Source organism: Eulemur rufifrons, chromosome 21 (assembly GCF_041146395.1).
Source record: "Eulemur rufifrons isolate Redbay chromosome 21, OSU_ERuf_1, whole genome shotgun sequence".
NCBI lineage: Eukaryota > Metazoa > Chordata > Mammalia > Primates > Lemuridae > Eulemur > Eulemur rufifrons.
Window position 1 is genome coordinate 23,734,455 of NC_091003.1, and position 60,948 is coordinate 23,795,402.

Here is a 60,948-nt window from a genome sequence, read left to right on the forward strand (position 1 = left end):
GGCAGTTCCCTAAAACGTTAAATGTGCTATTTAATACGGAAGAGTGAGATCTACTGGAACCATGTAAATGAAACCAGTCTGTGTATTTAACGAAATGTACAAGTACACCGCATTTTGGGTTTGCAACTCAAGTGTGTCATTATTTGAATTTTTTTTTCTTTTTCAGCTGTGAGTTTTTCAAACTGCATTTTATATTCAGTTTTTAAAATATTTACTGTGTTGAAAAATACCAGGAAAAATCAAGTTCTATGTTTTTACCAAGTGGAAACATCACTGCTGTGCTCGCAGCCCCTGTCGTCTTGTCGTTGTGTCCTCTGCGATGGCGCAGCTCATGTTCACAGTGAATTTTGTTTCCCGGTTTCTCCCACTGAGTGGACAGGGATTCCCCCAGGCTGAGGTGTCTCACACAGGACAAGGCTGCCCACGTCCCCCCCCCCCCCCCCCCCAGCCCAGGGCTGCTCCCTCTGTGGCGCCCCCTGAGCTCTCAGGCTGAGGGCAGAGGGAGGAGCAGGGCCACAGCTGACCCCGCCCCCGTCCAGCCCACCCTGGCTCCAGCACCTGTGGCCTCAGCACTTCCAGGGGAGCTGCTCTGGTTCACCAGGGCAAGGAGCTGCCTCACTGGCTGGGCCTGATCTGCTCAGGCTACTGGAGAGGAAGGCGGGGACAGGCCACATGTCACCAGGGTGAGGCATGGAGGGTGGGGAGATGGGAAGGGAGAGTGGAATCCACTTTAGGAGAGCCTGGGGGGAGATGGAAATGTCCAAAATCCACATGTCACACTCCATACATTTCCTATAGACAGGATCGTGATAATTTGTAATTTTTTGTCAGAGCAGAAGACAAATCCAAAGCTTAGAGATTCATGATCCTTTAGGACACTTCATGTCCAACAACAGTAAATAATAGCTTCAAATTTCCTGTCCTGTGGTTCCATATCTATCAGCTATCTATAACTACATATATGCATACTTAAACTTATAGAATGCATATGTAAATTATTTACCTTCTGACTCGTCTACTCAACATATGAATTGAGTAATTATTCTGACATATGGTAATGCTATATTTGCATGAGAGGCATATATTTAACTTCTTAACAATTATGCTCTGACCCATTGGAGGTTATTCACTAATATGCTCAAGAAAATTCTTCCTTCCTGAACTGTGTACACTGTCGTGCCTGAGGAGTAAATTCTTTGAAATAAGGGATTTATTGTCTTGGATCCTGGAGTGATTGCTAAAATGTCCTAGAATTCTGCCTTGCTGACTCCATATTTCTATAGTGACTCCTCTCCCCTGTGACAATGGCTGTAGAGGAATGTTGAGGTCATTTGCTGATTGGTGGAAAATGAGCCATGGACAGGGGTGAGAACATGAGAGAGAGTTTAGAATTTTGGAAAAAGTGGATCTAGGCCTGAGAATATTACATGATGTTACTGGGTACAGACAGTATATTCTAGAATCAGACTGTGAAGGAGATAAAAAGGTAGGGAGACCAGGAGTGATCAGTCACAGCCCTAATAGTGGCCTTTGTGTCCCGAAGGAGCAGAGCCACAGCTGACTCCATGTCACACTGACGCTGAACCCAGACCCCTGTGACCAGGACCCCATGACGTGGAGACTCTCAGCAGTGATACAGAGATGACCTGGGCATCAGTGTCTCAGGATGGGAGCAGAAGGAGGCCCCACCTGAAGGGTGTGGACAGAGGGAGAGGTGTCCGTGCTGGCCCCTGAGTCTGGTCCTCACCTGAGGGAGGCCAGGTGGAGGACAGGTGTGAGGTGAGGGTGGGCAGTGACCACTAGTGTGGCTTCTTGAGCTTCTTTCCCTTCTGACTCCCTCTGGGCAGAGGAGGCCATCAGGAGGCTGTGTGTCTGCTCTCCACCCCTCCTGAGGCCACCTGAAATTCAGACCGACGGCTCCTGGGTGGGAGTGGGTGTGTCTGGGTCTGGTATTGACCTGCTGAAGGAGCAGCAGAAAGGTCAGGGAGAGTGAGCTGCAGCTTTGTGTGATGGGAACAGCCTGGCCTGTGTCCTTCCCCAGGTCCCAGCATCTATGGGACGACACCCAACATGGACTAAGGGTGAATGTGGAAGGCAGAGTGATGAACATGGTGGGGACAGTTGGGAAAACCTGCTGTCCTCCTCCTCTCCTGCTAGGACCCCAGATCCCCCAGCCATGAGGTCAGGATGTAACTGACACCAGCTGTACCTCCGAGGATGGGCATGTGTTGCCCAAACCAATCAGTCCCCCACGGTCACCGCGGTGGTATCAGAGAGATGGTGGAGGGATCTGGTCCAGGTGTCCTGAGGCCGGGATTCCTGGTCATGGGTCAGGGAGGGGAGGACTCACTCATTCTGGAGGGTTTGTGTCCAGAAGGGAAGCCTGGAATGGAGGGATATTTTGTCACCATGTGGGGATTCACCCTGGGGAGAACACAGGTCATGGAGAAGGGACATCTCAAATACATCTCAGATTGGGATTCCCTCCTTGTTATCTGGAGAGAAAAAGCCCCTGTGACTCCTCTGAACGAGGCTGGGAGGCTGCTGTGGACTTTTCCATCCTGGCAATGAGCTTGGGCCTCCCCAGTCCCCTGTGCAGTGAGTGAGAAGGGGGAGGAGAGGAGCCCAGGCCATGGTGAGACGCCCACATAGCTGTGTCCTGAGGACTCAGCAAGGCCTGGGTCCCCAAGTCCCTCTTACCCCTCCAGCAGTCCAGGAGTAGAGAGAGACCCTTTGTGGAAACCAGCCACCCCTGGGCTCTCCCAGCTCCAGCCTGAGCCCTGCCCCTGACCCCTGCCTGGAATGCTGACCCTGGGAGGGGCTGGTCTGTGCAGGGCTGTTCTGTGGCTCCCCAGAAACCTGTGAGGACACAGCTGCTGGCCCAGTGAGCAGGGGACAGAGGGCTCCAGACCTGGGCCAGGTGGGGCTCCCAGCTGGGACCCACAGCACAGGCCTCAGGGACAGGCCACAGTGCCCTGTTCTGTCCGGGACCCAGACACATCCATGTGTCCTGTCTGCTCCACTGGACACTTTGTCCTCCCCAAAAGGATGGAGCTGGGCAGTGTCCCTGCCCCAACACACCTTAGTCTCAGATTCCCACACAGTCCTGGGAGGTCCTGACAGCTGTAGTCACTTCCCATCACAGCTCAGGGAACACACTGATGCTCAGGACCCCCCAACCTTCTGAGGGTTCCCAGGTGGCAGGGCCAGACACACTCACCCTCTGACATTGCCCCATGATGCCCCCTGCTGGACCCACATCCCTTGACAGCCTCAGGACACACACCTGCTGAGTCCCCTGAGGATGCACAGGTGTCCTTGGTTGTGCTGCTCAGCCCACCAGACGCAGGTGCTCAGGGAGGAGCAGGGGACACCAGTGGGGCTGTGATTGGAGCTGCAGGAGCCATGTGATGGTCACACCAGTGAGCACATCGTTCTTATTAATACTTAATTTTAAAAGACAAAAGGTAACTTACAGACCTCCTTGCCCCTAGTAGATTTCTGCATTGTACTAAGCACTTGGCAAACTATCGCCTTTGTTCAGAGAAGTGTCTTCACATAATTTTTAAAGTGGTTCCCTGTTTCCCATTCTCAATGCCACCCCTCTCACCTCAACTATGACGGACATTGAGGATAATTCCTTTCCTTTCTGCCTCTATGAATTTACCCATTATGGATATTTCTTATAAATACAGCCACGCAATATCTGGCTGTTTTTGCTTGGTTCCCTCACTGAGCATTTCTCAAGGGGCACCTACACACAGCGTGTGTCAGAACGTCACACCTGCTCATGGCTGAGTCACACAACCCCGCATGGGTGATGATCTGGGACGTCTCCATGCACACGGTACAGCAACATGAGCAATTGCCTGCTCTCCTAGTCCTGGCTGCACACTGCGTCACAGACTCTGCCTGGGGCTTCTGCAGCGTTAGGTAACACAGGGGCTGACCTCACGGTGCTTAGAACGCCATTCAGACACGAGACAATCACGTGTGCTCTGTGCTGTTATTTTCATTATCAGAGGGGAACCAGAACTACAGATATAAAAATATCTAGCCTTGTGTGCAGCTGAATGGCATAGACGTGATTCAGAGTCATGGGCTAAAGGCTGAGGACATGCTCTGCAACTGAGTGGCCTCACCCACAGCTGACGTTGCCTCCATGCAGGGGACATTGATTTGTTAGTGTCTGAAGACATTTTTCTTCTCATCAGTGAGGGGAACGTGTGAACAGAAGCTAATGAGTAGAGGCCAGAGACGCTACTAAACATATTACAATGAACAACACGCCCCCGACCACAAAATGCTAACAGTGTTGTGGTTCAGAAACTGTTTTAAATACATCTACTTTACGGGTTGATTGTGAATTTATTATATGATCAGACATCAAGATATGGAAATACAAACTGGCATCTAGAATAGAAAAGAGGGAGCTGTGAGCACACACACGCAACTCAGGCATCCAGGAGGGACAGGGAAGAGCTGCACACCCTGGTGGGGACAGGCTGAGGGCAGAGCCAGGGCGAGGATGCTCTGAGGGGTTCTTGCCTCACTTCCCCATGGTCTGGAGCACTGTGTGACTGTCGCTGCTTTCATAAGACTGGCAGTAGTAGTCGGCCTCGTCCTCAGACTGCAGCCCAGAGATGGTCAGGGAGGCAGAGTTGGAGGAGCTGTCGATGGAGCCAGAGAACCGATCGGGGACTCCGGAGGGTCTTTTGTTATCATTGTAGATCACAGTGGTGGGGGCACTGCCTGGGCGCTGCTAGTACCAGTACACAAAGTAGCTGCCAATGCTACCGCTGCTGCGGGTGCAGGAGATGGTGACCTTCTGCCCTGGAGACCCCGACACAGAGCTGGGCTGAGTCAGGACAAAGTTGGCCAAAGACCCTGCATAGCGGGAGACACACAGAGATCAGTGAGAACAGACCAGACCCTGTTTCCAAAGAGGAGGGAGAGACCATCTTCCCAGGTGACATCCAGAGCCCTCCCTGAGTTCCCTGTAGGCAGCCACCTGTGCAGTGAGTGAGGAGGGTGAGTAGGAGCGGAGCCCAGGCCATGGTGGGGACACCCCAGGCTGTGCTTCCTGAGCTGACAGCAGGGACTGAGCCCACCAACCCTCCTTATCTGTCATTCTGAACCTCAGGGTGGGAGGTCTCCATGCAAATTTCTTCCTTTCTGGAATCTGCACAAGCCCCACCTTAGACTTCACACTAGCTGTGGCTGAGAGATGGAGACACTGTCCCGGGGGGAGGGCTACACCACACAGAAGACACAGGGACACCTGCAAGTGGGACAGGGGAGACAGCTGAGGCCCTGGGGAACCTGAGCAGGTGCTGAGACCACAGCGCCCTCTGGTGGACGCGGGAGGCACAGCGGCCCTGGGAAGGGGCTGGTGCTCAGGGCTCCCGCCCTCCCCACCCCCACCCCTCACAATTCCAGGCACTGTCCCAGGGTCTCTGCTCAGCATCCTGTGCTCCCTGCACTTAAACCTCCAAATCTGGCCAGTTGGTCCAACGGCCACTACTCTGGTGAAGACATTCTGATTCCCGTTCTGTCCTCGGAGGTGTGAATGTCACAGCAGAATGGGCTGAGTGGAAGGAAGGGAGGGGAGGGCTCCGCCTTCTCCAGGAGGGACCTCATGACCGGGGCTGCGAGCCCAGCACGGAAAGGCCTGAGAACGAGGGAGCAGCGCTCTGATCAGGGACCAGATTCCACCGTCAGGGACACCCTGAGAGCAGAAGGACCCTGAGGGCAGGGAGGGGAGGGCCCAGGTGCCAGTCAGGGGACAGTTTCACCAGAGCCCTTCGCCAGCGAGTGCCATGAAGGCAGCAGGGGGCGTCGGTGGACCAGGTGGGTGCAAAGGGGTCTGGAGAGAGACTCTGCAGGGCTGGCGATCGATGGCTGTCTGGGCGAGGGGAAGGTCAGGGTCGATGTCAGTGTGAGGTTCTCGCGTGAAGGTCAGGCGAGTGTCACGGCTGCCGCCCTAGGACACAGTATGTAGAGCCTGTTTTGGGTCCTGGGATGAAAGTTTGCTTCTTCCGGTGGGGACAACCGGGTAACAGGCAGTGGAGCAGGCGACAATGTGCAAGCAAAGCTCTGCAGTCCCTCGCCGTGGGCTGTGCTGTGTCAAGGGCGCGCTGTGTGTGGACAGTGAGTTGGAGGACGGAGACGGAACCTCGGGGGCCTCCACTGCCTCCGTGGGGACAGAAAGACACTGAAGCTGCTTTTGTGTTCGGGAAAAACTGTCATTTATTTATGAGAGAAGCTACGCGAGCGCGTGTGAAACAGACACTCACGAGGCACGTCCTCTCCTCTGCCCGGCGCCAGCGGAGCTGGGGGACCCGACGCTGTGCTGCGCTCACGCCGGGGTCTGTCGGGGCTGAGGACGGAGAACCTGCTGCCAGCTCGCCACGGCTGGAGGATTTGGGCCCTGGAGGCAGCGTCAGCGTCCTCGTCCCTCTCAGGTCCCTCTGCCAGGTGACTGTGTCACACTTTCCCCTCCAACCTCTGACGTCACCCAGATTATCCACCTTGTATTTCACGCTGGTCCATCTTTTTTCTGACAAAATTGGTGACATAACAAGATAATATTCATAAACATTTCTGCGGACCTTGCAGTGTGGGATTATGTGGAGGTGGGAAGACAGACTTTATCCAACATCACTTGGTCATGATTTTAAATGCATGTTACACCTCGATTTGCCATGATTTCCCCATAATTTAATATCTACAAGTTTATTCCGAGATGTGTTTTATAATTTAATATCTGTTTATTCCAATATATTTATGAATTTATTTATTTATTGATCTGCTCCTTTAATGAATCATTTTCAGTTATATTTTTACATGTTTGTAGAAAGGATTGAGGATTTACTTTCTGACAATGTCACAGGCTCCAAAGGTGCTTAAGTTTTCAAATAAAGGAAGGACATTTAAAACATGGGTTAATGTGTAGAATGGCACATATTGTACACATAAGTGAGGACATTTGCAAAGAGAAAAGTACATGGATTTATTCTAGACTGATTTTTACGCTCAGAGGAAATGGGACCATGTCAGTGAATGCTCAGGTGTGAAGGTGGCCATGGTCATGTGTGTGTCTGCCCCACCTCCACCCTCCTCGGATGAGGGAGGAGAGAAATAAGGACACTTGGGAAGACACTTGGTATTCCCCATGACATTGATTCCTGTGGGAGGGGCACCTTCTCTGTGTGCGGTGGATGTCCACTCCCTGTGTCTACTCCACAGAGGACAGCCAGCCTCTGTCTTCTGTCCTGGACACAGTCAGTGTGGCACTGAGGTTGCTATGAGAGGAGAAGCAAAGACAGACAAGAGCAGGAGACGCGTTCAGAGGGGCGGGGATGAATGTGGTCCTGGCAGGGCTGTGTCTGGGGAAACTGACCAAGGAGAGCGGGCTCCACCAGGGCCCCAGGGGATGTCAGGACGCTCTTCCTGTGCCTGAGAGTGACAGGTGTGTTGGGCCTGGGAGGAGCTGGTGGATAATCCTGAGGGACAGGAGCTCAGAGTTTTGGGTTCTCCTGGGGAGGCAGAAAAGGCAACAAGGGGAGGACCAGGCGAGGGAGGAGCATCCCTGGCCGAGAGGAAGCCACCATGGGATGTGCACAGAGAGCCCTGCCCTCCAGGGGAGCCTCAGGGACCTGCAGAAGGGGATGGAGTGAATGGCTGGGGGTGGGAGGCAGCTACAGGCACAGAGAACCTGTGGGAAGATCGACCCGGTCACAGCACAGTCTGATATCAGTTCAGTGAAGCCTCTGTGGGCTCACATGCCTCCATCTGTCACCTCCTCTGTGACTTCTAATGTGGGAAAGTCCCACACCCTTCATCCTCTCAGGAACCTAAAGATCCCCTTTCCCTCAAAAGTTCCCAGTCCCCACCTGTCCTCCCTGGTTCTCAGGTCACTCTGGGCAGGGACCTGACTGTGCTGACTGACTTTGCTGCTGCTGCTCAGGTCTTCACAGTGGGAGCAGGTGGCAGCTCAGGAATTGCACACGGGCTGGGGGTGGGGAGGGGGGTCACCTCATTGGTAGTGGGGACAGGAACTTACCTCTGAGCTGCACTTGCATAGCTCACAGTGTTGTCATGTGGAGTGAATATGACATGTGAATGTCCATGGAGCCCTGTGGGGACACTCAGCACAGCCTCCTGGGCTCCACACTGTTGACAGGGGACACCTGAGTCTGTCCTGTCCTTCTTGGTGGGTGGAGTCACCTCATGCAGATACGACACTGCCATGCTCCTCTCCACTGTCTGGTGGGACTCTGGCCTGGACAGAGGGTCCCTTTGGGTGGAGAAGGAAGAGATGGCCTGAGTCACCCTCATGGGCTGAGGGAAGCCCATGCACCCAGTGTCTCCCTGGGGTGGAGCTGTCCCTCCTGCAGGAGAGTCCCACACCCATGGGGTCATCACACCCTGTCCCACAAGAGGAGGCTCAGCCATTTCTCTAGTGAGGACCTAACGGTCGCCTTCTCTCTCTCTCTCTCTCTCTCTCTCTCACACACACAGACACACACGCACACAAACACACACCTGACCCACGGCGCCCTCTGCTGGCCACAGACTCACAACCCTCTGCTCATTCGCACTGCACAGCTGAGCCCTCCTGGCAGATGAAGCTGCTTCTGACCCTTTTCCCACCTGGGGAGAGGTAGTGCGGGTGCTGGAGCCTTTGCTCCCCGGGGGCCCTCGTGTGGGGTCCCCATGGACTGCAGGGATCCACGCTTGGCCTTCTGCATCCCCACCCTTGTACTCACCACGCCCTGCAGGGACACCAGTGACCCCACGGTGGCAGGTCATGGTTTCTACTCTCAATTAGGCTTTCCACACACTCTGCTCACACCTTCATAGTGTCCCTCTTTATTGAATTTGTGTCTGTTGACCTCATTTTGAGTAGGCCGGCCTTTCCTGCAGGACCCCTAATTAACACTCCCAATCATGTTTGCATCACGAACAGAGTAATTTGCCTAAATAAATTAACTGTACCATGCAAGAGTCATAATTGTCAACGCACTTGTTTCCATTGGAAAGATTCTGTGTCCTGAGCAAGGAACAGCTGTCCACATACAGGTGACAAGACTCAGAATGTCCTATGAGCCACGGTGCAGACACCCTGCAAGTGGAACGGAGGTTCCATGGAAGGGCTGCGGCCTCTCACAACGGGGCATAAATGGCTGAAGTTTCCACCACTGATTCTGGCTGTTGCCACAGCAGTGAGGGCCTAGTGACTTCATGGGCTTGTTCTCAGACTCTGACAACGATGTCAGCTAGAAAGGGCTAATTTTTCTTCTTTCAAGAGAGACACGGCAGTGCCAGAGGTTCTGGCTTTAGCACACTTGGATAAACAGGCAATATTTCAATAACATCATGAATATTTTTTTTCCTTTGTGAGAATTTAGAAACATTGAATGGAAAATTCAGAGTAGAGCGTTTTTGAAGCCAGAGGTGCTTCCGAGTAGAGTGTGTATGTATCCCAGTTAGTTTCAAATTTCAAAATTGCATAGGATGACACCCTGAGCAGGCTGAGGTTTTTGTCCCACTTCCCCATCTGCCTGTGTCACTGTGAGAAGCACCGCTGTGCCATATGGCACAGTAATAGTCAGCCTCGTCCTCAGGCTGCAGCCCAGAGATGTGCAGAATCCCTGCATTGGCCGAGGCATCTTTGGAGCCAGAGAAGCGGCTGGGGACCCCGGAGCCCTGGTGCTTACTCGAGTCTGAGTAGTAGCTCAGGAGGTACCGGGGAGGGCTCCCTGGCTTCTGCTGGTGCCAGTGTATAGCATAGCTGCCAACACTGAAGCCACTGCTCAGGGTGCAGGTGAGTCTGGCTGATGCTCCAGGAGATGCAGAGAGGGAGGGCGGCTGGGTCAGCACAGGCTGGGACAGGGAACCTGCAAAGAGAAACACACGTGGGTGCTGGGGCAGAATCCAGGGTAAAGTTCTTCATGGTTCATAGACAAGGGGCTGACACAAGATGGAAACTGAGACTCAGTTTACAAGGCCTGTCCCCACCTGTGCAGTGAGAGAGGAGCACGAGGAGGAGAGGAGCCCAGGCCATGGTGGACACAGAACCTGGTCCCCACAGTGGGGCTGGGCTGCCCCAGGCCTCCTTTTGTGCCCACCCTCTGCAGAGGAGGGGCTGCTCATGCAAATGTGTTTCCATCCAGGGACTGCCCAGCCCCTCCCTGAGCCCTGGGCTGGAGCTCAGCTCTCCCTGCACACTGAGGAGGAGGCAGCTTTGCTTTGCCCCTTGGGGGAACCCTGGGAGGAAGCAGCTGCTGAGACCACACAAAGGGCCCTGCTCAGGGGACTGTGCCAGGCCAGAGAGGACACAGCTGCTGAGTCCCCATCAGTGAGCACAGGACACAGTCCTGAGACCCAGGCTCCTTGGAGTAAATGATCCTCACTGAGCAGCTGTGTAGAGACCACAGGGCAGTCCCCCAGCGCCCCCTGCTGGTAACAGGCACACACGTCCCCATGGCCCAGAGACCTGAGAGCCCAGCTGGTCTCTGCAGCTCCCCAGTCACTGTCTCTGGTCACACTGCCATGGGCTGAGTCCCTGGTGGAGTGACCCCAGCACAGTGTGAGTGATCACTGGGGTTTCTCACTCCCAGAAGGAGCCCTGGACTATGAGAGGTGCAATCATGTGCATAAAGCCTTTTTAGGTATCAGCCCCCCAGCATTTTCTACATTCTAGAAAAACCTAAATGACCCTCATGTGCCATCATTGTAGGCACCTCAGATGCTGGAACATTGAGCTGATTTGAACAGCAGGGACAGGCTGTGCAGGGGAATGGAACAGAAGAACAATGTTCCAGGAATTGACTCAGTGATGTGTTTAAAATTCAGCAACTGAGAAAACATTTCAAAAGTCACACAATGATTTTAGAATGTTGAAACTGACTCAATTTGGTAAAACATTAACAGTTGGGTAGCCATAACATTTACTTGTTCATAGTGTGAAACATTTCTTAATTTTATGAAGTCAGATTTATCTTTCTAAATTTTCTCTTTTCTGATTATCTGTGTCTTACATTTCTTTTTATTATCTTCTTTTAGATAGAATACAATTTGTTTCTACTCTAAACATAATTTTCCCTATTGTATTTTTGTTACTCATATTTTTTATAGTTTGCTAGTAAGGTAAGTGTGACATTTTAATGTCTCCACAGAAATGTTGATGTCTGGGCAGAAATGCGCTTTTCCTATGCAAATATTCCCTAAACTCCTAGACTCTGGGGCTGTTTTAGTGAATAACTTATGACCAGCATCCTGTGAATCCCTCGTGCCTCTGCTCAAGGCATCTAGAGAGATCCTTTCCATTGGAGTCAGACAGGTCACCCCGGGATTCTACTCCATCAGTGACTCCGCAGGGCTGTTTGCATGAACCCCACACTCCTCAGCCCCTCAGCCCCTTCCTGGTCTGGCCCCGCCCACCCCTCAGCCCCCCTGCAGCCCCTCCCCTGGCTCTGGGGCTCCAACCACACCCACTGCTCTGTCCTGGGACACCCTGAGCTCCTGCTCCTGCCATGGCTGCAGCCAGCTCCTACTGTGTCTGTGGGATAGATGGGCTCCAACTGGAGGTCCGGGTGGAAGTGACATTTTGAAATGGTCTCAGATACATTATATGTGTCATACATGGTTCTGTAATATTTAATCATGTATGTAGTGGCATTATGTGTTGTCATCTGGATGGATTTCACCTTCTGTTCCATGTTTCTTTTACTAGTTGTAATTGGATAGTAATGTTAGTATTTTTTTGTACTTGTAAAATTTTTGTGTTTTGGTTTTAACTTTTCAGAGACCCTCTGGGCTTTGTGGGCAAAAATGGGACAGAGTCCATCAGAGGTGGCCCGTGTGGACTCCTGGTCCAGGAGAGCGTGTCACCTGCTCTGGGGCAGAGCACAGAGAGGATCTCTCCGGGACGATGGCTCAGAGGAGGGGCACTTGCTCGGGATGCTGGGTGTGACTAGGAGGTCACCGAGGGGGAAATGGGGTTCACAGAGGGAACACAGACTGTGGGGATGCTCAGCCCTTTCCAGAGCAAGGCTCAGAGAGGGGTGGCAGACACTGGTGTGGGGGCAGAGGGGTGGGGGTGGGGCTGAGGCATCCAGTGGGGACAAGGCCCAGGGCCATGAGGCTGATTCTCCTTCATTTAAGGGGAGATGTTTACCCACAGCTGCGCCTGCCCTCAGTTACCCTAGTAGAGACTCAGCTCTAGGACAGGAATTTTAGGGGACCTTGAAGCTCAAACCTGGCAGGAAACATTCCTGGGAGGCTGGAGGGAGATGACAGCAGAGGAATAGGGAAGGGGTGGAATGGCAGGTGCCTCTGAGGTGGGACATGGGGACAGAAGACTGAAGCCCAGGCTGTGGGAGAGGAGGTGACAGTCCTGAGTGAGCAGTGGGGGAGGGTGACTCCAGAGAGGCCATGATGCTGCAGCTGATGCAGGGAAGGCCACAGGGAAGAGCATTTCTGAGGGCCACAGTAGGGCTGGTTGTACATTTGTCACCATGAAGTGACAGTGTGGAAAGAGGTCAGCACAATTTAGAGACATTCATGTCCAGGGAACTCATTTACCTCTTCAAAGGAACAATGGGGGTGTCAAAATAATCATCTGGCAGGGAACTTAGGCTGACTTATTCATTCATTCTTTAAACAAGTATTTATGGAAGGCCGGCCATGTATTAGGAGCTGGGAATGGAACAGGAGTTTAGGGACAGGACCCAGGTCACTGGAGCAGGAAGAGCCAGCCCTCGAGTAGGATAAGGTGGCTCCAGAGGACACCCCAGGCCTGAAGACCTCTGTTTGACCTCAGAAGAGTTGACTGCTGTGAGTCGGGCCTTCCACCGACCCCTGTCCCTGGCATTCAGCTTGGGTAGACGGGGTGACTCGGTGGCTGCAGGGCCTGTGGGTGCCCAAGGCTCCCAACCCCAGGACACCTCAGGTTTGACCGTGCATGGGGTGTAGGTGCAGCCGGACACAGCCCCGTCCTGAGGGTGGACACAGCAGCAGAGGGCAGTTTTTGTGGCCATGGAAGTGCCCACTCAGACCTCCCTCCAGGAGAACCTGCAGAGAGGAGCACAGGGGACTGAGCCCCTGCCCCTGGGCTGGCTCAGGCAATGATGAGCCCGGGGTCCCTGCAGCCAGGTCTTCCTGCAGGACGCAGGATCCTCCAATGGGCACCCCATGGGCAAGGACCCACTCAGCCTGCTGGGGCATCCTCAGACCTGCCTGTGGCCTGAGGCTCGTCCTGCCCATCCTTCCTCCCTCTCTGCTTTCACAGGGGTCAGAGCTGTGGTCTGAAACCCCCTCCCACCCCAGCCCCTTCCCCATGTGTCTTTCACCAGGGCCCCGCCCCACAATAAGTCACCTTCTTGTCACATTGTTCTCAGAGGCTCCAAACTGAAAACAATTTTAATTTACAGAGAAAGACCCATCCATGACGTTGTGAGAAATACTATCGTGTCATTAGTAGCCTGGAGCTCAAGCTGGAGCCCAGAGGTGAGCGAAGGCCCAGCGCTGGGGAGATTTCCCTGGATCCAGAGAAGTGGCTGGAACCCTGAGCCCTGGTGCCCGCTTGAGTCTGAGTAGGATCTCAGGAGACCCCAGGGACAGCTCCCTGGCTTGCCCAGTAAATATCAGAGCCCACATCAGTGACGTCACCTCATTGTGTTTTCTCTCAAGATCCCAGGCCTGCACTACCTGATGTCATAGGATGGAAAATTTTGAAGTCACTATTGTCCCTTTCTCAGGTATTTCCTGACTAGTGAAAGGCTTTCTATGCTATTCCATCAGGGGTGAGACTGTTTGGTCTTTTAAATTCACGTAAAATTATTTTCTTACATATCACACTGAATGTCAGTTTGTTCAAAATTTAGAAGTAATGTTTTATAATGATTCATGCCTCTGTTTGGTCATGGAGCCCATTGAGTTTGCCACATGGTACTTGAAATCTATCCTAATGCATTCCACCCCTAGGTCTATTTCTGAACTGTTAATGAAAGTTTCGTGTATTTGTTCCAGCAACAGCCTTAGAATGTTTAAACTAATTTTGCTTTAAGCTCTGTCTCAAAATCTAAGTGTGTGTTCCACTCGTTTTTTGTTCATTTGTAAAACATTTGAGGCTTTCCCTGGATTTAAATTTTTCCATATTTTTATTAAGAAAAAAATTCCAGATTCAAAAACAAATTTGACTAGCATTTATTAAAATATATTTATTCTTTTTTATTTTTAATGTTTCAGAGTAGTAGATGGGAAGCAATGTTCTGGTTACATGGATTGCTTTTGTACTGCCCGGGTCAAAGTCACGTGCCCATCACCCAGATAGTGTGCACTGGACCTGTTAGCTGTGATGTCACCCTTGGTGTATTAAATACAGGTTTTTTATATTTTTGATAACAAAATCCTTCCCATCGATATAGTCCAGCTCTGTGCTTAAGTCTCATTTTATTCCATCTAAAGGAATTTTTATTTTTTCATGGAGCACTGTTTTGCATTCTCTGTCGTGAGGGTGTCTGGATGCTGATGGGCTGTTTGGCCACTGATGCTGGCACCGTGTGAGCACAGAGAGAAGTGACTGCAGTCACGTCCCCATCCAAGTCCCGGTTACCAGTGGAACATCCCCTGCTGAGGCCTCAGGGGACACTCACTGGATCTGCTGTGTGTCCCCCGTGGTGAGTGACAGAGTGGCATGCTCAGGAGCAGGCTTTAGAACAGGCCTGGAGCCCTGAAGCTGCAGAGCCCAGCGTAGGTGGAGTCTGCAAGATGCTTTATCTTCTGGGCCTGGGATGGAGGTTTCACCTCACTCTGCCCATCCACTGTCTGTGGGAGGAGCTCTGCTCTTGAACACACATGTTCTGCTTCATGGAGGGGAGCAGGCTGAGTGTGGGATTCAACATGGCCTCAGTCCCAAGTGGTCTGAAGTAAGTGACTCATGAAGGGCCTGAGATCTTCATTGCTCCTGTGTGACTGGAAGCAGGATGGCATTTGCATAGATCCCCAACAGCACCAGCCACTAGGGAAATGCGATCAAGTCTAAAGAGATAGACCACTGCAGACCCATTGGGGTGCCTATAAACAAAATGACAGATAATGACAAATGTTAATGAGAATGTGGAGAAATTAGAACTCTTATATATTATTCATGGAAATGTAAACTGGTTCAACCCCTTTGAAAAGCAATCAGACATTTCCTCAAAAACAGTAATTATATCACCTTGAACGTCCACTCCTACCAAACCCAACAAAAATACACCTAGTCCACAGGGAAATTTGAAACGTGTGTACCAATGATTACAGCAGCGTTACTCATAAAATGGAAAGTCTTAAGCAAACTGTCCAACAACTCATGAATGTTTAACCACCTGTGGTACATACATAATAGTGGAATATATTTGGTAATAAAAATAAATGAAATACTAAATTGTGTCTCAATATATTTCATATATGAAAATTAACCTAATAAACATTTTCATGCATTAATCTGCTAAGTTATGTAGAAAACAAAAATTGGATTTATAAGCCACAGTTATAATACTAGCTATTAGACTAATAACTGTTTATTTGTAGCGTGATGAAAATATTCTAAATTCATGTTACAGTAATGGTGGCACAGCTCAATAAATACTAAAGAAAATTTGAAGTGTATATTCTAAATGAAAGAAATTTATGATATACACATTATAATATATCTTAATAAAGATGATTCAAAACACAATATGAAAGCGGGCAAGGTCACTGGCTTTGGAAGGTCCCTGACCATTTAAAGCAGGTCTGTGCTCTGAGAGGAAGATCTTCAGATGTGAATGCCCTGGGGTTGGCCACAGTTGATCCTTTGCCTGGCGTTTGTCACAGGCAGTCATGACAGTGATCACAAGAAAGCAGGGGCAGGTTTTTGTCTCAGTTCCCCCTGTGTCTGCAGCACTGTGGGACCACTCAGGCTACTGTCCCAGGCTGAACAGTAATAATCAGTCTCGTCCTCAGCCTGGAGCCCCGTGATGGTCAGGGAGGCCGAGCTGCCAGACTTGGAGCCAGAGAACCGGGCAGGGACCCCCGAGGCTCTATCGCTATCACCATAGATGAGGAGTTTGGGGGCCGTTCCTGGGAGCTGCTGGTACCACTGCACATAACTACCCTTGATGTTGCTGCAGGAGATGGTGACCGTCTGCTCCAGGGCTCCAGACACCGAGGGCGGCTGAGTCAGCGCAGACTGGCCCCAGGACCCTGGAAGGGGGAGAGACACAGACAGGGTGATTCTGGGTCTGGAGACAAGAGGACAGAGCAGGGCCCCAGGGTCTTTCCAGGGCCCTTCCCCTGCCCGAGTCAGGTCACCTGTGCAGTGAGCCAGGAGGGTGAGGAGGAGAGGGGCCCAGGCCATGGTGGAGACTGTCCCGAGTGCTGCCTTCTGTGCCCGCAGCTGAAGCAGCTTCCCCAGGTCTGTCCTTCCCTCTTCATACCCTGAGAGGGGAGGCTCCCTCCATGCAAATGAGCCCCAGCTTTCTGCCCCCACCCTGACCTCTGGTCAGGCCCCTGTGCCTGAGGGTGTCAGGGGTGGGCAGGGGCGGGGCTGTGTGGTCCCAGGGGGTGGGGAGGTCACAGCTGTGCCCTGAGCAGAGGGCACCAGGCAGGGCAGGTTGCTGGTCCCAGCTCTGATCACCCCACAGCTCTCAGGAGCAGGCCCCAAGCGCACCCTGGTGTCCAGACCCAGACACAACATCGTGTGACATGGTGACCAGAGTGTCCCAAGGCCAGCTCTGCCTCCCCACTGCCCTGTCCACTGCCCAAATCTCATATGACCCTGATCTGTGAGCGCCATTAGGAATGACGCTTCAATACACTAGGAGATAATAGTGTTTGTACTGAATGAGGAGCGCTGTCAATCTTCTTAAAGTTGACAACATTCTAACAATTTCTCACCAAAAAGAATATGCAGTGTATATCATTTTGACATAAAAAGAAAAAAGCTCAGCAGAAAAGATAATTCCAATTGCTAAAGCCACAAAAAATAAGCAAAAGATTGTGGCTGAGTAGAAAACTTGTGGAAATATTACATGTGCACCAGCCTGGCGAGTGTGTGTGTGTGTGTGTGTGTGAGTGTGCCCGTGTGCAGGGTGATGTGCAGGTATTTGTCCCACATTGTCCACTTTGATTTTCCCCGGGTCAAACCGGGTCCCTAGCTCTTCAGTCCCTCACTCCCTCATGTTCACTTTATTCTCACGTGGTGGGAAAACCTTCCCCAGTGACGGATTCTCAGATGTTACCGGCTCTTGAGTCACTCCTGAAATTTTTTTTTAAAATTCCATCGATTGTATCCCTCAGTTCTTTAATTTGTGCTTGTTTTGAGTTTATGTATCTTAATTTTCTTACATTTTCTCCTTTCTGTTTGTTTAAAGAGTGGTCGTAGTTACTCATGGAAGGGATTTTATGGTCATTGCTTTACAAACCTCTGTGACATCATTTCAGCGTCTGAGCTGTTAATATCGCAGTGTTCACGTGTGTTGATTTCATCTTTCATTTAAGTTGTCATTTTTCTGGTTCCTGATAAGACAAGTGACAGTTTTTGTGCCCCAAACACTGTTGTGTTCTATTAGGAGACTCTGGCTCCTATTTAACCCTCTGTTGTCAGGGGACCCTCCTGCCCAGGCGAAGCACAAGGGCCCAGGGTCTCGGCTCAGCTCCCCACTGCCCAGCAGAGCGGGGCCCTGACTCTCGCCGGCCCAGGGCTGCTCACACCTTCCTGGGGAGAGGGGAGCAGTGATTTGCACAGACGAGTCCCCTTCAAGAGGGGCTGGGAGATTAGCTGCCCACTGGACTCTGCTGTGCCTCACAGACGCCAGGCAGGGGAGGGGACAGCTGGAGCGCCGGTGACCCTGTCCCAAACTTCTGTCCAGTGTTCTCATCACCAGGGGGGAGTCAAAGCTCCACTCCTCACTGGCTGTCGAGATCCCCCAAGTCAGGGGTCAGGGTGGGGTCCTGGGGTGCTGACTGGCTGTGCCTGGTCCCATGTCATTCATCTCATGGCTACAGATGGGGGTTCAAGTTCAGATCTGCACTGGGCCCTGCCAACCTCACACGGGGGATTGGAGATAACCAGCTCACGCCAGCACTGCCTTGCCCGGCCTTGTTGATGCTGGTTGAGGGTGAAGGTTTGGCTGGTCACTGAACCCCACCAACTCTACCCAAATGGGCCAGCGGAACATGGCCAGCTCCTACTGGGCAGGGAGTTGTTGACAAAAGTGTTTCTGAGTCACCACAGCCTGGGAGCTGCTGGTACCAGAATAAAATTACATAAAATCAATAGATGCCCACAGCCAGCATCGCTGCTGCTTCTAGGGAAGGAAACGGGGACCGCCTACCCACACGCTGGGTGCTGCCGATGGTCACATCAGCACAGACTGGGTCCAGGACCCTGAACTTGGGGACAGACAGAGTGAGGGGGTGGGTCAGTGCACAGAGACACACTCAGGATCCCTGGTCCTTTCATCCCCAGCCTGACACCTGGCCCAAGACCCTCTAATCCCCGCTGGCTGTCCAGGGGTAGAGAGAGACACTTCATGCATCCAGTCACCCCCTGGGCTGTCACAGCTCCACCCTGAGCCCTGTCCCTGACCCCTGCCTGGAAAGCTGACCCTGGGAGGGGTGGGTCTGGGCAGGGCAGTTCTGTGGCTTCCCGGGGACCAGTGAGGACACAGCTGCTGGCCCAGTGAGCAGGGGACAGAGGGCTCCAGACCAGGGCCAGGTGGGGCTCCCAGCTGGGACCCACAGCACAAGTCTCAGGGACAGGCCACAGCGCCCCCTGCTGCCCAGGGCCCAGACACACCCATGTGTCCTGTCTGCTCCACTGTGCACTTTTCCTCCCCAAAAGGATGGAGCTGGGCAGTGTCCCTGCCCCAACACACCTTAGTCTCAGGTCTGCACACGGCCTCCTCCCCCCGCCCAGCGTCCTGTGCGGTTTACAGGACAGTCCTGGGAGCTCAGCCTCCCTGAGGGGCCGCCTCTGGGCACACAGAGCAGGAAGCCCAGTGGGTACAGAGAGCACCTCCCTCCAGGGCTCCAGGAGCTGCTGCCTCTTCCTCCTCCCAGGCAGAGCAGAGCCTGCTCCCCAGATGGCCACGAGCTGTCCTTGGGCCCAGCCGCTCCCTCTGGGACCCCCCTCTTCCTCTCAGCCTCTTGCTGACCTGCATTGCAGAATGAGAAGAATATAAATAATCCATATCTGCCAATCCCAGACATAAACTGCACAGTGGCGCAGACACTGAGTGTGACCCAGCAGTGCTGGGTCCACAGAGGACTGAGGAGGGAAGTGGTGGTGTCTGCTGTGACAACTGGAAGAGCACAGTCCCTGCTGTAGGACTATCCACCTGCTGGGAGGGTCCCTGGGCACTGAGCAAGCTGTAAGCAGGAGAGGCTCCTTCTCGACCTTCAGGAAAAACAGACAAACAAACAAACAAACAGACAGCAAGGGCGCTGGTTTTAGCACATTTGGATCAACAGGCAACAATTCAGTTTCATCAGGTTTTTTTGTTATTGATGTTAGTTTTCCTGAGGCTTCAGAAACACTGACTACAAAGATGAGAGTAGAAACATTTTAAAGTAGAGGTGCTTCCAAGTAGGGTTTGTGCACATGGAACACGTTTTTAAATCTGAATATTGTCATAAAATAAGACCCTGAGCAGGCTGAGGTTTTTGTCCCACTTCCTCATCTGCCTGTGTCACTGTGATTTATACTACTGTCCCAGGTCTGACAGTAATAGTCAGCCTCGTCCTCAGACTGGATGTTGGAGATGGTTAAGTAGCGGTCAGCCCCGGAGCTGGAGCCCGAGAAGCGATCGGGGATCCCGTCCCCCTTGCTGTGGCTTCCACCACTGTAAACATACATCAAGTACCGAGGGGCCTTCCCCGGCTGCTGCTGATGCCACGCAATGTCATAGTTGCTGTATCCACTGCTCAGGGTACAGGTGAGCTTGACCGAGGCTCCCAGGGAGGCAGATGCAGAGGGTGACTGAGTCAGCACAGGCTGGGAGAGGGACCCTGGAAACACAGACACACATTATGTCCTGGAGGAAGGACAAGAGGGAAGGGCAGTGTGGCATGGGTCTGGGAGGTGGTGTCAGTGAGCTGGGGGTCAGGATGCTGAGGACCGTCCTGACCTGTGCAGTGAAGGAGGAGGGTGAGGAGGAGGAGTGGGGCCCAGGCCATGGTGCAGACACCCCAGAGCTGTGCTGAGGCTGCCACGCTGCAGGTGTCTCTTATCCACCCTCCAGCCCCAGAGGAGGGAGGGGGCCCTGCATGCAAATGTGCTGCTCCTCCCCTGCCCACCAAGCCCGCCCTGGGCCTGTGTGCAGCCCCAGTGTCTGGGTGTCATTACTGGGAGGGGGGCCTGGGCTGGGCCTGGTGCAGGTCTCCCCAGGGGCCCAGAGAGGACCCCCCTGCTGGCACCAATGAGCTCTGAGCAGAGACCAAGTTCAAGTGTCTGGTTTCCCAGCTGAGCCCCACAGAGCCCTCAATGTTAACCCACAGCGCCCCCTGCTGCTCAGGCCCAGGTGCAGTGTGTCTGTGACCAGATGCCAGGGGGTCCTGACAGAGGCTCCTGCCCCCACCAGGGTCTTGACCACTGCTTGCTCCCTGCACAAGGGCAGAGTGAGGCCCCTTCTCTGGGAAGCTCCCACCTTGTCTCAGTCCTTAGTTTTCTCTTCCTCCTCGGTAGGAACAGGACACACAACTCACCCCATTAACAAGGTGGCCTCAGGGGAAGGGACGACTCATCTACAAACTGAGCCTGAAATACAAAGTCCTGAGCTGAGAACAAGGGCAGATCAACTAGGAACCCACTTCCCAGGCTGCTCCCAAAGACAGCTTCTCTCTCCCTCCTTGGTTCCTCAGGAGGTCATGCCCAGGGACAGAGTGGGGAGTGTCTGGGAGGGTAAGTGAGGACGCTGAGTCACTCACTGGATTCATCACAAATGAAAAGAGGCCCAGGAAGTGTAAGAAAAAGGTACCAATGTGGTTTAAAAAGGGAAGATGTGGACTTAGAGCTTCTTCAGACATAACAGGCTACGGAGCTCAAAGAAAGAAGAGAAGATGTGAATGACAACTTCTAAGGAAAGATATGAAAAATTATCCACAATTCCTCTGAGATAAAGACCTTGCTGATTAATGGAGAAGGTCACAGGGCAGAAGGGGGCTGTAGGAAAGGCAGGGAGATGAAAAATTTGGGAAGGGAAGTCAGGAATCAGAGACAGGAAGGGGAGGGTGAGGATGGTTCACACTGTAGAAGGGACTGGAGGAGAATCCGGTGGGGACATTGGGCAGGATCCAGACAGCGGGTTAGGTGGAAGGATATTTGGGGTGTGTTTGCTTTCATTCCTGTTTCATTTCATACAGAAAGTGGAGCCTCTTCCAGCTTTTCAAGTATTTTGTCTGGTCCTCTCCCTGCCTGGGTGGAGGGGTTCATCTTTGATCAAAATTTTTCAGTTCCCTCTGAGCAAGATTTCTCTTTGGTTTTTGTCAGCTAATGTCTTCCCTTCTTAACTTTCCATAATTCTTATGAATTTTGTCATATTAAAATATCTATGAGACCAGGTGCAGTGGGTCATGTCTGTAATCCTAACACTCTGGAAGGCTTAGGTGGGAGGATAGCTTGAGCTCAGGTGTTTGAGACCACCTTGAGCTAGAGTGAGACTTCATCTCTACTAAAAATGGGGAAAAAATAGCTGAGCATGGTGGCACCTGTAGTCCCAGCTAATCAGGAGGCTGAGGCAGGAGGATCACTGGAGTCCAGGAGTTTGAGGTTGCAGTGAGCTATGATGACGCCACTGCACTCTAGCTGAGGTGACAGAGCCAAACTGTGACTCACTCCACACTCCTGAGTCCACATGTTACAGGATCCCAGATGATGCCTGTGCATGTGAATGTGTGCGGAGCTCTCGTCTGACACAAGCAGGAAGGCGCTGGAGGGTTTGGTGATGGATGTTCCTCAGGCTTCAGTCTGCTCTGCTACCTGCCAGTGTGCCCAGCCAACTGCCCTCCTGTGTCCCATTCTGTGAGTGATGCACCAGGCATGGTGCACTCGGGGCTTCTGAATATAGCGGGCATCTCCCCCTGAGCTCACAAATTCACAGAGACAACCAGAAGTGTTTTAGTAATAACAGATTATCTTCCCTCTTCACATGTTATACCAGTGAACAAGTGGAATTATATAAAAGCTATAATTTTGCATTAGTGCTTATAATCTTGATAATATTAAGCAGTGCTTGTGTATTTATGTATTTTTAAGAAACAGGAGTTCTTTATATTAACCTTACATGGCAATCACAGTTTTAAAAGTTGGAAATATGAGTACAAATTTTATTTCATTATTTGTGTTCATGTTTCTGACTTTGAAAACTGTGATTGCGGACAATGGAGGGCAAAGGTGAAGGAAATGCATTCAAATGAGGAATATTGTTACGCTGATTGTTTGGTGCATTGACTTCCCAGGACTGCTGTCACAGTGCACCACAGCCTGGGGGTCTAACCCAACAGGAATGGGTGGTCCCACAGCTCTGCAGGCTGCTCCTCCAAAATCACAGGGACAGCCATGTTCACCTTCACAGCTTTAGGGGAAGCTTCCTTCCTGTCCCTGGCTGCTGGTGGTTCACCTCCAATCTTTCCTGTCCCTTGGCTTGCAGCTGCATAAGTTCAGTGTCTGCCCCATCTTCACATGGTGTCATCTCTGTGTCCCTTGTCCTTATTCTTATAAGCACACCGAGCACATTGGGTTGGGAGAGCACCCTAATCCAATATGACCTCTTTTTAACTAGTAATAATTACTTCTACAATGGCATTATTTCTCAAAATTAGACACCATTCCACAGTACTGGGAGTTAGGACTTCAGTGTATCTTCTTGGGTTGAAATATTATTGAGATTACATTAGAGAAGAATCCTTTTCTAAATTAATTATAAGTTTTTATTTTTAAAATTATGCAATGCACTTGGACTGCATGAAAACAAATAAAGCCTAATAATATAAACTTTTTTTAATATTGAAAAGGATGATTTCTTCCCTTCACCATTAGTTTGCAATAAGAACGTCACTGAAGATGTGTTTGACCTTAGTCTTTACATCTGATTCAACTGTTACTGTTCTTTTGTGAATGCAGAATAATTAAATTCTACTTTCTGTCAATAAATTTATTCCAAATCAACCACAAATAACCTCTACTATAAGGCTTAAATGTGCATATGAATCATTTTATCACTTCCATTCACCTTTCTAAGTAGAGTCAACATTTAGGCTGCCCTGGGGTCTCAGGTTTCTGATCATGTGATCTTGATATCACATGATCATATTTGTACCAGGCTCAGTCAAAAGCAGGTTATGTCTTGGTTTCTTATCTCTGTCTCTCACTGTGCTGAGCTCCACTGCAGTGCGGCATGCAGCGTCCTCAGCCCTGTCAGGGCGGCTTTGCCTCCAATGAGGGAGACTGGCGACGGGGTGGGTGTCCAGTAGTGTTTGCTGTTTGTATCATAAATCGATGTCCTGGGGACTTCGCCATGCTTCTGCTGGACCCAGCATGGACAGTGGCCATTTGTGAAGCCACAGGTGAGAATGACTGTCCCTTGGGGGATATTGTCAGTGAGGACTCCTGAGTCACCAAAACCTGAGGGATGATGTATGAAAGAAAAATAGACCCATGTTAGGAATGAGGAACAAAAGCAGAGAAATCCCTGCAGAGGCTAGTTTCATGGAGATGAACCCGGGCAGGGGCAGGGAGGAAGAGGAGGAGGAGGAGGAGAGGAGTCCAGGCCATGGTGTGGATGTCCCAAAGATCCCCAGGACCCACAGCTGCTGCTGGACTTGGAATGTTCTTTTATCTCCTCCTCAGCTCCCTGGTAGTAGGGCCTGCGTGTGAGCGGTGCCTTCTGAGAACACGAGCCCTTTACCAACACCACCTGCACCACCGATTCTGAACGCTCAGCCCAGAGGGCAGCTCCTCAGTCCGGGAGGCTGGGCTGGTGTGAGCTCTGAGCTTGCCCCTTGGGAGGAAGCACCTGGGGTCACCACTAACTCAGGCTGCTGAGCAGGGGCCCAGGGACCATGCATGAGAACCACGGGGGATTATCAGGCCATGCTGAGCTCTCACAAGATCCACAGCTCCCCCTGCTGGATAACCCCCTGCTGTGATAACCCCCTGCTGTGATAACCATTGTCTGTACTTTCTTTTCTAATTGTGTTGAACATCTTCCCTAAGGCCTGGATTTTTTCTTATTACTTGTTCCCAGGTTCATCCAGAGAGGTCAGAGAGGTTTTACTTTGTCTCTTTTTTTTTCTAATTTATTTTTACTTTTTAGTTCTAAAATTTCCATTGGTTTGATTTAATATCTTCTTTTTTTCTGAGATTTGCTTCTTTTCCAAATGTTTCAAGAATATCCGAAATTGCTCATCAAATGATTCCATGATGCTGATTTCAATATCTCTGTCATATAATTTCAACACTAACTTGTCTCAATGTTGGTGTCTGTGGATTGTCTTTTCTTTTCCAGGTTGTGATTTTTCTGGTTCTTGACAAATTCCTTGTTGTATCACTGGCACTTTGTCTACAGTTTATATTTGTTTTATTTAAATGTTTATACATTTATTATTTCAAAACATTTGAGGTAAAAGTGGTGTTTTATTACGTGGATATGTTGTACACTAGTGAAATATGAGGTTCAGGTGTACCCATCACCTGAATTGTGTACATCATACCTAGTAGGTAACTTATTATCCTGAACCTCATCCCACTCTCCACCCTTCTGAGTGTCCAGTGACCCTTGTGTCACTGTGTATGACCATGTGTACCCATAGATTAGCTCTCACTTATAAGTGAGAACATGTGGCATTTGTTTTTGTTTCTGAGTCACCACTTAGAATAATGGCCTCCAATTCTATCCAAGTTGTTGCAAATGGCATTATTTCATTCTTCTTTATGGCTGAGTAGTATTCCATGGAGAGTGTGTGTTTGTGTGTGTGTGTGTGTGTGTGTGTGAAACATTTTGTTTATTCAGCCCTGGGTTAATGGGCACTTAAGTTGACTCAATACCTTTGTGTTTGTGAACTGTGCTGCAATATACATACAAAGGCAGGTATCTTTTTGATATAATTTTTTTCCTTTGTGTAGATGCCCAATAACAAATCATATGCTTTTTGGTTTTGGTTCTGTTTATATGGTGAATCACACTTACTGCCTCACATACATTGACACATACGTTGAACCGACCTTGCATCTCTGTGCTGGAACCTACTTTATCATGGTGAAGTATTATTTTTTTATGTGCTGTTGGATTCTGTTTGCTGGCATTTGGTTGAGTATTTTGCATCTGCATTTCTCAGGGATGTGGGTCTGTACTGGAGCTGTGCTCACCTGCAGTGCTGAGAGTGGACCTGCTTACCTCGTGCCCCAGCTCAGGGCAATGCTGTCAGTATCCCCTCTTCGTCTGCACTGTGAGACAGCTGCTATGTGGTTTCTTTATCAAGTTTAAGGGTTTCTCCCTCTATTTATCCAAATCTGAACAATTTTTTGGTCATAAATGGACTTTGAATTTTATCAAATGCTTTTTCTGTATTGATTGATGAAGTCACGTGGTTGTTCTTTGGCCTATGGATATGGTGGATTGTATTGGGTGACCTTTGCATAGTGAACCAACTTGTAATGACCTCTGTTTGGCATGGTGTGCCCTTCTTGACATCTGTTACTTAAATACATTTGGTAATCTTTTCTGAATAATTGATGTGTTTCTAAGTGACATCTGCTTTGTTCGTTTGTTTTTTTTTACTACCAGGAGAATGTTGGTACCAACAGTAGATTGCTCAATTTAGGAAGAATTGTTATTCTAACCACATTCAGTGTGTGAATCACAAAGTGAAAATATCTATTTAGTTATTAGTTTCTCCTCATTTCTCTTTCAATAATTTGTAGTTTTCAGTGTGTAATACTTTTAACTTTCTCAAATTTATCTTTAATATTTCACATTCATACACTATAAATATTATTGATTTTGCCTAATAATGTTTGATGGTTCATTGCTACTGTGTAGAACAATAATTATTTCTGCATGCGGATATTGTGTCACAAAACCCAGATTGAAGCACTTGAACCGGTAGCATCCCTCAGTCCCTCCTAGACCCTGAGCAGGGCATGGGTGGAACCAATGTATTTTTGTCTCTTCCAATGTCTCCACTGAGATCTTTTTTAACTCTAATGAAGCTTTCTTTTTTTTTTTTTTTCCTATGAAAACCTGAATAGGATAAGAATATATTACCTGTCTAAAAGTTGAATGATTATGACAATTTAAGATCTACCAGTTCACAGAAAATGGCATGTTGGTTGAATATGTGACAGCAGAAGTCACTCCCTGAGTTAGGCTTGCTCAGAGGCACCAGGAGGGGTGACTGTACCAGGCCAGGAGAGTGGAAAGGAGGATTTTGTCTCACTTCCCTTTGGGTCTGGAGCACTGTGTAAGCATTAGCACTATTGTGCCATATCACACAGTAATAGTCAGCCTCGTCCTCAGGCTGCAGCCCAGAGATGTGCAGAATCCCTGCATTGGCCGAGGCATCTTTGGAGCCAGAGAAGCGGCTGGGGACCCCGGAGCCCTGGTGCTTACTCGAGTCTGAGTAGTATCTCAGGAGGTACCGGGGAGGGCTCCCTGGCTTCTGCTGGTACCAGTACAAATTTTTTCCACTAACATCAATGTCACTTCTCAGGGTGCATGTGAGTCTGGCTGATGCTCCAGGAGATGCAGAGAGGGAGGGCGGCTGAGTCAGCACAGGCTGGGACAGGGAACCTGCAAAGAGAGACACTGGTGGGTGCTGGGGCAGAATCCAGGGTGAAGTTCTTCATGGGTCTTAGACAAAGGGGCCGACACAGGATGGAAACTGAGAGTCAGTTTACAAGGCCTGTCCCTACCTGTGCAGTGAGAGAGGAGCACGAGGAGGAGAGGAGCCCAGGCCATGGTGGACACAGACCCTGGTCCCCACAGTGGGGCTGAACTGTCCCAGGCCTCCTTTTGTGCCCACCCTCTGCAGAGGAGGGGCTGCTCATGCAAATGTGTTTCCATCCAGGGACTGCCCAGCCCCTCCCTGAGCCCTGGGCTGGAGCTCAGCTCTCCCTGCACACTGAGGAGGAGGGACCTTTGCTTTGCCCCTTGGGGGAGCCATGGGAGGAAGCACCTGCTGAGACGACACAAAGTGCCCTGCTCAGGGGACTGTGCCAGGCCAGAGAGGACACAGCTGCTGAGTTCCCATCAGTGAGCACAGGGCGCAGCCCCAAAGCCCAGTCTCATGGTAGTGAGTGACTGGTCCTCGCTGAGCAGCTGTGTAGGGACCACAGGGCAGTCCCCCAGCACCCCCTGCTGGTCACAGGCACACACCTCCCCATTGCCCAGAGACCTGAGAGCCCAGCTGGTCTCTGCAGCTTCCAGTCACTGTCTCTTGTCACACAGCCATGGGCTGACTCCCTGGGGGAGTGACCCCAACACACTGTGAGTGATCACTGGGGTTTCTCACTCCCAGAAGGAGCCCTGGACTATGAGAGGTGCAATCATGTGCATATATAGCTTTTTTAAGTATCAGGCTTCCAACATTTTCTACATTCTAGAAAAACCTAAATGTCCCTCATGTACCATCGTTTTAGGCACCTCAGATGCTGGAACATTGAGCTGATGTGAACAGCAGGGACAGGCTGTGCAGGGGAGTGGGATGGAAGGACAACGTTCCAGGAATTGGCTCAGTGGTTAACATTCAGCACCTCAGAAAAGATTTCAAAACTCACACAATGAGGATACTGACTAGACATGATTTGTGAAAAATTAGTAATTGGGTAGAAATGACATTTGCTTGTTCATAGTCTAGCATATTTCTTAAGTTTTTGAAATGAGTTTTTTCTTCCTAAATTTGTGCTTTTCTGATTGTCTGTGTCTTATATTTCTGGTTAGTATTTTGTTTTAGGGAGAATGCAATGTGTTTGTATTTCAAACATAGTTTTCCTTATTTTTCTTTTCTTACTCATATTTTTTATAGTTTACTAGGAAGGTCAGTATGACATTTTAATGTTTCTGCAGAAATGGTGATACCTGGACACATGAATGCAGACAGCATCCCTTCCTCACTGCATCCCAGATGCAAATCTGCTTAACTGTGCAAATGGTCCCAGACTCCCAGCCTCAGAGGCTCTTTTGCTAAATAACTATGTCCAGGATCCTCTGTTTACCTCAGGCCTCTCTCTTCAAGGTACCCAGAGAGATCCTTCCATTCAGGTCTGGCAGGTCACCCTGGGATTAAACTACATCCTACCCATCGATGTAGTCCACCTCTACCTTTACTTAAGTCTCATTTTATTCCCTCTAAAGGGATTTTTATTATTTCATAGAACGCTGTTTTGCATTCTCTGTCATGAGGGTGTCTAGATGCTGATGGGCTGTTTGGCCACTGATGCTGGCACCGTGTGAGCACAGAGAGAAGTTACTGCAGTCACGTCCCTATCCAAGTCCTGGTTCCCAGTGGAACATCCCCTGCTGAGGCATCAGGGGACACTCATTGGATCTGCTATGTGTCCCTGTGGTGAGTGACAGAGTGGCATGCTCAGGAGCAGGCTCTAGAACAGGCCTGGAGCCCTGAAGCTGCAGAGCCCAGCGTAGGCGGAGTCTGCAAGATGCTTTATCTTCTGGGCCTGGGATGGAGGTTTCACCTCACTCTGCCCATTCCACTGTCTGTGGGAGAAGCTCTGCTCTTGAACAAACATGTTCTGCTTCATGGAGGGGAGCAGGCTGAGTGTGGGACTCAACACGGCCTCAGTCCCAAGTGGCCTGAAGTCAGTGACTCATGAAGGGCCTGAGATCTTCATTGCTCCTATGTGACTGGAAGCACGATGGCGTTTGCATAGATCCCCAACACCACCAGCCACTAGGGAAATGCAGTCAAGTCTAGAGAGATAGACCAGTGCAGACCCATTGGGGTGGCTATAAACAAAATGACAGGTAATGACAAATGTTAACGACAATGTGGAGAAATTAGAACTCTTATATATTATTCATGGAAATGTAAACTGGTTCAACCCCTTTGAAAAGCAATCAGACATTTCCTCAAAAACAGTAATTATATCACCTTGAACGTCCACTCCTACCAAACCCAACAAAAATACACACATAGTCCACAGGGAAATTTGAAACTTCTGTACCGATGATTACAGCAGCGTTACTCATAAAATGGAAAATCTTAAGCAAACTGTCCAACAACTCATGAACTTTTAACAACCTGTAGTACATACATAACAGTGGAATATATTTGGTAATAAAAATAAATGAAGTACTAAATTGTGTCTTGATATATTTCATATATGAAAATTAACCTAATAAACATTTTCATGCACTAATCTGCTAAGTTATGTAGAAAAAAAAATTGGATTTATAAGCCACAGTTATAATACTAGCTATTAGACTAATAATTCTTTATTTGTAGCGTGATGAAAATATTCTAAATTCATGTCATGGTAATGGTGGCACAGCTCAATAAATACTAAAGAAAATTTGAAGTGTATATTCTAAATGGGAGAAATTTATGATATACACATTATAATATATCTTAATAAAGATGATTCAAAAAACAATATGAAAGCGGGCAAGGTCACTGGCTTTGGAAGGTCCCTGACGATTTAAACAGGTCTGTGCTCTGAGAGGAAGATCTTCAGTTGTGAATGCCCAGGGATTGTCCATAATCAATGTTTTGCTGGCTTTTGTCACAGGCAGTCATGACAGTGATCACAAGAAAGCAGGGGCAGCTTTTTGTCTCAGTTCCCCCTGTGTCTGCAGCACTGTGGAGCACCCAGGCTGCTGTCATAGGACTGGCAGTAATAATCAGCCTCGTCCTCAGCCTGGAGCCCCGTGATGGTCAGGGAAGCCCAGCTGCCAGACTTGGAGCCAGAGAATCGGGCAGAGACCCCCGAGGGTCTCTTGCTATTACCATAGATAAGGCGTTTGGGGGCCGTTCCTGGGAGCTGCTGGTACCAGCTCACGTAATTACCCCCGATGTTGCTGCTGCTGCCCGTGCAGGAGATGGTGACAGTCTGCCCCAGGGCTCCAGACACTGAGGGCGGCTGAGTCAGCACAGACTGGGCCCAGGAACCTGGAAGGGGGAGAGACACAGACAGGGTGATTCTCAGTGTGGAAACATGAGGACAGACCAGGGCCCCAGGGTCTTCCCAGGGCCCTTCCCCTGCCCTAACTCAGGTCACCTGTGCAGTGAGCCAGGAGGGTGAGGAGGAGAGGGGCCCAGGCCATGGTGGAGACTGTCCCGAGTGCTGCCTTCTGTGCCCGCAGCTGAAGCAGCTTCCCCAGGTCTGTCCTTCCCCTCTTCATACCCTGAGAGGGGAGGCTCCCTCCATGCAAATGAGCCCCAGATTTCTGCCCCCACCCTGGGCCCTGGTCAGGCCCCTGTGCCTGAGGGTGTCAGGGGTGGGCGGGGGCGAGGCTGTGTGGTCCCAGGGGGTGGGGAGGTCACAGCTGTGCCCTGAGCAGAGGGCACCAGGCAGGGCAGGTGGCTTGTCCCAGCTCTGATCACTGCATACCTCTCAGGAGCAGGCCCCAAGCACCTCCTAGTGTCTAGGCCAGACACACCATCGTGTGACATGGTGACCAGAGTGTCCCAGGGCCAGCCCTGTCTCCCCACTGCTCTGTCCACTGCCCAAGTCTCATATGACCCTGATCTCTGAGCGCCATTAGGAATGACCCTTCAATACACGAGGCTAGGAGAAAATAGGGTTTGTACTGATTGAGGAGTGCTGTCAATCTTCTTAAAAATGACAACATTCTAACAATTTCTCACCAAAAAGAATATGCAGTATATATTATTTTGACATAAAAAGAAAAAAGCTCAGCAGAAAAGATAATTCCAATTGCTAAAGCAACAAAAAATCAGCAAAAGTTTGTGGCTGAGTAGAAAACTTGTGGAAGTATTACATATGCACCAGCCTGGTGTGTGTGTGTGTGTGTGTGTGAGTGTGCGCGTGTGCAGGGTGATGTGCAGGTATTTGTCCCACATTGTCCACTTTGATTTTCCCCGGGTCAAGCCAGGTCCCTAGCTCTTCAGTCCCTCACTCCCTCATGTTCACTTTATTCTCACGTGGTGGGAAAACCTTCCCCAGTGACGGATTCTCAGATGTTACCGGCTCTTGAGTCGCTCCTGAAATTTCTTTTTAAAATTCCATCAATTGTATCCCTCAGTTCTTTAATTTCTGTTTGTTTTGAGTTTATCTATCTTAATTTTCTTACATTTTCTCCTCTCTGTTTAAAGAGTGGTCGTAGTTACTCATGGAAGGGATTTTTATGGTCGTTGCTTTACAAACCTCTGTGACATCATTTCAGCGTCTGAGCTGTTAATATCACAGTGTTCACGTGTGCTGATTTCATCTTTCATTTACGTTGTCATTTTTCTGGTTCCTGATAAGACAAGTGACAGTTTTTGTGCCCCAAACACTGTGGTGTTCTATTAGGAGACTCTGGCTCCTATTTAACCCTCTGTTGTCAGGGGACCCTCCTGCCCAGGCGAAGCACAACGGCCCGGGGTCTCGGCTCAGCTCCCCACTGCCCAGCAGAGCGGGGCCCTGACTCTCGCCGGCCCAGGGCTGCTCACACCTTCCTGGGGAGAGGGGAGCAGTGACTTGCACAGACGAGTCCCCTTCAAGAGGGGCTGGGAGATTAGCTGCCCACTGGACTCTGCTGTGCCTCACTGACACCAGGCAGGGGAGGGGACAGCTGTAGCGCCGGTGACCCTGATCCATCCCTCTGTCCAGCGTTCTCATCACCAGGGGAGAGTCAAAGCTCCGCTCCTCACTGGCTGTCGAGATCCCCCAAGTCAGGGGTCAGGGTGGGGTCCTGGGGTGCTGACTGGCTGTGCCTGGTCCCATGTCATTCATATCATGGCTGGAGATGGGGGTTCAAGTTCGGGTCTGCACGGGGTCCTGCCAAGCTCACACGGGAGATTGGAGATAACCAGCTCACGCCAGCACTGCCTTGTCCGGCCTTGTTGATGCTGGTTGGGGGTGAAGGTTTGGCTGGTGACTGAACCCCATTGACTCTACCCAAATGGGCCATCGGAGCATGGCCAGCTCCTGCTGGGCAGGGAGTTGTTGACAAAAGTGTTTCTGAGTCACCACAGCCTGGGAGCTGCTGGTACCAGAATAAAATCACATAAAATCAATAGATGCCCACAGCCAGCATCGCTGCTGCTTCTAGGGAAGGAAACGGGGGCCGCCTGCCCCACACGCTGGGTGCTGCCGACGGTCACATCAGCACAGACTGGGTCCAGGACCCTGAACTTCGGGGCAGACAGAGTGAGGGGGTGGGTCAGTGGACAGAGACACACCCGGGATCCCTGGTCCTTCATCCCCAGCCTGACACCTGGCCCAAGACCCTCTAATCCCCGCTGGCTGTCCAGGGGTAGAGAGAGACCCTTCATGCATCCAGTCACCCCCTGGCTGTCACTGCTTCACCCTGAGCCCTGTCCCTGACCCCTGCCTGGAAAGCTGACCCTGGGAGGGGTGGGTCTGGGCAGGGCTGTTCTGTGGCTTCCCAGGGACCAGTGAGGACACAGCTGCTGGCCCAGTGAGCAGGGGACAGAGGGCTCCAGACCAGGGCGAGGTGGGGCCCCCAGCTGGGACCCACAGCACAGGTCTCAGGGACAGGCCACAGCGCCCCCTGCTGCCCAGGGCGTAGACACACCCATGTGTCCTGTCTGATCCACTGTGCACTTTTCCTCCCCCAAAAGGATGGAGCTGGGCAGTGTCCCTGCCCCAACACACCTCAGTCTCAGGTCTGCACACGGCCTCCTCCCCCCGCCCAGCGTCCTGTGCGGTTTACAGGACAGTCCTGGGAGCTCAGCCTCCCTGAGGGGCCGCCTCTGGGTACACAGAGCAGGAAGCCCAGTGGGGACAGGGAGCACCTCCCTCCAGGGCACCAGGAGCTGCTGCCTCTTCCTCCTCCCAGGCAGAGCAGAGCCTGCTCCCCAGATGGCCACGAGCTGTCCTTGGGCCCAGCCGCTCCCTCTGGGACCCCCTCTTCCAATCAGGCTCTTGCTGACCTGCATTGCAGAATGAGAAGAAGAGTATAAATACTCAATATCTGCCAATCCCAGACATAAATTGAACAGTGGTACAGACACTGAGTGTGACTTTGAGGGAGAGGAGGCCGCTGAGCCCTTTGGCGGGAGCCTCCTGGGTCCTGAGCTTTCTCCCTCCTCCCTGGGCACTGAGCGGTGATCAGCACCCTGTACGTGGGGACCAGCATCCTCTAGTCACGCTGTGGGCACGGGGAGCAAAGGCTCCTGCCATCTCAGAGACAGCCCTGCAGAGTGTGGGGACAGTGCTGGGACAGAGGCCCTGGGCTGTACAGGGCCCTCAGGCAGCCCTGAGTCCTCACCTGGGCTGAGCCTCAGTGAGCAGAGGGAGGGAGGAGGGAAAGGGAGGAATCCAGGCATGGGGAGCACTTATGAGCTCTGCTCCCCAAGGTCCACTCCTCACCCACCCACACACAGGGCGAACATGGCCTTTTACCATCTGTACTTCTCCACTGGGCTGTGCAGCCCCACTCAGGGCTGGGTGTGACCTGCTCCTGGGAGCTGGTGCTGGGAGGGACATCATTGGGAAGGGTGTGACCTGCACACCTCAGAGGCTCTGGGTGGGACAGCAGGTAGGACAGGGAGCCATGGACAGAGCACACAGAACATGGATGTCATGTGATCTTCTCCAGGGACACTCAGGGACAGGCCCAGGCCCACTTCAGCTCCAGGACCCAGGTCCTGCAGGTCTCCTATTTTTCATGGCTCTAGGCCCCATGTGTCCTCCCTCTTACGGTCAGAAAGAACAGTGTCTTCTTCATTGTGCACCCCTGTTACCACAGGAGGCCCCACGCCTATCCTCCAACCTCCTCCGCAGACCACCCCCTGCTCACTACAGTTTGCTTTTCTGCATAATCCTGGGGTCTCAGCCTCCCTGAGGATGTCCCTCCAGGAAACTCACACTGCAGACAGCTCAGCCCTGGACAGGACAGCTGGGCTTGGGCCGCCCAAGGCTGAGCTTCTGCACCTACCCTAGGCCACTCAGAGCCTCTCAGAATGATGAGACTGTGTGCCCTTACGTGTCAGACTGCACTGTCACATCCAGTTCCTGAGGAGCAGATGTGGGGATGGAGATGTTGTCTTCAAAGACTATTGGAAGTGTGTTCTGATAATCGCAAACAGAAACTGTCTACCCATCAGGCAATGGCCACTCCCACCCCACAGCCCCTGGTCACCCATGGAGCATGGAGGGACTGGGGACCTGGATGAGGCACAAGAGCCCAGGGTCCAGGAACACACCATGGTGCAGGAAAGAGTAAAGAGCAGAGAGCAACTCCCCTGGTGGCTCTTGGCAAATGCTGCTAGACAAGGTGACAGCTTTCTGTGGGCTATGATTTTCATCCCTCTAGTCCCCAGGGAACTGAGGTGCATTCCAGCCTCATCCCAACCAAAGAACCAGAGAGGGGAAAGAATAAGGCTCATGGGATTAAAGTCGGGAAGGGAAGCAGTGCTGGGCCCTGAGCCATCTCCTTACAAGGAGGTCTCCTCCTGCACCTGCGAATCCAGGGGCTCCCTGGGGACACCCTCTGAGCATACAGAGGACCCAGCTTCCCTAAGGGTACAGAGCTCGGGAAAGATCCCCAAAGCCTCAGCCAGGTGCAGGGAACATCTAAGGGACCAAACAGGGATCCTGGGCGTCTGTGTCTAGCACCGTCTGCTCCCCAAGAGGCCCCCACCACACATGTGGGTGCTCTTATAGCCTCTGGAGAGAAATATTCCCTTCGTGCTTGGATGCCAGTCAGAGAAGGTGCTATTGCCATTGACATCTTAAAGATTAGCCACGTTAAGAGCATCAGACCTTCTGGGGGCAGAGGTGACATCAGACCTGAGCAGGTGTTGGTCACAGGCAGGGACAGGGGAGAGATGGATTTGATGGCGGCATGGAGGGCAGATCCTTGCCTCACTCTCCCATGGATGGGAGCACCTGGTGGCATCTGGTTATATTCAGCTGTGACGATGATGATTAGCCTGTCCCTAAGCCTGGAGCCCAGTGGTGTCAAGGTGCTGTGTTAACACAGAGAATCAGGCTGGGACCCCTGAGGGTCCATCACTCCTGTCCTAGGTCACAAACTCTGGCTTTCTTTCTGGAACCCTCGGTGCCAGTTTCCATGGTCGCCCCCAATGTCTCTGCAGCTCCCTGTGTAGTATAAGGTGACGTTGGGACCTGGGCACATCACAAGCTGCAGGGGGGATGACACCTGCATATCTTGGTGAGTTTCTGCTCCCTGGTGTCCTTCAGATCCCACATCACAGCCTGGACCATTGAGAAGCCCCAGTGGGGCAGGAGAGGAGAGGACACAAGTCAGTGCCCGTGGGCTCAGGAAAACCCACCCGTGGGGTCCCCGTGGTCCTGAGAGGGATGAGCTGGTGGAAAGTCACATTCATGGCACCTACTTCCCCCGACTCCCCTGGGGCAGGCTCAGCATTTCCCAGCAGTGGTGGGGTCCGCCCTCCCCCTGTCACCTCCCACTGGGAGCTTTGCTGGTCTCAGGGACACAGTTGCCTCCACAGTTACCCTCTACCTAGACCTGACAGCTGCAGGTTCCAGCAGCAGCAGGGGAGCCAGGCCAGCTCTGTGCCTGGAACCCCTCCCTGACCTGTGTCCTCAGGCAGCATTTTGCATCTCACTTCCTGGTCCCTGTGACACAGGGGGCCCTGGACAGCCCTGAGCACACGTGACTGTTGAGGGAGGGGGATGTCTCCGCTCTGATCCCTGGAAGAGCAGAGTCCATGCTGTAGGGGACTGTCCCCATTCTGGGTTGGTTCTCAGGCCCTGAACAAGATATGGGCTAAAAAGGGATCATTTGCCTCCTTTCAAGGGGAAAAAAAAAAAAAGCTCCACATGGATAAGGAGGCAAAATTTCAGTGTCATCATCAGGACTTTTATTTTCATTTTTAGTTTTCCTGAGACTTCAGAAACATTGAAGGGAAATTAAGAGTAGAAATATTTGAAACCACAAAGTGCTTTCAAGTTTGTATACGTTTAACATATTTTAAAATTTGAAAATCTTCACAGAACAAATCCCTGAGCAGGCTGAGGTTTTTGTCCCACTTCCTCATCTGCCTGTGTCACTGTGATTATTACCACCGTCCCAGGTCTGACAGTAATAGTCAGCCTCGTCCTCAGACTGGATGTTGGAGATGGTTAAGTAGCGGTTAACCCCGGAGCTGGAGCCCGAGAAGCGATCGGGGATCCCGTCCCCCTTGCTGTGGCTTCCACCACTGTAAACATACATCAAGTACCGAGGGGCCTTCCCCGGCTGCTGCTGATGCCACGCAATGTCATAGTTGCTGTATCCACTGCTCAGGGTGCAGGTGAGCTTGACCGAGGCTCCCAGGGAGGCAGATGCAGAGGGTGACTGAGTCAGCACAGGCTGGGAGAGGGACCCTAGAAACACAGACACACATTATGTCGTGGAGGAAGGACAAGAGGGAAGGACAGTGTGGCATGGGTCTGGGAGGTGGTGTCAGTGAGCTGGGGGTCAGGATGCTGAGGACCGTCCTGACCTGTGCAGTGAAGGAGGAGGGTGAGGAGGAGGAGTGGGGCCCAGGCCATGGTGCAGACACCCCAGAGCTGTGCTGAGGCTGCCACGCTGCAGGTGTCTCTTATCCACCCTCCAGCCCCAGAGGAGGGAGGGGGCCCTGCATGCAAATGTGCTGCTCCTCCCCTGCCCACCACGCCTGCCCTGGGCCTGTGTACAGCCCCAGTGACAGGGTGTCATTACTGGGAGGGGGGCCTGGGCTGGGCCTGGTGCAAGTCTCCCCGGGTGCCCAGAGAGGACCCACCTTCTGGCACCAATGAGCTCTGAGTAGAGACCAAGGTCAAGTGCCTGGTTTCCCAGCTGAGCCACACAGAGCCCTTAGTGTCAGGCCCACAGTGCCCCCTGCTGCCCAGGACCAGGTGCAGTACCTCTGTGACCAGATGCCAGGGGGTCCTGACAGAGGCTCCTGCCCCCACCAGGGTCTTGACCACTGCCCCCTCCCTGCACAAGGGCAGAGTCAGGCCCCTTCTCTGGGAAGCTCCCACCTTGTCTCAGTCCTTAGTTTTCTCTTCCTCCTCGGTGGGAACAGGACACACAACTCACCCCATTAACAAGGTGGCCTCAGGGGAAGGGACGACTCATCTACAAACTGAGCCTGAAATACAAAGTCCTGAGCTGAGAATAAGGGCAGATCAACTAGGAACCCGCTTCCCAGGCTGCTCCCAAAGACAGCTTCTCTCTCCCTCCTTGGTTCCTCAGGAGGTCATGCCCAGGGACAGAGTGGGGAGTGTCTGGGAGGGTAAGTGAGGACGCTGGGTCACTCACTGGATTCATCACAAATGAAAAGAGGCCCAGGAAGTGTAAGAAATAGGTGTCAATGTGGTTAAAAAAGGGAAGATGTGGACTTAGAGCTTCTTCAGACATAACAGGCTACGGAGCTCAAAGAAAGAAGAGAAGATGTGAATGACAACTTCTAAGGAAAGATATGAAAAAATATCCACAACTCCTCTGAGATAAAGACCTTGCTGATAAATGGAGAAGGTCACAGGGCAGAAGGGGGCTGTAGGAAAGGCAGGGAGATGAAAAATTTGGGAAGGGAAGTCAGGAATCAGAGACAGGAAGGGGAGGGTGAGGATGGTTCACACTGTAGAACGGACTGGAGGAGAATCCGGTGGGGACATTGGGCAAGATCCAGACAGGGGGTCAGGTGGGAGGATATTTGGGGTGTGTTTGCTTTCATTCCTGTTTCATTTCTTACAGAAAGTAGAGCCTCTTCCAGCGTTTCAACTATTTTGTCTGATTCTCTCCCTGCCTGGGTGGAGGGGTTCATCTTTTATCAGAATTTTTCAGTTCCCTCTGAGCGAGATTTCTCCTTGGTGTTTGTCAGCTAATGCCTTCCCTTCTTAACTTTCCATCATTCTTATGAATTTTGTCATATTAAAACACATAGGAGACCAGGTGCAGTGGCTCATATCTGTAATCCTAGCACTCTGGGAGGCTTAGGAGGGAGGATAGCTTGAGCTCAGGTGTTTGAGACCACCTTGAGCAAGAGTGAGACTTCATCTCTACTAAAAATGGAAAACAACAGCTGGCCATGGTGGCGCCTGTAGTCCCAGCTACTCAGGAGGCTGAGGCAGGAGGATCACTATAGCCCAGGAGTTTGAGGTTCCAGTGAGCTATGATGACGCCACTGCACTCTAGCTGGGGTGGCAGAGCCAAACTCTTTCTCACTCCACACTCCTGAGTCCACACGTTACAGGATCCCAGATGATGCCTGTGCACGTGCACGTCTGAGGAGCTCTGATCTGACACAGGCAGGAAGGTGCTGGAGGGTTTGGTGATGGATGTTCCTCAGGCCTCGGTCTGCTCTGCTACCTGCCAGTGTGCCCAGCCAACTGCCCTCCTGTGTCCCATTCTGTGCACGATGCACCAGGCATGGTGCACTCGGGGCTTTTTTTTTTTTTTTTTTTTGAGACAGAGTCTTGCTCTGTTGCCCGGGCTAGAGTGAGTTCTGTGGCATCAGCCCAGCTCACAGCAACCTCAGACTCCTGGACTCAAGCAATTCTCCTGCCTCAGCCTCCCGGGTAGCGGGGACTACAGGCATGTGCCACCATGCCCGGCTAATTTTTTCTATATATATTTTAGTTGGCCAGATAATTTCTTTCTATTTTTAGTAGAGACGGGGTCTCACTCTTGCTCAGGCTGGTCTCGAACTCCTGAGCTCAAAGGATCCACCTGCCTCGGCCTCCCAGAGTGCTAGGATTACAGGCGTGAGCCACCGCTCCCGGCCTGGGGCTTTTGAATATAGCGGGCGTCTCCCCCTGAGCTCACAAATTCACAGAGAGGACTGTAAGTGTTTTAGTAATAACAGATTATCTTCCCCTCTTCACATGTTATACCAGTGAACAAGTGGAATTATAGAAAAGCTATAATTTTGCATTAGTGCTTATAATCTTGATAATATTGAGCAGTGCTTGTGTATTTATGTATTTTTAAGAAACAGGAGTTCTTTATATTAACCTTACATGGCAATCACAGTTTTAAAAGTTAGAAATATGAGTACAAATTTTATTTCATTATTTGTGTTCATGTTTCTGACTTTGAAAACTGTGATTGCGGACAATGGAGGGCAAAGGTGAAGGAAATGCATTCAAATGAGGAATATTGTTACGCTGATTGTTTGGTGCATTGACTTCCCAGGACTGCTGTCACAGTGCACCACAGCCTGGGGGTCTAACCCAACAGGAATGGGTGGTCCCACAGCTCTGCAGGCTGCTCCTCCAAAATCACAGGGACAGCCATGTTCATCTCACACCTCTAGGGGAAGATTCCTTCCTGTCTTTGGCTGCTGGTGGTTCACCTCCAATCATTCCTGTCTGTTGGCTTGCAGCTGCGTAAGTCCAGTGTCTGCCCCCATCTTCACATGTTGTCATCTCTGTGTCCCCTGTCTTCACAGGGCCATATTCTCATAAGAAGACCAAGCACATTGCGTCAGGAGACCACTCTAACCCAATATGACCTCTTTTTATCTAGTAACAGTTACTTCTACAATGGCATTATTTCTCAAAATTAGATACCATTCCACAGTACTGGGAGTTAGGACTTCAGTGTATCTTCTTGGGGTGAAATATTTTTACATTACATTAGAGAAGAATCCTTTTCTAAATAAACTATAATTTTTAAACTTAAAATTATGCAATGCACTTGTACTGCATGAGAATAAAGCCCAATAATATAAACTTTTTTTTAATATTCAAAAAGAGCATTTCTTCCCTTCACCATTAGTTTGCAATAAGAACATCATTGGAGATTTGTTAGACCTTAGCCTTTACATCTGATCCTACTGTTACTGTTCTTTTGTGGAAGGCAGAATGATTCAACTCTACTTTCTGTGGGCCAATTTATTCCAAATCTTCCACAAATATGCTCCACTATAAGGCGAAAATGTGGATGTGAATCATTTCAGACACTGCCATTCACCTTTCTAAGTAGAGTCAACATTCAGGCTGCCCTGGGGGCTCTGGTTTCTGGTCATGTGATCTTCATATCACATGATCATATTTGTACCAGGCTCAGTCAAAAGCAGGTTATGTCTTGGTTTCTTATCTCCGTCTCTCACTGTGCTGAGCTCCACTGCAGTGCGGCATGCAGTGTCCTCAGCCCTGTCAGGGTGGCTTTGCCTCCAGCGAGGGAGACTGGCGACGGGGTGGGCGTCCAGGAGTGTTTGCTGTTTGTATCATAAATCGATGTCCTGGGGACTTGGCCATGCTTCTGCTGGGCCCAGCATGGATAGTGGCCATTTGTGGAGCCACAGGTGAGAATGACTGTCCCTTGGGGGATATTGTCAGTGAGGACTCCTGAGTCACCAAAACCTGAGGGATGATGTATGAAAGAAAAATAGACCCATGTTAGGAATGAGGAACAAAAGCAGAGAAATCCCTGCAGAGGCTGGTTTCATGGAGATGAACCTGGGCAGGGGGTAGGGAGGAAGAGGAGGAAGAGGAGGAGAAGAGTCCAGGCCATGGTGTGGACTTTCCAAAGATCCCCAGGACCCACAGCTGCTGCTGGGCTTGGAATGTTCTTTTATCTCCTCCTCAGCTCCCTGGTAGTAGGGCCTGTGTGTGAGCGGTGCCTTCTGAGAACACGAGCCCTTTACCAACACCACCTGCACCACCGATTCTGAATGCTCAGCCCAGAGGGCAGCTCCTCGGTCCGGGAGGCTGGGCTGGTGTGAGCTCTGAGCTTGCCCCTTGGGAGGAAGCACCTGGGGTCACCACTAACTCAGGCTGCTGAGCAGGGGCCCAGGGACCATGCATGAGAACCATGGGGGATTATCAGGCCTTGCTGAGCTCTGAGAAGATCCACAGCTCCCCCTGCTGGGCTGTGATAACCTTTGTCTGTACTTTCTCTAGTGTTGAACATCTTCCCTAAGGCCTGATGTTTTCCTTGTTACTTGTTCTCGGGTTCATCCAGAGAGTTTTATATATATTTTTTTTAAGTTTTATTTTTTTTTTAGTTCTATAATTTCCATTGGTTTGTTTTAATGACTTCTACTTTTTTCTGAGATTTGCTCCTTTTCCATTTGTTTCAAGAATATCTGAAATTGCTCATCAAAATGATTCCATGATGCTGATTTCAATATCTCTCATATAATTTCAACACTAAGTTGTCTCAGTGTTGGTGTCTGTGGATTGTCTTTTCCTTTTCAAGTTGTGATTTTTATGGTTCTTGGCAATTTTTTTTATTGTGTCATGGGCATTTTGTTTAAAATTTATACTTGTTTCATATATATATTTATTATTTAAATAGATTTAAGGGATACAAGTGGTGTTTTATTATGTGGATTTGTTGTGTAGTAGTGAAATATGAGGTTCAGGTAGACCCATCACCTAAATTGTGTACATTATACCTAATAGATAACTTTTTATCCTGAACCTTATTCCACTCTCCATCCTTCTGAGTGTCCAGTGACCCTTGTGTCACTATGTATGACCCCTCTCCACCCTTCTGAGTGTCCAGTGACCCTCGTGTCACTGTGTATGGCCATGCATACCCATAGCTTAGCTCCCACCTATACGTGAGAACATGCAGTATCTGTTTTTGTTTGTTTTTTTCTGAGTAACTTAGAATAATGGCCACCAAGTCTAACCAAGTTGTTGCAAATGGCATTATTTCATTCTTCTTTATGGGTGAATAGTATTCCACAGAGTGTGTGTGTGTGTGTGTGTTTGTGTATGTGTGTGTCTGTCACATTTTGTTTATCCAGCCCTGGGTCAATGGGCACTTAAGTTGACTCTGTACCTTTGTAATTGTGAACCGTGCTGCAATAAACACACAAAGGCAAGTGTCTTTTTCATGTAATTATTTTTTCCCTTTGTGTAGATTCCCAATAATGAAGTTGCTGGATCGAATGCATCCATTGAGATTATAATATGGCTTTTGTTTTTGGTTCTGTTTTTATGGTGAATCACATTTATCACCTCACACATGCTGAAACATCCTTGCATCTCTGTGCTGGACCCTACTTGATCATGGTGAATTATTTTTTTATGTACTCTTGGATTCCATTTGCTGGCATTTGGTTGAGTATTTTGCATCTGCATTTCTCAGGGATGTGGGTCTGTACTGGTGCTGTGCTCACCTGCAGTGCTGAGAGTGGACCTGCTTACCTCGTGCCCCAGCTCAGGGCAACGCTGTCAGTATCCCCTCTTCATCTGCACTGTGAGACAGCTGGTATGTGGTTTCTTTATCAAGTTTAAGGGTTTCTCCCTCTATTTATCCAAATCTGAACATTTTGTTGGTCATGAATGGACATTGAATTTTATCAAATGCTGTTTCTGTATTGATTGATGAGGTCATGTGGTTGTTCTTTGGCCTATAAATATGGTGGATTGTATTGGCTGACCTTTGCATAGTGAACCAACTTGTAATGACCTCCATTTGGCATGGTGTGCACTTCTTATCATCTGTTACTTAAGTACATTTGGTAACCTTTTCTGAATAATATATGTGTTTCTAAGTGACATCTGCTTTGTTTATTTATTTTACTACCAGGAGAATGTTGGTACCAGCAGTAGATTGCTCAATTTGGCAAAAATTGTTTTCCTAACCACATTCGGTGTGTGAATCACAAAGTGAAATTATCTATTTATTTGTTGATTTCTCCTCATTTCTCTTTCAATAATTTGTAGTTTTCAGTGTATAAGATTTTTAATTTTCTCAAATTTATCTTTAATATTTCACATTCATACACTATAAATATTATTGATTTTGCTTAATAATGTTTGATGGTTCATTACTAGTGCATAGAACAAAAATTATTTCTGTTTGCGGATATTGTGTCACAAAGTCCAGTTCGAAGCATTTGAACCAGTAGCATCCCTCAGTCCCTCCTAGACCCTGAGCAGGGCATGGGTGGAACCAATGTATTTTTGTCTCTTCCAATGTCTCCACTGAGATCTTTTTAACTCTAATGAAGCTTTTTTCTTTCTTTCTTTCTTTTTTTTTGCCTATGAAAACCTGAGTAGGATAAGAATGTTTTACCTGTCTAAAAGTTGAATGATTATGACACTTTGAGATCTAACAGTTCATAGAAAATGGCATGTTGGTTGAAGATGTGACAACAGAAGTCACTCCCTGAGCTAGACTTGCTCAGAGCCACCAGGAGGGGTGACTGCACCAGGCCAGGAGAGTGTAAAGGAGGTTTTTGTCTCACTTCCCTTTGAGTCTGGAGCACTGTGTAAGCATTAGCACTGTCCTGCCATATCAAACAGTAATAGTCAGCCTCGTCCTCAGGCTGCAGCCCAGAGATGTGCAGGATCCATGCATTGGCCGAGGCATCTTTGGATCCAAAGAAGCGGCTGGGGACCCCGGAGCCCTGGTGCTTCTCTGACTCTGAATAGTATCTCAGGAGATTCTGGGGAGGGCTCCCTGGCTTTTGCTGGTACCAGCGTATCCAGAAGTCACCAACACTGAAGCCACTGCTCAGGGTGCAGGTGAGTCTGGCCGATGCCCCCGGGGCTGCAGGGAGGGAGGACGGCTGGGTCAGCACAGGCTGGGACAGGGAACCTGCAAACACAGACACTCACGAATGATGGGGCAGGGGCCAGAGTCAGGCTGCCTGAGGGTCTGAGCCAGGTGAACTGACAGAGCCTGGGGGACTGTTTAGGGTCTCAAAGGATGTAGCCTCACCTGTGCAGTGAGAGAGGAGCACGAAGAGGGGGGCGGGTCCAGGCCCCGGTGGGCACTGCCCTGCTGTCACCCCAGGCTGAGCTCTGTCATGCGGGGCTGCTTTTATCTTCTTGACCAAAAGAGGAGGGGCCTTTCCATGAATTCGGCTCCTCTCCTGGCCGCCTTTGCACAACGATGAACACAAGCTACAGTTTGAGAGTTTTCATTATTTAAACCAATGAGGTTGGTGGGTGAGACGCAGAGCGGACTCCATGGGAGGACCAGGGAGGAAGCAGCTGCTGGGACCTTCCACGGACCTCTGAGCAGGAGACTCTGCCCAGCCAGGGGAGGTCGCAGCTGCTGAGTCCCCATCAGCAAACACAGGCACCAAAGCCCCAGCCCCAAGGAGGCCTGGACGCCCCCTGTGAAAACAGGCTGTTTTCATACGTTGTGAAAACCGAACCCCGCAGGGTGCCGTTTAGGGACAGAGCTCATATGATTGATGTGTGTTGGATATACATTGCCCGGTCCTCGTGTCCAGCCAGAGTGAGCAGGGCAGGACGGGAGAGCTCTACCTCCGTTTCATCGGTGGTAGAGACTTGGGCTACCAGGCTCCAGGGGGCCAACGACTCCCCCCAGCAAGAGTCGGAGAGGGTAGCATGACCCTGGTCTCACTGCCAGTAAGTAGAGCCAGCGTCAAATTGCCTAACCCGAAGCCATAATGTAGGTAACTTCACCTGAGTCCCTGTGGCGCCTTGTAAAAGTAAGTGTGGCCGGGGCAGGAGTCTCATCTGCTCCTGCCTCCTTTGCTACTGTAGCTCCTCATCTCATGACTCTTGGGCATTTCAAGGGGCTCAGGCATCGTGAGGGGCTTCAAAACGACCGTTAGCAAAGTGTGGTAATCCCAGCCGTGCAGTGCCGGTTCCTCCCAAGTCCCCAGAGGAGGTGGAAAACCTTCTTGGTGCTCACTCAAATGGCCTGGGCTCTCCTAGGTGCTGCAGCCCACCCACACACCAGGGCTCTCACTTTGCTTCCCCACCACAGACCCTTCACCCTCGCCTGGGTGGACACCGACCCAGACGTGTCAGTGGTTGATTGGGACACCCCTGAGAAGACAGCAGTGACCTGTAGACAGGACAAGGTCCAGAGGCATCTTCCTTCTTCCTAATTACTCCTGTTCACCATCTGATGCACCAGAATTTGGGGCGATGCCCAGCATACATGTGAGACAGAGACACAGGACACTACCACGGTGGAAACGCAGCATTTCCAGAGAATTTTGTGCAGAGAGACAGGGAAAAAGGGGGCAGATTGGTTATCAAGGGTTTTGATAAGGGGTCTAGGCAGCTGCTCACAGCAATAGCTAAGCAAAGACCCTGAATTACATAATTTTCTAACAAACTCTAAGGGACTTAGGACAAAATTTGTCCATGAGCCACAGAAGAGCCCTCCCTCCCTCGCTCCCGCGCTGCTTCTGTGAGGCACAGTCACAGAGTAAAACAAACCCCACACACTCACTGAGAGTTGGGAGCTAAACAACGGAAACATTGGAAACAAAGAGACGTAAAGGACATTGGAAGCCAAGACGGGGCAGGCCGGGAGGGGGCGAGGAAGGACAAGTGACAGAACTGTAATTCGAAGGCAAGCCTGCTACCCCCAGAGCCAACCTGTTTTGCCCCTCACTGAGGGTCCTTCCCGAGCTCACAGAAAGGAAAAATCCCGTCAATCTCTCGCACCTGGGAAGGAAGTTAAAAAGAGAGAGCGCTCAGTCTCCTCTCAGGTCCGACGGGCTCCTCTGCAGCGACTTTGCTGTTTCCAGTGGCTACTGGCTCCATCAGCACCGGACCCTTAGCGGGGACAGCACAGAGCTTACAAGTGTCCCTGCTCTGTGACCATCACAGACAGCCTCCCACGTTCAGTTTGTTTTCCCCTTTTCGTTCTTTAGACCCCCAGGGAAAAGCAAGAGGCAGGGAGGGCTGTGGCCCCCAGCGACCCCACCCTGAGTCCCCACCCCAATAGGTGACAGTGCCGAGGCCCCACTGCCCAGTCGGCCGCTGTGAAGACACAGTGTCCCCCACCCCAATAAAGCAGCTGGGGGTGGCCCAGGGAGAGGGGTTTCATTTTCTCTCCCCCCTGTGGGGCTGACAGCTTGGACAGCAGCTTCCGGAGACAGACTCTGTTCTCAGGGGGACGGACGTGTCCGGGCCTTGGACGTTTCCAGGAGAGGCCCGGGCGGCGGCGCTGCTCACGCGGGCGGCGGGAAGCGGTGGCAGGAGCCGGAGCCCGCAGCCGCGGCCCCGCAGAGGACGACGCTACCCAGGCTCCCTGCGGGGCGGCTGTGGTCGCGTGGCGGGCGGCCTGGTGGCGGCGCTGCGGGGCCGGTGCTGGAGGCCCTGCTGTGCGACCTGGCTCGGCGGTGACCGCGGTGACAGCGGTGAGGCGGCGACCAGCGGCACCTGGGGCAGGGGCAGCCGCCCCGATGGCAGCTTCTGCCCCTCCCCGGGGGTGGTGGCGGCGGTACAGTCACAGGGAGCTCTGGGAGGGGGACCTGAAGCCGCTGGTGTGCCCCCCCCACCCCTCGCCGCTGTGGCTCGGCCCAGTTCGCTCCCTGGCTGGGCCGGAGCTTTGGGGGCGGCTGCACCCCCTCCGGCGAGACCTCTTGGGACGACTCTTCTTCCCAGGGCACCCCAGATGCCGCCTGCCTCTCTCGCTGCCCCCTAATTCTGGGTTTGCCCTCCCTCCCCTTGCTTCTTTGCGTGTGTGATAGGACGGTGCGAGCGGGGAGGGTCAGTATTAGTGCTGAGACCCCCAAGGCAGAGGCGCCCATCGGTGGAGGAGGAAGGGCTGTTTAGTGGAGCGGGGCTGGGGGGTTGAGCTGTGCTCTTGCCACCCCCACCGCCACCCCCACCCCCTTGTGGTGACACAACCCAAGAAAGCGGGCCGGTGGCCTGCGATCTGGATGCCCAGAGAAAGGGGGGCACGGGTTGCCTCCAAGAGCTGCGGGAAGTGGGGTGAATGTACGGAGGACACACCCCCTTTTACTCTGCGGGACCACAGGCCTGGGACACCCCGGAAAGCCCTTCAGGGACAGCCTTTTCCATGCTGGGACGTGGTCATCAGACAAGGCTCTAGCAGTTTCTTTTAAAAGCACACGTGTCTTTGGTGCTGAGAAAAAAGGAGAAAGGGGGGAAATTTGACTTGAAATGTATGTTACCAAGTAGAAATGTCAGACAAGGGGCAACGACACCGGCTAATGTATGATATAAAAAGCCTAAGCCTCCAATGTAGCCATACTGCCACAATAGACTGTATTTGGCATATTTATTAATGTCTTTGCAAAGTATATAAATCCAAGAAGAAAAACCCTGTGTTTGGTCTTCTTCCCCACTCCTTCCTTTTTGGTTTTTTTGTTTTTTTTTTTTTAATTGCTGATCCCATTTTCCCACCCACCAACTTTAGGAAAAGGAGTTACCAAGGCTAACATGAAAAATATGCCTAGAAAAAAATCTCTATTGGAAATCCCTAATTGTTGGCGCTGTGGACCAGAAGGCTTTGGAATTAATTGCATAAAGCTGTAATCTAGTTTAATTCTGTGCAAGAGAAGGCAGCCTGTTCTAAACATCTGATATCCTGTGTAATCTTCAGCGAAGTTATTCTGTGCAGGCATCAGAACGAAATTGTAAGTCACCTTTGCTTAAATGAAATTGTGAATCTATTGTCAACGTTAAACATCTTGCTGCTTTGATGGGTCAGTTGAAGAGGGACCCCGGGGCACTCACCGGCCGGGAGGAGGTCTGGGTGCAGATTCTCTATTTCCTAAGCATTTGAAGGTAGCAGCTTATAGAAGCCACTCTGTCATTTAAAGAATAAATGAACAGTTTGAACAGGAGGTTGGGGTGGTTGAATTTATGTTAGTGAAATTGTGAGTGAGGCAGGGAATAGTAATGTCAGAAAAAAGTACTTTGTTTCTGTTTTGGGAAAGGGGCATGTCCTTTGGTTGTACTCATAATTTTGCAAGGTCTAGCTTTTAGAATTCGTCAAATGCCATATGTGCATAACTGTGTTCTTCATACAATTTTATCAGTCAAAGCCTCCTAGAACAATTTAAAATAGTACACTCAGTTGGCATGTTCACAGTGTGGGATTGGGGGTGGGGAGCTTGGAATTCCAGGCCCTGGTGTCCTGTGGTTAACTTCCTATGTGTTTTTAACTTCCCTGGGCCTCACGGGTGAAAATGATACTTTCTGTGTAGTATTGTCAGTTTTCCAAGTGCTTTCCCCTAGTTCAGTATGTGAAATGCCAGGGTTGTATTAGCCTCCCAGGTCCTTTCTAGTGCTGGCATTTTGAAACTCTGGCTAACTGTTTCAAGGCCTCAAGAAAATGTGTGGCATCTCAATTAGGATTAACTCTTGGACCCCTGAACTAGAGTGCCCCTAATAAAAAAACTGAAAATGTAGGGAAAATCAGTAAGTCTTTAGAAATCAAACTACCTTGTGTACCCACTCTGAGTGGAGAAATCTCTGATAGGTAAATATTTGTCTATTGCTAGGTAATGCTGTTTGGGATAAGAACGCTTTGAAGTAAAACTCCTGAACTGTAGAATACAGTTTTGCCATTGCCAGGCAGTGGAATAGTTTTTGTTGATGTTGCTGTCATTACAATTTTATTGGCTTAGTTTCTTACTGATTTGACCTTGTGTTATCATTTATATTGTAGGATTCATAAGGGGATTAATGTTGTTTGCTATATTGCTAGGGTAAAAATAGTATGGTGTATGAATCATGTGAATTGGACATAAAAGACAGTGGCCAAGTGCTCCTGTGAGTCTGCACCATGGCTGCCATGTCTGCAGTGTCATGGTGAGTCAGCTTCGTATCAGAGCATTCTCTTTTGTTGTGGTGGTGGGTTTTTTTGATGCAAAATAGATCTCAAGTTTATTTGTTAAAATGCAAATGGAAGATGAAGGATGGAATGCCAAGATAATCTTATACCCTGAAGCCTCATGGCTTTCTAACTTTGTAGAAATGTAAACAATTGGATAAAATATTTTTAGTTGATAAAGCATGTACAGAATAGGTTTACATTCTTCAAGCCGGGCTAAAGTTTTGATTTTTAGTTACTCTCTCATTGGTTACATTGCTTTATTTTTAAATCTTATCTTTACCCCCACTGATTGAGCAAACACTTGTCTTGTAAATACAGGATTTCTGGTCAAAAATTTTACATCTACTGTCTCATGACATTGCAAAGGCTAATAAACCTATTATATTTTGCTTGTGTCATAAAAGATATAGCAGTTAGCAAATGTGAAACTTTTATTAATCAGGGTCCGTGACACTCACAAATTAGAATTTTAGATGAAATAAAACAGATTTGAAAGGATTTTGACACCAGAAACATGCCTTATTAGTTAAAAAAAAAAAAGATTTTATTTGAAATTTTAAAAATATATACCCAATAAATCAGCAATTTCTGTCCTCCTTGGATCCATTCAAAGTCTCACAACCTCAGAGGCAACCCTTTTCAATGGTTCCCATTTTTTAGTTTTTTTTTAAAAATTCAGGATTAGATAGAATGGTTTCATTTAACAGTGTGTTCTATTATTGGATTAAATTTTTCCTATTTATTGCCATCTTAGCTTGCCTTTATTGGGAGGTGTAGCCCTTAGAGTATGTTTTCCTTACTTTGTTTCCTGAAAAAGATGGTATGGTTTAGGTTGTAGCTCCTGGGCAGACAGTAGTTTTGCCACATGGTATGCAATAAGTATACTGCATGCAATATGATTATTTATCAAATGTAAGAACATAATCTGGAATACTGCCAGAGCCTTCTAACTGAACCTTGCTCCTTGAAACTCTTCCAGACACAGGCACCAGAGTGGTCGATCTACAGTGAACATTGGCCATTTCATTCCTTTGTTTAGAACTCCTCAGAAGCTCCCCATAACCTTTAGTCACCTAGGGAACTTGTTAAAATGCAGATGCGTGAACCTTAGCTACCAAGGTTCGGATTCAGTTTGTGGAGAATTCCCAGACTTTGCTTTTCTGAACCACATCCTGAACATTTCTGACTCTGGCTGAATTCCAGGGATCTGCAGTTTTCACCCATCTCCCCAGGTGTGCAGGTGGTACCAGATCACAGTTTGAGAAACACTGTCATAGGCTAAAGTTCACGATCCTCAGTATGCCACATAAGTCCCTTCATGAACGGGGGCTCCCCCCTGTCCGCCTCTTGAGCTTCATTTCTGATCACTTCTTGTCTTGAACTTGATATTCTGGGAATTTCAAATTCCTTTGTTTCCATTAAATGTTATGCTGGTTTAATTTGATTATTTATGGGTTAGCGCATTAAAATGGTTCAAAGTGTAAAAGAGAATATTATACAATCAAAAGTCTTTCTCGACTCTTACAGACATTGGCCTAGGCAAAGAATTTATGAAGAAGACCCCCAAGGCAATCACAGCAGCAACAAAAATAAATGAATGGGACATGATTAAATTAAAAAGCTTCTGCACAGCCAAAGAAACAGTCCAGAGAATAAACAGACCACCTACAGAATGGGAAAAAATTTTTGCATACTACACATCAGATAAAGGACTGATAACAAGAATCTATTTAGAACTCAGGAAAATCAGCAAGAAAAAATCAAGCAACCCTATCAAAAAGTGGGCAAAGGACATGAATAGAAATTTTTCAAAAGAAGATATAAAAATGGCTAACAAACATATGAAAAAGTGTTCAACATCTCTAATCATCAGGGAAATGCAAATCAAAACCACAATGAGATATCACTTAACCCCAGTGAGAATGGCCTTTATCAAAAAAACCCAAAACAACACATGTTGGTGTGGGTGTGGAGAGACAGGAACACTAATACACTGCTGGTGGGACTGCAAACTAGTGCAACCCCTGTGGAAAGCATTATGGAGGTATCTTAAACAGATTCAAGTAGACCTGCCATTTGACCCAGCAATCCCATTACTGGGCATATACCCAAAGGAAAAAAGGTCATTCTGTAACAAAGGCACGTGTACCCAAATGTTTATAGCAGCACAATTCACAATAGCAAAGATGTGGAAACAACCCAAATGCCCATCAATACATGATTGGATTAGTAAGCTGTGGTATATGTATACCATGGAATATTACTCAGCTATAAGGAATGATGAAGATACGACATCTCTATGGTTCTCCTGGAGAGAGTTGGAACCCATTATATTAAGTGAAGTATCCCAAGAATGGAAAAACAAGCATCACATGTACTCACCAGAAAATTGGTTTCCCTGATCATCACCTAAATACAAATCTGGAAGCGACACCAATTGGACATCAGACTGAGGTGGGGGGTGGGGGAGGGGATGGGGGTATGCCTACACAATGAGTGCATTGCGCACCGTTTGGGGAGTGGTAACACTTGAAGGTGCTGACTCGGGAAAGGGGGGGTGGGGAAAAAAATATGAAACTATTGTTTAAAAAAAAATATATATTTTTCTGCTAAAAAAAAAAAAAAAAAAAAAGTCTTTCTCTTATTCCTGTCACCTCTCATTCAGTTTTTGTCCCTGGAAGTAACTAATGTTATCAGTTTCTTGTGTTTCATTCCAGAAGTAATCAATACATACAAATCAACACAGTGAAATATTCTTTTTTTCCCATCCTTTTTTATTCAATTATAATATACTGTGTAAGCTATTTTGCATCTTTTTTTTTTTAGCAAACATTATTTGTGGAGATTGCCATAAAGAGTATTCTCATTTTTTTTATTTTGATAGTATGTACATTATTCCATTGTGTGCCTTAATTTAATACCTGCTGCTATTAAATACATTCTGAAATGAACGTTTCCATGAATATTTACGGGTTTTCTCCCTGCTCCTGCCTCTGCCTGGGCCATTGCACAAGGTTCCCGGTCGCTGCCTGTGGGGGCCTCATCGCTGCTCCGCCGGCTCCGCTTCCCTGTGCCCGGGCCGGGAGCCACTAGGTGGCGCTGCGGGCTCTGGTTACAATATTATTGTATAATAAAAAACGATGATTTAATATGTAGTCGTCCTTCAGTATCCGGATTGGTTCCAGGAACTCCTACGCATGCCAAAATCCCTGGATGCTCAACTCCCTGATAGAAAATGGTGCAGTATTTGCATATAAGCTATGCACATCCTCCCATATACTTTAAATCATCTTAGTACTTCCAATATCCAGCACAATGTAAACAGTGTGTGAACAGTTGTTATACTGTATTGTTTAGAAAATTATAACAAGACAAAAAATCTTTATAAGTTCAGTACAGGTGCATCTTTTATTTTGAGCACGACCCATGGTTGGATGAAAACAAGGATGCGGAACCCATGCATATGTACAGCTTATTAACCATTGTTATGACCTGCCCATTTTTTGAACCTCACAAATATTTAAAATAAGCGTCATTATTTTTCATACACCTGGATTTTTAGATTTCAGTGCACAGTAAAACAAGATGGCAATAAGAGATTGCTTTTTAGATATTGGCAGGAAAATCAAAGAGAGGAATCTGTCTCAAAGGATAGATTGAATATCCTCTCCTTGGGACCACATGACTCCTTAGCAAATAGGCTGTATGTCCATCACCCTGGACCTATATCAAATATTATAAATAGTTGAGCTAAAATGAGTGAGAAATTACATCGGGTATTAGTGAAGAGTGAATATTAATTAATAAAGCTAAAGCTTTTCCGTCTTGAGAAAATAACAGTCAAATTAAAATGGGAATTTTACCTGTCACCGTGTGCTTTGCAGAATAAGCATGAACTATTTACAAATATATAGAGAGTAGTAGTAATGAAGTTAAATGTACAGCACTGATTTTGTCTAAAAGCTAAGAAAAAAAATGTATAAATACTGATCACAGGCAATATTGTTGAGATTTATAAATACAGCTGACCCTTGAGCAATGTGGGAGTCGGGGTGCCCAAACCCTGTGTAGTCAAAAATTTCAGTATAGGCCGGGTGAGGTGGCTCACGCCTGTAATCCTAGCACTCTGGGAGGCCGAGGTGGGAGGATCCCTCGAGGTCAGGAGTTCAAGACCAGCCTGAGCAAGAGTGAGACCCCGTCTCTACTAAAAATAGAAAGAAATGATCTGGACAGCTAAAAATATATATAGAAAAAAAATTAGCCGGGCATGGTGGTACATGCCTGTTGTCCCAGCTACTCAGGAGGCTGAGGCAGAAGGATTGCTTGAACCCAGGAGTTTGAGGTTGCTGTGAGCTAGGCTGACACCACGGCACTCTAGCCCGGGCAACAGAGTGAGACTCTGTCTCAAAAAAAAAAAAAAAAAAAAAAATTTCAGTATACTTTTTGACTCCCCAAAAACTTTACTACTAATAGTCTACTGTTGACTAGAAGCCTAACTGATAACATAAGCAGTCAGTCAACACATATTTTGCATGTTATATGCATTATATACTGTATTCTTCGCATAAAGTAAGCTAGAGAAAAGAAAATGTTACTTAAAAATAATAAGGAGGAGAAAATAGATTTACCATTCCTTAAGTGGAAGTGGATAGTCATAAAAGTCTTTATCTTTGTCATCTTCAAGTTGAGCAGACTGAGAAGGAGGAGGAGAAAGAGGTGGGGTTGGTCTGCTGTCTCAGGGGTAGCAGAGGTGGAAGAAAAGTGGACTCGTGCAGTTTGGACTCTTGTTGTTCAAGGGTCAATTGTGCTCAAACAGGAAATTTCTGAAAATGCAATACATTTTTTTTAATTTTCAGAAGTATTATGGGGGTACAAACATTTTGATTACATATATTGCCTTTGCATCGCCCAAGCCAGAGCTACGAGCGTGCTCATTCCCCATGCGGTGCGCTCTGTCCCCATTAGTTACGAGTTTACCCATCCCACCGTCCCCCTCCCACCTGCCCAGCACCCAGTGAGTATTACTTCCATGTCAGCACCTAAGTGTTGATCAGTTAGGACCAATTTGATGGCAAGTATGCCATCACCTCTTAGGTGAATATATTTTGAAATTTGGGTTCAATGTTGAGCTAAAACATTTGTACCTGTTGGTGGTAACCTCCCTATCATTAGTAAAATCCTGTTTCCCCAAGAATTAAATCAAAATATAATCAGATTAAAGAGGCGAGGCCAGGTGTGACTAGGTGAGAGGAGACTCCTTCTAAATAAAAATGTTTGCAGGTCAGTTTCACTACGGAATTGAGCCACCTTTGGGAGGTGAGTAGAGGAGAGGTGAGTCCAATCTTAATTTGGTTTTACTTCTTGGATTTCTACAAAAGTAATATATAGGAAGGCACAGTCTCGGCAATTGAATAATGTATTAATGCAGCAAGTGCCATCTGAGACCCACTCAGTGCCAGGCACAGCGAGTGCACTTGGGCCCACAGGGTCCTCTGCTCCAGGAGCTGTAGGTAGGACCAGATTCTCCACACCCAGGCTGGAGATGTGGCATATTCCTTCTTGTCTCAATCAAATCACAGCTTTGGCTACTCTAGGAGACAACGAATTGGATTTCCCCCAGTGACTCAATTCAAGCCGGCAGCTGCTGCTGTGGGTCTTTGCCACGACCAGGTTGGACCAGCTGGGGAGCTGGAGGGGCTGAGTCTAGACCAGAGATGTCCAATAGAAACATAATGTGACCCACTATGTAATTACAGATTTTCTAGTAACCAAAGGAAAAAGAACCATAACAAAATGATTTTAATTGGTAAAATATTTTTTATCATCTGACCAGGGGTTTACGTTGATGATACAAACATTTTTCAAGTTTGTTCAGCCAGGCACAGTGGCTCACGCCTGTAATCCCAGCACTGTGGGAGGCTGAGGAGGGAGGAACACTTGAGCCCAGGAGTTGGAGGCCAGCCTGGGAAACATAGCAAGACTCCATGTGGACAAAAAATAAAAAACCCAAAATTAACCAGGCGTGGTGTTGGCCGCAACTGTAGTCCCAACTATGCAGGAGACTGAAGCAGGAGGATCTCTTGAGCCCAGGATTTTGAGGCTACAGTGAGCTAAGATCATACCGCTGCACTTCAGAAAGACCCTGTCACTAAGGGAAAAACAATTTTTTTTTTGAGACAGGGTCTCCTTATGTTGCCTAGGCTGGTCTTGAACTCCTGGGCTCAAGGGATTCTCCCCTCTCAGCCCCCACCCCCTAAGTAGCTAGGAATACAGGCACACACCACACCTGGCACTTTTAGGGTTTTTTTAAACCAAACTTCTAAACATGAATTTTCACAATCTTGGAGAAAAAGTCCTTCTGAATAAAATCACTGGTCTGATGAGTGTGGCTTTAGGAAAGACCTCTGAGTAAGTTTGACTAATTTCCTTGATCAAAATATGAGATTTTATTTTCACGATCAAAAACTATTCAAAATTGTCAGAATCTCAGCTTTTGGCACAAAAGATGTCAGGGTGGAAATCTGCCCTAGGTCCTTGGTATGCTCTTGGCCAAAGAATGACCAGACACACCAAAGTGTCAGTTCCCGACTAGTATCCCGGTCCTCTGACTCCTTGCTTGGAAAAATCACCAGCAAGGCCAGGGCAACAGAGTAACCTCAGGCCGGGAGCAGTTTCCCAGGAGCAGCTCTGCAGTGTAGAATAACACGGGTCTGCCTGCGAGTGGAGAGAGACCAACTCCCCCACCCACTGACTCACTCACTCACTACTGACTTCTCAGATTGTTTCCTTTTATTAGCCCAGTCTGGGAGCAGGCTCTTGGGAGGTCTAGGATGTAGTTAGATGATCAACAGGTGTCCTCAATATCCCATCTGCATATGCAGCTTCCCTCTAAGAAAGCCCAAGAGGGGTGAGGTGGAGGGGGGTAAACCACAGTGCAGATTCAAGCTTAATTACCCTTAGGTTACTCTAGGTCACTTTCTAAATCTCAGTATACCTGGGCTGGGGAATTCCTAGATTGATAAAGCATTGCCTCCTTCCCCAGGTGTATCAGTTGCTCTGGATAGGATTAAGGGTGGGGCAACACCAAAATCGAGTGCCCACCCTTATCCTCCTCCCCAGGTGTAGCAACTGATCAAAACAGCACCAAAGCAGGGGACCTTTGTCCCAAGGAGAGCTGGAGATCCCAACTATCTACCTAACAAGATTAGCTCCATTCACAGATTAATTTTGATGCTCAATATTTCATTTCAACAGTTTCAGTCCTAATCCCAAGTCCTATCAATACCCATAATATACAAGATCTAATCTAGAATGCTAGTATGGCAATACTTGTTGAGATTGATTTTTAAAACCCATAAGTCAAAATGACATCCTTTATTTGTGGCAATCTCTTTACAGCTTCAATAACAATCCAATTTATGGCACAATTAAATCAAAATCTGATTGCATTAAGGATGCTAATCAGGGTGTGACTAGGGTGGGAGGAGGGACCCTCTATATAAAAAAACTCCTGGTAAGTGGAGCTCACTCCACAACTGAGCTGTCGGTGGAAACTGGTGGAGGCTAAAGGAGAACCTGGGGGAGGAGACGTGAGTCTGACCTTAGGTGATTTCTTTCTTTTCTTCCTAGATTACTACAAAGGACAGATATTAGAGAGCAAGGTTTGGAGAATGTGTGGTTACTAATTCAGCAAGTGTTATTTGAGGCCAACTCAATGCCAGGCACTTAGGGATACGGGGTCCTCTCCTAGGAGCATAAATTAGATTTTCAGTATCGAGGCTGGAGAAATTACTATCTTCCATTTCCTTAGTCATAGCTTGGCCTACTCTATAAGATGATGAATGGAGTTTCTCCCTTTGATTTGTTCAACCGCAGCTATTCGAAGGGAGTTTTGCCACAGCCAGATTGGAACAATTGAGCTGCCGAGTGGGAACGTTAGAGTCTTTGGGTCTAGACCACTGCTGTCCAACAGAAATATAAAGCAACTCACTCATGTAATTATACACTTTCTAGTAGCCACATTAAATTAGGGAAAAAGTCAAATGTTAATACAGAAAATGTGATACCATTTCAGCATTTAATCAATGTCTAAATGTTCTTAACAAGATAATTTACATTCTTTTTCTCATTACATCTTCAAAATCCAGTGTACATTTTTTTTTACACTGAAAGTTCATCTTAATTCCTATAAACTGAGCTGGACAGCTGAGTCTCCACCATTTCACCACACCGACTTCCCAAAGGAAGAACCATGTCCTTCATTCCAACTAGCATTTCAAATATCAGAAGTTCAAGGCCAGGAGTCCTTTACAGACATATTTATGTTGTGCTTTCATTACCTGTTACCAGGCACTGCTATACCTATGCATGTAAAGATGAAAGAGCCCCAGGGAGTATTGTCATTGAACTCATGGAACTCCAATATCATGTACATTTTTCCGCAGACGGTGGCCATGGCTGAACAATTTAAAGAAGCAAGTAAATGTCTCGTCTGCCTGTCTTATCTTGAAAAACCCATGCGCCTCGATTGTGGCTTCATCTGCTGCCTCCGATGCATCAGCTCACTCCGCAAGGACCCCAGTGGGGAAGGTGTCTCATGCCCCTCCTGTTCCGTGGTCACTCAGAAGAATGACATCCGGCCCCATTGCCAGCTGGGGAAGGTGGTTTCCCAAATCAAGGAACTAGAGCCCCAGCTGAGAACAATTCTATACCAGAACCCAAGGATGCTGAAGTTCCAAGGTAGGGAATCTGTGCCACCTGCTCTCAGCCCATCAATGGCCCTGGAAAAAGCAACTGTTATGGCCTCTGAGGAACAGTTCTCACCTCTGAGCATAGATCAGGGACAGCTGGAGATTTTGAAGGAAATATAGTATTTAGGTCATGTCCTAGCCTTGTGCTGCCAGGGGCTACTGAGCCCTTGAAACATGGCTAGTGTTCCACATGGAAATGGGATATATGGAATAATATGTTATTTAAGGAAATTTTGCATGTTATTTTTTTAATATGTCTACAGAAAATTTTTAAATTATACTCGTAGCTTCATTGTATTTCTTTGGGCAGAGCTGACCCAAAACACAGGTTCTCAAATTTGAACATGCATTAAATTACCTGGAGATCTTATTAAAATGCAGATTCTGATTCTAAAGCATGGGGCTGGCCTGAGAATCTGGATTTCTGACATTTATAAGTAAAATTGTTTTTCCATCATTTAAAATATTTATTAGATATCTATATTTGGAATGAGTCTTGCTAAATTTTATCACTTTGAGTGTAAACAACAATCATGGTCTGTCTGCATGGATCTCATGCACTAAAGGGAAGAAATCTTTAATAAAATAATCAAAAAACTTAATGTAAAAAGAATCCCTAGTATAAGAGGGACTTGTAACAAATATATTTATTCATTCTCTATATGAAATTTGACTTAATTAAGGAATCCATCTTTTGACAGTGGATATGACCTTGGACATCGACACGGCCAACAATCGACTCATCATTTCTGATGACCTGAGGTCTGTCCGTTGTGGACATCTCCAACAGAATCGCAGAGAGTGTGCTGAGAGATTCAAACAGGGAATCTGTGTCCTGGGCTCCCCTCGGTTCACCTCTGGACGCCATTACTGGGAAGTAGATGTGGGCACAAGCAAAGAATGGGACCTGGGTGTTTGCAAAGAATCTGTTGATCGACAAGAGCCAGTTCTACTGTCTTCAGAATCTGGCTTCTGGACTGTGGGTTTGAGAGAGGAAGAGGTCTTCGCAGCCAGCACTGTGCCTCCAACCACCCTCTGGGTGAGTCCCCGGTTACACCGAGTGGGCATTTTCCTGGATATGGATATTGGAACCATTTCCTTTTATAACATCAGTGATGGATCCCACGTCTTTACATTCACTAAGGTGCCTGCTGCAGAGCCACTGCACCCGTTCTTTGCTCCTGCAAATTCAGTTAAGGATGATCAAGGCCTCCTGAGCATCTGTCCCGTGATAAATCCGGGCACTGCCAGATCTCCAGTTCATCCTGAGCAAGGCAAATAAAGTAAACTTTTAGCACAAAAACCATGTAGAGAAAATCACTTTGTGCTGGAAGCTAAAAACATTTCTGCTTGGGTCAACACATGGGACAAATTTACAGCAGAAAAATATGGAACATTTCAAGAATCATGAATATAAATTAAGTAGACATTTCAAATATTAAATATCACGGTTGTCTTTTGGGTTTTATGTTTATATTTCTGTTCCAATAAATGCGTTTTAAGCTCTCAGATCAATTTCCAAATGTTTTCCTTTTTATTTTCTGTAAGAGCTGTGTGTTAAGGAGATTATAAATTAACATTTGGATGTGATCCAACTGATCATGTGATTTTCTAAATGATGAAGATATAAGCCCCAATATAAATAGGAAAAATATATGTGTGTAGGTATCCTGTTAAAAAATGAACCAATACCTGTGTAATATACAGAAGTTAGAAGACAAATTATCACCATCACAACAAATTTTATCTGACATTTTCTTGAACCTGACCCTGTCTGTGCTATAAAAACTGAAGCATGAATTCTCTAACTTAGGTTATACTCCTGGGAGCAGCTGATGTGCTCACTCATTCTGTCCTCTGCCATCTATATTTAATAGAGCAGCAAGGCATGGATACCCACTATCATTACTTCTTCTTTCAAAAAAATCAATAAAATCAAATAATCTTTAGCAAGATTGACCAATTTAAAGAGGGAAGACACAAATCATCATTATCTAGAATGAATGAGAGAACTAACAACCAGATCTACAGATAGAAAAAGGATACTATAGACTATAGAAAAAGGATGCTACAGAGTATTACATAGTTATGCCCATAAACTGAGCAACCGTAATACTAAAAACATACAAAGACATGTAAAAAGAAAACTAAAGATCAACAAACTTACCATACACATAAATGCAAAGATTCGCAAAATACAGTATACAGCAAATTGATTTATCAATATATTAAAGTACTACATTCTGACCAAATGGGTTGTACTGTGGGATCGCAAGGGTATTTTGACATTAGAAGATAATGTAATTTACTAGATCAACAAAAACTATACAATCATGTCAACAGGTGCAGAAGACATTTGACAAAGTTCAACAACCATTCATAATAAAAACTAGGGGGGCTGTGGGTCAAGGGCAATATACATAACCTAAACCTTTGTACCCCCATAATAAGCTGAAATAAAAACATAATAATAATAACAATAAAAACTATCAGCAAACTAAATATACGAAGGAACTTTCTCAACCAGGAAAAGGCTATCTTCAAACATTCTAAGGAAATCATGCTTAACTGTGAAAGACTGAATGTTATCCCCCTGTGATCTGGAACAAGACAAGGATACCTGGTCTTATTCAACCTCATGCCACCAATTGAGCCAGTGCAATACGGTGAGAAAAAGAAAGGATACATATTAATACATACAGAAAAGAAAATAATAAAATCCCCTCTGTTTTTAGATGATATGATTGAAAATGCAATAAAATCCATTTTTACACGTTAACTGATTCACTATTCAGAACCACCCAAGGGCAGATTCTGTTACTCTCTGCACATTGAAGAAGAGGAAACTGAGGTTCAGAGAGGCTGTTGTGCAGGTCCTGCGGGAGGAAGATGTGCACAAGAGGAGGAAGTGGCTGGATAGCAAAGGACAATCATGCAATACGAAGAGTCCAAAAAAGTGAAGAGTAGAGGACACTTCCTGACGCATTCTATGATGTTAGCATTACCCTGATCCCAAAGCTGGACAAGACAGTGCAAGAAAAGCGAACTGCAGACACGTGTGTCAGTGGGTGAGAAAAGGGCCACAAGGAGGCTGTGTGCACATGTGTGTTAGGGCATGTGTGTGTCGTCTGTGGGGCAGAGCATGGACGACGGACTAACACAAGGCATAACAGTGTGAGTGAGCGACACTGGAGTAGAGCGTGAGAGTGTATACGAGAGCGTGTGTGACAAAGGGGTGCGTGTGCGTTTCAGAAACTATTCCAAAAAAAAATCAAGGAGGAGGGAATTCTCCCCAACTCATTCTATGAGGCCTGTATCACCCTGATACCAAAAACAGACAAGGATACAAGAAAAAAGTAAACTGTAGACTAATCTCCCTGATGAGCACAGACACAAGAATCCTCAAGAAAATACTAGCAAACCAAATCCAACAGCATACCAAAAAGATAAGATAGTACACTATAATCAAGTTGTATTGTACATCAAGACCATGGGGATGGTTCAACATACACAAATCA

The 60,948-nt window shown here is 48.5% G+C and overlaps 1 protein-coding gene and 2 gene segments (V, D, J or C); 1 reads left to right on the forward strand and 2 right to left on the reverse strand.

Annotated features, from left to right (window-relative positions):
• Positions 1-14,555: 14,555 nt before the first annotated feature.
• On the reverse strand, positions 14,556-16,399 carry LOC138401756 (immunoglobulin lambda variable 1-40-like). The segment is given in 3 exon segments: positions 14,556-15,084; positions 15,773-16,236; positions 16,345-16,399. Coding segments are annotated over 2 exon segments (399 nt in total).
• Positions 16,400-29,821: 13,422 nt separating this feature from the next.
• Positions 29,822-30,311, reverse strand: LOC138401652 (immunoglobulin lambda variable 1-40-like). The segment is given in 2 exon segments: positions 29,822-30,156; positions 30,266-30,311. Coding segments are annotated over 2 exon segments (381 nt in total).
• Positions 30,312-48,464: 18,153 nt separating this feature from the next.
• LOC138401740 (ret finger protein-like 4A) lies at positions 48,465-58,898 on the forward strand. Of its 2 annotated transcripts, none has more exons than XM_069497281.1 (3): positions 48,465-48,655; positions 57,125-57,419; positions 58,132-58,898. In XM_069497281.1, the coding sequence occupies exons 1-3, from the start codon at positions 48,653-48,655 to the stop codon at positions 58,710-58,712; spliced, it is 879 nt and encodes a 292-aa protein (XP_069353382.1). In that variant the 5' UTR covers positions 48,465-48,652; the 3' UTR covers positions 58,713-58,898. The 2 variants fall into 2 exon arrangements, with proteins under 2 accessions (XP_069353382.1, XP_069353383.1); XM_069497282.1 differs by lacking the exon at positions 48,465-48,655 and adding an exon at positions 53,965-54,011.
• The last annotated feature ends 2,050 nt before the right edge of the window (positions 58,899-60,948 follow it).

Excerpts from the sequence above, each read along its gene's own strand:
- LOC138401740 (XM_069497281.1), top strand. Across the intron at positions 57,420-58,131 it reads AAGGATGCTGAAGTTCCAAG|TGGATATGACCTTGGACATC; the intron begins GTAGGGAATCTG and ends ATCTTTTGACAG.